General features: G+C 38.6%; 5 protein-coding genes across 5 annotated transcripts; 2 read left to right on the top strand and 3 right to left on the bottom strand.

The window, feature by feature from the left end:
• Positions 1-198: 198 nt before the first annotated feature.
• LOC127445430 (actin, cytoplasmic 1) lies at positions 199-3,999 on the bottom strand. Its single transcript, XM_051705500.1, has 6 exons — positions 3,842-3,999; positions 2,691-2,815; positions 1,938-2,177; positions 1,178-1,616; positions 915-1,096; positions 199-837 (listed from the first exon to the last, which is right to left on the bottom strand). The coding sequence occupies exons 2-6, from the start codon at positions 2,811-2,813 to the stop codon at positions 694-696; spliced, it is 1,128 nt and encodes a 375-aa protein (XP_051561460.1). The 5' UTR covers positions 2,814-2,815; positions 3,842-3,999; the 3' UTR covers positions 199-693.
• A 21,744-nt stretch (positions 4,000-25,743) lies between these two features.
• LOC127445427 (fascin-like) lies at positions 25,744-37,104 on the top strand. The gene is made up of 5 exons (XM_051705495.1): positions 25,744-26,638; positions 28,175-28,331; positions 29,912-30,033; positions 30,552-30,722; positions 34,879-37,104. The coding sequence occupies exons 1-5, from the start codon at positions 25,810-25,812 to the stop codon at positions 35,082-35,084; spliced, it is 1,485 nt and encodes a 494-aa protein (XP_051561455.1). The 5' UTR covers positions 25,744-25,809; the 3' UTR covers positions 35,085-37,104.
• Positions 37,105-40,165: 3,061 nt separating this feature from the next.
• On the bottom strand, positions 40,166-43,946 carry LOC127445566 (serine/threonine-protein kinase pim-1-like). Its single transcript, XM_051705716.1, has 7 exons — positions 43,869-43,946; positions 42,761-42,935; positions 42,429-42,520; positions 41,560-41,938; positions 40,860-41,036; positions 40,527-40,615; positions 40,166-40,236 (listed from the first exon to the last, which is right to left on the bottom strand). Exons 1-7 carry the CDS (start codon positions 43,944-43,946, stop codon positions 40,225-40,227), a joined length of 1,002 nt encoding a protein of 333 aa, XP_051561676.1. The 3' UTR covers positions 40,166-40,224.
• Positions 43,947-46,137: 2,191 nt separating this feature from the next.
• On the bottom strand, positions 46,138-59,780 carry LOC127445426 (broad substrate specificity ATP-binding cassette transporter ABCG2-like). The gene is made up of 15 exons (XM_051705494.1): positions 59,608-59,780; positions 57,945-58,004; positions 57,733-57,850; positions 57,334-57,489; positions 56,238-56,395; positions 55,917-56,068; positions 54,936-55,019; positions 54,649-54,791; positions 54,215-54,366; positions 53,691-53,780; positions 48,442-48,566; positions 48,136-48,290; positions 47,858-47,947; positions 47,620-47,672; positions 46,138-46,312 (listed from the first exon to the last, which is right to left on the bottom strand). Exons 1-15 carry the CDS (start codon positions 59,778-59,780, stop codon positions 46,165-46,167), a joined length of 1,857 nt encoding a protein of 618 aa, XP_051561454.1. The 3' UTR covers positions 46,138-46,164.
• Positions 59,781-64,380: 4,600 nt separating this feature from the next.
• On the top strand, positions 64,381-71,814 carry LOC127445432 (HUWE1-associated protein modifying stress responses-like). Its single transcript, XM_051705503.1, has 4 exons — positions 64,381-64,775; positions 65,925-66,005; positions 69,670-69,945; positions 70,670-71,814. Exons 1-4 carry the CDS (start codon positions 64,580-64,582, stop codon positions 70,909-70,911), a joined length of 795 nt encoding a protein of 264 aa, XP_051561463.1. The 5' UTR covers positions 64,381-64,579; the 3' UTR covers positions 70,912-71,814.
• The last annotated feature ends 275 nt before the right edge of the window (positions 71,815-72,089 follow it).

The raw sequence follows: 72,089 nt of genomic DNA, 5'->3' as shown, positions 1-72,089 counted from the left end.
TATGCCAGGATCTTTTAAATATATTGATAATTGTAGTCCTGCTAGTAATCCCAATTTGTACCAACTAATCTGAATACATAGTGTTTGTAACAGTTACACATTTTTGCACAGCGATGGCACAGCCACTGACCAGAAAAACAAAAAGGTTGCTGACCCCTGCCATAATCAATGCTTCATTCAGAAACACAGTAGTCAGTGTGTGGTTTTACATGTGCACGTTTTATTTGGGTTTACTTGTCAGTGTAAAGAGACACCCTGGCTTACATTTGCACGGGATTGTCTCATCCACATACCCTGGGGGAAATCCTGCAAGATCTTCACTTTTTAAAAAAGGTAAAGCTCCCCCACTATCATTGCAACAACAAACTGGGCCAAGTTTAAGGCTGAAGTACAAAAAGAAACAAATGTATGGAGAACATAATTTACATAAACACTATAACAAGGTAATGTATGACCACTGTGACAAGGGCAAAGTGGTAGATGCTTCTGGAATGACTAAAAGAAAATGTACATTTAAGTCCTCCCAGGGAAAGCTCCTCCCCCATAAGACAGCTACCTCCCTTTCCAGTTTCCACATCCTGAGTCAATGCGCCATACAGAGCAGAAGCCATGCTGATGTCATCTTCGAGAGGTTTAGGTTGGTCGTTCATTTGAAGCCTACTGCATGGCCAGTTATGGTGGCAACAGTCCTGTTTAGAAGCACTTCCTGTGGACGATGGAGGGGCCAGACTCATCGTACTCCTGCTTGCTGATCCACATCTGCTGGAAGGTGGACAGGGAGGCCAGGATGGAGCCACCGATCCAGACGGAGTATTTGCGCTCAGGGGGAGCAATGATCTACAAAAGAGAATAAAGTTAGCTCGACAATCATTGTAAACCAAACTCAAATTCAGTCAAAAGTTGAGGGCCTTCACCTTGATCTTCATGGTGGAAGGAGCAAGGGAGGTGATCTCCTTCTGCATACGGTCAGCAATGCCAGGGTACATGGTGGTTCCACCAGACAGCACGGTGTTGGCATACAGGTCCTTACGGATGTCCACATCACACTTCATGATAGAGTTGAAGGTAGTTTCATGGATACCACATGACTCCATACCTGCACAAGAAATAAAATAAGTCAATCATCCTAGTACACCCAATTATTTTAGGTCAACATGCTTTTAAAGAGGAAACACACCAAGGAAGGAAGGCTGGAAGAGAGCCTCAGGGCAACGGAAACGCTCATTGCCAATGGTGATGACCTGTCCGTCAGGCAGTTCATAGCTCTTCTCCAGGGAGGAAGATGAAGCAGCGGTGCCCATCTCCTGCTCGAAGTCCAGGGCCACGTAACACAGCTTCTCCTTGATGTCACGGACAATTTCTCTCTCGGCCGTAGTGGTGAAGCTGTAGCCACGCTCGGTCAGGATCTTCATCAGGTAGTCTGTCAGGTCACGACCAGCCAGATCCAAACGCAAGATGGCATGGGGAAGAGCATAACCCTCGTAGATGGGTACAGTGTGGGTGACACCATCACCAGAGTCCATCACGATTCCGGTGGTACGACCGGAGGCATACAGAGAGAGCACAGCCTGGATGGCCACATACATGGCAGGGGTGTTGAAGGTCTCAAACATGATCTGAAAGAGAGTTTCCCCAGAGTTAAAAGCAAATCTTTGCTGATGTGGCAAAGGCATCCATATCTAAACCAAAAGGCACAGCATGGTTAAGTGAACAAAACTGGGCCATGCTAAAACTTGTCACAAAATAAGTGTTAAAGAGGCTGCCATGCAGGAAATTGCAGAGAATGAACCTTTTGACCCTCCTAACAGGAGATCATGGCAGAGAACAGAGCCTGAGAGGAAATGCAAAAGGAATGAAGTGAATGGAAGGAAAAGGAGGCAAAAGAAAAGTCTGATCATGACTTTAGGAAAGTAGTGACCATATAAATAAAAACACACCTGTGTCATCTTCTCCCTGTTGGCTTTGGGGTTCAGGGGGGCCTCTGTAAGCAGGACAGGGTGCTCCTCTGGGGCAACACGCAGCTCATTGTAGAAAGTGTGGTGCCAGATCTTCTCCATATCATCCCAGTTGGTCACAATACCATGCTCAATAGGATACTTGAGGGTCAGGATACCTCTCTTGCTCTGAGCCTCATCTCCCACATAGGAGTCTTTCTGTCCCATACCAACCATCACTCCCTAAAGAGGAAAAAAAAAAAAAAACCCAGTTAAGTGAACTAGTAGTAAATTTGCCACATAGGTTTCACTAACTCTTGGTCAACCTAAACAGCAAAAAGGACACTAATCTTTAAAAACGTTACACTGATTCATGGTTGCATGAAGTTTTGGTTTATCAACTCAAACTGAAGACAAAGTGGTCTTGAACAATTTATGATAACACTTCACAACAGGATTCCATTTGTTGACAACATTAGTTAAGAACAATACTTTAACATTTAACAAAGCTTAAAGGCTGTAAATTTCAACACAAGTTAAAATAAACCTTAGTAAGTGCACTATGAACTGCATTTTTATTAACACAGATTTAAGTGATGTCAAAATTGTTCATAGCCAATTTATTCATCACACCCACTGGAACTTTAAGTTTTACCTAAATAAAGTACAGTAGTACAAGACCACTGAAAACTTTGTGGGAAGAGGTGAACTTAATTCGTGCATTGTACTATTAAGTCAAATTGCAACGGTTCATACCTGATGCCTGGGTCTGCCAACAATGGAGGGGAACACAGCACGAGGAGCATCATCTCCAGCAAAACCGGCTTTGCACATACCGGAGCCGTTGTCAACGACCAGGGCAGCGATTTCCTCATCCATGGCTGTGAAGGAAGCAAAATCGTAAAAAGCGTGATCGTTGATAGTGTATCTCCTATGGGCGATGAGTAAGCACTTATAAAGAGCCGACAGCCCAGTAGGCGGCGCAAAGGCGCAGGGTTGAAATCGAGCGATTTGAGACAAAGGAAGTGGTCAGGCAGTCTCACTATTGCCTTATATGGCAATAAGTTTGAGCAGCTCAATGCCGCCGATTCAGCGTGTGGAATCAGACCAAGAGACACGACCACTCCCAATTTCAAAGGCGGCCGAGAAAAGCGCCTGACCAAAATGACCACCATTTAGAGGCCCGATGCTCGCAAAAGTAAAAGCGCCAGATTTGTCTAAATAGAAGAGGAACTGACATACTGCGGGAAACCCCACATGCACACACGTATGCAAAGAACTGCCATCTTATTTGGTTAGAATGAATGGTCATTTGAATAACTAGCCTTTCAAATTCCTCGTTCGAAACGAAGCGCTTAACATTACATTTTTTAGTTTGAAGACATCTAGGTAAGGCTACTTGAACATTTAAAAACACCAGTTTAACTGGCCCAAAAGCTATGACGACAGAAAAATGCCGGTTAATGCGTTACAGTAGTAGCCACACCCACCATTCATACTGCGAGCACGGCCATGGAGGACACTTATTTTATTAAATCTGCATTATTAAAATAGCACTACAAGCGCAATTCAAAAACGTTTAAATCCCCATTTGCTTAAACCAACAAAACCGCATTCGAAATAACCAAGCTCAATAGAAGTGCTACCGGTTGATGCCATCAATATCAGGTTATAAATCTTCATTTAAAAACAAAAGCACATTAATAACAAACCAATTAATAACCTTAAGGGTACAGCTCTCTAAGCTTACAATAACTAATACCGTTTAATCAAAATAAACGACATTATCAGAACCTAAATGCATTCACATCAATGTTCATTTTTCAGCGTAGGTTCAAATAAATTACATTTCAAACTACCGCTTTATGGAATATTAAATTAATGAAAACTGTCAACGCCTTTCTCACCTGTGTGTTAGTAGGTTATTGGGAACAAGGGATGTGACGATCTTCTCAGCGTGCACTGAAAACTCACAATACTGAGGGTGAGGTGGGTCACAACTTTATACCCAGCGCTGAGGCCGGCTCCGTCCATATAAGGTAAACTTTCGGCATCGAGCGATTTGATTGGCCAGCCGGCGTCCACTTGGTGAGTTTCAAGCTCGTTGCTTGAAATTCAAGTTCTGAGTTGAAATAATGTATTGCAGGGCTAATGACACAAGATAAGCAGGCTAAAGTCATTTTAATACCAAATAATCATAAATATATATGATATAAAATGATATATATATATATATATATTGCAACAGTAAGTATGTTTTATAATAATTTAGAATGGGACACAGTCATCATCTATAGGTTTTAAGTGCAGAATGCTGGGCTGCTTAGTTTGTCAAGTTTCAGTACATTTTAAACAGCGACTGACTAGCTAACCGGCACAACTGTAAGTGACTTATTTAAAATGCATTAAAAAAGGTGCTTATTCTGTTTAAAGTAACGACAGGACGCGGACAACTGTGGTGTGACAATGACAACATTTGTTTGTCTTATTGTAATGTACTAAGTGCACACATCTGAACGTTTTATTAAGTATTATTTAATGCAAAGTATTATTTAATGCACTTAAATGACCGTTTGATCTGCATGTTTGTGTAAAACGCAGTCCACCATTATTGGTAAAACAAAACCAATCTACTCACTGAGACTTTTCAATGATCATTTCACATAATCATGGCAAATGTGCTTAATTCATGATGAAAATATGAAAGACATTTTATATTTCGCGTATGTACACACACACACACACACACTACGCATTCTGATCACTGTCCATTTGGATCATTAGATGAACGCCGTGGGCGTTGTTCATTTTTACAGTACTGAAAAATTATCATGATTGATACTACATGGTCATTTGTGAGCTCAAATTTAAATTCCCATTCACATAAATTTGTCAGTGTTGCACGGTTTCGCATGTAATGTTCGTACACGATGCATTGGGGTCGTTTGCATCTTGGTAAAAACGCCTGCTGCAGCAGTACCCTTGTCTCAGTATCTTGTGCAGGAATTAATTAAACGTGCACGATTTTTTTGGTCAGGGCCTGTGCCACCCGTATACATTTGCTGTGCCAGATCGAGCATTTTGGCATTATATAGCTTATCATAGGGATACAAAATAAGAGCATGCTGCTGGCATCAACTAGTCTTTAGAGCACTTCCTGCATGCTCGGCTTTTGCGTAAATACGTCATGCGTAAAGACAATCTGCTGCATTAATGCACCCCCGCATTCTCACATATATTACATGTCTAATATGGTTGCTTTACAGAATTTTGTAATATTTTTACACAATATATTAAATATTATTATGTATATTAAATTTCAAATGTGACTACCCTGAGAACATTAATGCCCCTAACACTTACCATGGTAAACATAATTGCTGCCTCAATACCACAGTAGCTACTGTAAAGCTGTGGTTTCTTGGTATTAACCACCATTCCATTACAACAAAATGATACAAAGAAGCTTCTTATACTACTTGAAAGAGATTCCATGTTCATTTCTGATGATTTTACAAAGGGAACTACATGTCCTCCCATACCCTCATGCCATCCCAGATGTGTGATTTTCTTTCTTCTGCAGAACACAAATGAAGATTTTTAGAAGAATATCTCAGCTCTGTAGGTCCATACAATGCAAGTGAATGGCTGCCAGAACTTTGAAGCTCCAAAAGGCATATAAAGGCAGCATAAAATTAATCCATACAACTCCAGTGGTTAAATCCCTGTCTTCAGAAGCAATATGAAAAGTGTGTGTGAGAAGCAGATAATTATGTAAGTCATGAGGGTGAGTAAATGATAAGAGAATTTTCATTTTTGGGTGAACTATCCATTTAAATATCTGTTTCTCACCCACACCTATCATTTTCTTTTGAAGACATGGATTTACCTCTGGAGTCATATGAATTAATTTTATGCTGCCCTTACATGCTCTATGTAGCTTCAAAGTTCTGGCCACCATTGACTTGCATTCTATTGACCTACAGAGCTGAGATATTCTTCTGAAAATCTTTGCATGTGTTCAGCAGAAGAAAGTCATACACATCTGGGATGGCATGAGGGTGAGTAAAATAATGAGAGAATTTTCATTTTTAGGTGAACTATTCCTTTAAACTAAAAAGATGACCAAACTTTGAATTTTACATTTGTTATTCAGAAACTGGTCATATTGATACAGCTGTCCCCTTTTCAACGGTTGATTCTTAAACTATTGCATTTGGTCCCCCAATTCTGAATATGTGGTTACATCCATCCAGCAACAGTATGCCACCACAGCGCAGTGATTTGTCAAAGCACACTGCTCTGTGATTTATCTAGTGGTGAAAGCAGCTGTCATCAACGAGTTTGGAATGATCCATGTAACTGCAATGACATCCAATACAACGCCCACCCCTAACCAAAACACATCCATACTGACAAACGTGTGCAGCAATAGTAATATTGACTTTTGACTATCTATATACGTCTCCCACAGTGAGATGACTCAACTGTGTATTTCAGCGAATGAGCAGCTTAATTTCATACCTGTAACTCAATGAGTCATTAAGAATAGATAAGCAGTCACTGAGTTGAATAAATCATAGTTACAGCCCATTCCCACATAATTTATCAAATATTCTCCACTATTCATTCCTAAAGAAGGAAATGGTTATGACATTAATTCTCAGTCCTGCAGGGCGTATATCAGCCGTATCTTGTGGGAGGAGATAGATAGGGTGTGGGGGTTCATTACTTCCATTGGTAAGGGTAATAAGAATTACATATGTGTGTGTTTATGGTGGTGTTTTATCAGTTTTGGATTCCATTTAGTTTCTTTCATTAGCAGATTGCTCAAGCCCTTATAAGGATGTTTCAAACAGAAAGAGGAAGAGGAAAAGAGACAAGAGGAGAAGTCTAACAGGCACAGCACAATGTGACAAATCAGAGAGGAAGTCGAGGTTAGTCTACTCTGTAGCAGAATGAAAATATAGGAAGCGGAGATTAATTCGGGTTACTCTTGAAATAAGCATAACATATAAACTCATTGAGAGGTAAATTTGGTTAAAGTTTTAAGTGTGATTTTTAATTCATGCCTCACATTGAGTTGTTTTGACAGAGACATGCATATTCAGATGGAGCTCACCAACATCCACAATGAGTGAACTGTTTATTATGCTGTATTGCCATATATAGTGTCCAAATGTGTCACACTACCCAGCAGAAAGGAAATGAGATAAACTTTGCATTTTGTTTTGTTTACAGAGACACTTTGTTCTGTGACTGTGCCCCTTTAAGAGATATTTATCCAATCTCCTTATAAGGAATTCTCTGGGTGAGTCACATAGTGTTGTACTTTGGAACACCAAGACTGTCATGTGACCCCTTAAAGCGGAAATTAGAAAGAGTGATTGGGAGTCTATTATTTTTTTTTTCTTTCTTTCATTTTGTAAAACAAATTTGCCCCTTACTGTGTATACAACATAACAGTGCAAGAGTAAACCATAAAATTACAACTGTCTTGTTGGCTTACTTATATACTGTCTCCACCCATCAGACCTGAAGTATCCTATATGGAAATATTTACAGGTAATACACACACTCACATGCAAAGACCTGATAGGATGGACTGTTGGATGTTGCTCACCCTAAGCAATAAGAACAGGTAAACTCCTAATATGAAAATAAAACCAAAACAGCTGGGGGTGACGGAGGGGAATTCAGAATGACTGATTTGTGAGCAAGGTACATGGAAGCCATAATGTAACCTCAAACGTTTCCCAGGTATTGTTTTTGCATGTCAGTTGGTCAGTCCCACTCAAGCCTGATTAGAGCTTTTCAGAGTTCAATGATTGCTCTCTAGGGCAGCATTTGTTTGAGCTACAGGGTAGAAGCAACCCTTATGTTATCTAATTAGGCGACTACTGGACAGTGTAACAAAAACACAGGGAATGCACATTAAGCAAGCAGATTCAGCCACAAAATGCAACACAATAAACACATTATTTACCAGGTGAGTACTCTGATATACTAGATAAGTTAAAGAGGGTGGTCCTGACAAGATGTCATTTCAAGAATGCGCATGTGCCAGAACACGCACAAACTCACGCACAGTTTGAAAAACAGAGCAGTTTAAATTTTGCATTTCACACTCCTGCACACATGCATGTCATCTGTAAATGAGATCCTCTGTTTTAGCACTTACCCATGCTGAAAATTATACAAGATATAGTGTGAAGAACAATAGGATCAGGACACGGAACACGTTAATTTACTAATCATGTTTTGTGTGCTGTCATTTGTACAAAACAAAAACAGCAGAGGTTAGAGAGGATTTCGTTTATTAAAGATACGAGAATAAATAAAAAAATCTGTAATTTTATATGATATACAATGATTTTTATATTGACATCGAGAGGGAGAAATTGCAATAGAGGAGTTTGAACTTTAGTATCATCAGCAGAGAGAGCTGTTGAGTCTGTGAATGACAAAATCATATATCATTCAAGATTTAATGCATGAATATGTAATAATTTCATGACACACAGATGGGTTCAGTTTTAATCATTCTAAAGATGCCTCAATTTCTTAGCATATCTGTCTTATCATGAACACAAGTCCCCTAACAGACTAGACAGGATGGAGCAGTTCAGATGTTGCTTTATTTCTCATTTTCATCTAATTTCTATGAGGTATTTGGACAAAGAGAGAGATGCAACATTTAGTATCTGTTGCATCATGTGTCATGTATAGCTGATGTTTACAAAACATGCTCACAAGTAGCAAAAGATTGAGCATCTTATATGGAAATTTGCTTCACCGACTCTTAATAGTCTTCAAACTCTTTATTGTGTTATTTCTTTATTTATTTTTATTTTTATTTTTTATTTTTACAATTAATAAAAAAATAAAAAAAATAAAAAAATTGCTCTTGCAACATAAGCGTTTGGTCATTATGAGATGACACTATGTCACTAAGGAAGATCACTCTTTCCACAAGAAAAATGCACAATGAATGCATTTTAAGTTGAGTTTGAGTTCACTGTCATGTTGATTATTATGGATTTGCAAGATACTCCTGCTCAAATATTTGTTTACACTACCAATTATAAATTTGCTATAAGTTTGTTATCTTTTAAATATTTTAGAATAGACTTGATCATTATGATTAACATGTCTGGAGGAATTTTCAGGAAAAAATGAATTTTTGGTACCTGAAAATGTGGTCTAGAAGTGTAGAGCCAGTCTACATAAAGTCGCTTGAACAATAAGACCAAAGAAATAAGAGAAACAAATTTATGTTGGAAAAAAATATAGATGTATAAATTGTATACTGATATATATATACAGTATATATATATATATATATATACAGGTGCATCTCAATAAATTAGAATGTCATGGAAAAGTTCATTTATTTCAGTAATTCAACACAAATTGTGAAACTCGTGTATTAAATAAATTCAATGCACACAGACTGAAGTAGTTTAAGTCTTTGGTTCTTTTAATTGTGATGATTTTTGCTCACATTTAACAAAAACCCACCAATTCACTATCTCAAAAAATTAGAATACATCATAAGACCAATAAAAAAAACATTTTTAGTGAATTGTTGGCCTTCTGGAAAGTATGTTCATTTACTGTATATGTACTCAACACTTGGTAGGGGCTCCTTTTGCTTTAATTACTGCCTCAATTCGGCGTGGCATGGAGGTGATCAGTTTATGGCACTGCTGAGGTGGTATGGAAGCCCAGGTTTCTTTGACAGTGGCCTTCAGCTCATCAGCATTTTTTGGTCTCTTGTTTCTCATTTTCCTCTTGACAATACCCCATAGATTCTCTATGGGGTTCAGGTCTGGTGAGTTTGCTGGCCAGTCAAGCACACCAACACCATGGTCATTTAACCAACTTTTGGTGCTTTTGGCAGTGTGGGCAGGTGCCAAAACCTGCTGGAAAATAAAAGCAGCATCTTTAAAAAGCTGGTCAGCAGAAGGAAGCATGAAGTGCTCCAAAATTTCTTGGTAAACGGGTGCAGTGACTGTGGTTTTCAAAAAACACAATGGACCAACACCAGCAGATGACATTGCACCCCAAATCATCACAGACTGTGGAAACTTAACACTGCAACTTGGGCTATGAGCTTCTCCACCCTTCCTCCAGACTCTAGGACCTTGGTTTCCAAATGAAAACTTGCTCTCATCTGAAAAGAGGACTTTGGACCACTGGGCAACAGTCCAGTTCTTCTTCTCCTTATCCCAGGCAAGATGCCTCTGACGTTGTCTGTGGTTCAGGAGTGGCTTAACAAGAGGAATACGACAACTGTAGCCAAATTCCTTGACACGTCTGTGTGTGGTGGCTCTTGATGCCTTGACCCCAGCCTCAGTCCATTCCTTGTGAAGTTCACCCAAATTCTTGAATCGATTTTGCTTGACAATCATAAGGCTGCGGTTCTCTCGGTTGGTTGTGCATCTTTTTCTTCCACACTTTTTCCTTCCACTCAACTTTCTGTTAACATGCTTGGATACAGCACTCTGTGAACAGCCAGCTTCTTTGGCAATGAATGTTTGTGGCTTATCCTCCTTGTGAAGGGTGTCAATGATTGTCTTCTGGACAACTGTCAGATCAGCAGTCTTCCCCATGATTGTGTAGCCTAGTGAACCAAACTGAGAGACCATTTTGAAGGCTCAGGAAACCTTTGCAGGTGTTTTGAGTTGATTAGCTGATTGGCATGTCACCATATTCTAATTTTTTGAGATAGTGAATTGGTGGGTTTTTGTTAAATGTGAGCCAAAATCATCACAATTAAAAGAACCAAAGACTTAAACTACTTCAGTCTGTGTGCACTGAATTGATTTAATACACAAGTTTCACAATTTGAGTTGAATTACTGAAATAAATGAACTTTTCCACAACATTCTAATTTATTGATACGCACCTGTATATATATATATATATATATATATATATATATATATAAGGAATAATTGATGACGGACCGTTGAATTATTGTAAAAAATAATGCACACCCGAGGTTGTAATGCAGGCCAGACATACTCAACACAAGAACGTGAACGCAGACGCGCCTTGCTACGCAAGCTCGATTTCACGCGTCGTTGTGAAAAGTGTCAGCGCTCAATTCATAACACAACGCAAGTACGCGCTGCATTCTCAGCATTGCCGCAAGGGGAGCTAAAGCGGATTTTCTTCTTTCAATCAACAACTGTCATGGCACTCGGGCAGCAATTTGAGTCGAAACTTTTCGAAAAATATATACAACTTTTTGTCCCCAGTCCATTCAAACGATCTTGTTTTTTCTCCGTGTCTCTCCCCACTCCTCAACTATCGACTCATCTACCACATCCGGGCTGCATCCGAAAATGTAGGTAGCTGACTTGCTGCCTAATCAGTTAATGGCTTAACTGACAGCTGTTTTGAATGAAAGGAACTCGTAAGGAACTGGTCACCGAACCTCCATATACAGCCTCCGAAGTCAGCATTTTCTTGTTTCGTGGTCACGTCTAAAAAAATCTATTGTCCTCTTGTGGTCTGAGGTTTGTAACTGCCAGAACAATGCAAGAGCACACTTAATCTATGCACAACAGGACCAGGCGCTGGCCAAGCGCTCGCGTCTGCGTTTGCATACTTGAGTGAAGTATGCTTCGGCCTTTAAGGGGGTCGCACACCGGACGCGTCTGGCGGACGACATGACATGTTGTAAAATTCGAAACAATTGTTCAATCAGTAAATGTAATGCAATCAATAAGTGTACCTCTTGAATGCCCCTTGAAGCATGAGTGTGTCTGTATGTGGAGAAGAGAGAAGGAGAGAATGAGTGAAGAGATTTAATTTCTATCTAACAGTCAACAGAGCACAAAGGACTCAATCAATATCCTGTCCTTACGTGGAGGAGAGGAAAGCTGCTACTTGCCCCAAAAATAACCTATGCAAGTTCCTGCTTCCTTCATCATTTCCTTAGACTTCCATATTTTCAACTCAGCAGAGGAAATGTATGGACATTTGTAACCATTAATTTTCTAAGCTTTTTATTCCCAATGTTATAAATCCTTCTGTCAATGTTTAATATGTTTATATATTAATATAGTACTGTTACATATTTTTATTGCAATATGATGATTTTTTTTGGTTCTACAATTTATTGCACTTGACTTTATCTAATTGTTTATAGGAGAGTGAGATTGTGCATGTGGAGCACCCTGCACTTTAAATAAAAATGTTGTGTAAACTAAAATAATAAATAAAAAAATAAAATAATAATAATAATAATATATATATATATATATATATATATATATATATATATATATATATATATATATATATATATTATTATTATTATTATTAGGTTTACTGAATCTTCCCTTGTTCAAATGACTCAAAACATGCATATAACCAAGTGAATTTAATTTAAATGAGCTGTTTTATTGAGAGAGAAAAAAACATCCAATCCTTATTTTCTGTTTGATTAACTGGTAACACTTTACAATAAGGTTTAATTTGTTAACATTAGTTAATGTATTAGGTACTGTGAACTAACAATTAACAATACATTTCTTACAGCATTTATTAATCTTTGTTAATAAAAATTCAATTGTTCATTGTTAGTTCATGGTGCATCAACTAATGTTAACAAATACAACGTTCGATTTTAAAAATGTATTAGTATATGTTGAAATTAACATTAACTAAGATTTATAAATGCTTAATAAGTATATTTCATTGTTAGTTCATGTTAACTAATATTGTTAACTAATGTTAATGAATGGAACCTTATTGTAAAGTGTTACTGATTAACTGATACTGGCAGGGGATTTCTAGTTCCAAGCATGCTTTGAATGGGACTTGACAGGGAGAGTAAATGTTAAGTGTTATTTAATGTATCTTTGTGTAAGATGAATATAAAGAGCAATACTTGTTAGTGTTGTATGTTTTGGTATGTCGAGATTTAGAAGAGTTTTTGTTTTGTTGGGGGTTACCATCATGGTGAAGACTGGAGCTTGATCTTAGATGAGGACAGGAATGAAGTGTGCATGATATTAACTGTTCTCTTTAAGGCTACCATTTAAGAAACAAGATTTGAGCTACTTTAAAAATTTTAATTTTGTTGGGTTTACGCAATTCAGTTAGGTCCTCTTTTCACAAAGTATTTGAGTTGAGATTACGTAGTAATTTTAAATTAAAAAAACTCATTTCAAACATGTGGAACCACTGTCTATGACTGAATCAAGTTTAACCAAAGAGATAATTTTTTGGAGTGTGGAGACCAAGACAAATTTAAATTCCATTATTCCAAATAACTAAAATCAAAGTATAAATAACAATGTAAGTGTCAGTGACTAAAAACAAAATGTTTTTCATTTTGCTTCATTCTGAGAAGAAACAGTATTTTTCCCGTTCCGGCATTCCGCAGCCTCGTTTTTAAATGGTAATCAGTTAGAATGAAATAAAAGAACAGTTAATTGCGTTCTTTTTAAAATGGTAGTAAAATGGCAGTTATGGGTGGGTTATACACCAGTTGTAGTGTTTCCAGATCCCTCAAGAAAAACAAGGCACCAAAATAAGATCAAAATAAGGGACTTGCCTCACCTAGAATAAGCAAAAATATGCGATAAAACAATTTTTTGCCACGTGGGTGAATTTTCAGGATAGAAAATATAACAGTATACAGTAGCCTATATAAAGTTATGTCTTTTCAAAAAAAAAATCTTAATATTAAATACTGTTTAAGTCAGAGGTTTACATACACTTAGACTGAAGTCATTAAAATTCATTTTTTAGCCACTCCACAGATTTCATATTAGCAAACTATAGTTTTGGCAAGTCATTTAGGACATCTACTTTGTGCATGACACGAATCATTTTTCCAACAATTGTTTACAGACAGATTGTTTCACTTTTAATAGACTATATCACAATTCCAGTGGGGTCAGAAGTTTACATAAACTAAGTTAACTGTGCCTTTAAGCAGCTTGGAAAATTCCAGAAAATGATGTCAAGCCTTTAGGTAATTAGCCTATTAGCTTCTGATACGCTAATTGGTGTCAATTGGAGGTATACATGTGGGTGCATTTTAAGGCCTACGTTCAAATTCAGTGCATCATGGGAAAATCAAAAGAAATCAGCCCAGACCTCAGAAAAAAAAATTGTGGACCTCCACAAGTCTGGTTCATCCTTGGGAGCAATTTCCAAATGCCTGAAGGTACCACGTTCATCTGTACCAACAATAGTACGCAAGTATAAACACCATGGGACCAAGCAGCCATCATACCGCTCAGGAAGGAGACATATTCTGTCTCCTAGAGATGAATGTAATTTGGTGCGAAAAGTGCAAATCAATCCCTGAACAACAGCAAAGGACCTTGTGACGATACTAGAGGAAACAGATAGACAAGTATCTATATCCACAGTAAAACGAGTCCTTTATCGACACAACCTGAAAGGCTGCTCAGCAAGGAAGAAGCCACTGCTCCAAAACCAAAAAAAGCCAGACTACAGTTTGCAAGTGCACATGGGGACAAAGATCTTACATTTTGGAGAAATGTCCTCTGGTCTGATGAAACAAAACTGTTTGGCCATAATGACCATCGTTATGTTTGGAGGAAAAGGGTGAGGCTTGCATGCAGAAGAACACCATCCCAACCATGAAGCATGGGGGTGGCTGCATCATGTTGTGGGGGTGCGTTGCTGCAGGACGGACTGGTGCACTTCACAAAATAGATGGCATCATTATTTACAACATTTACAAACATATTGTCACGGTTCATGTCACTTTGTCAGTCTGGGTTTTGGTCTGACGGGACCGTGGCATTATCCGCCCATGTCTGTCTTTGTGTGAGCGCACGGTCTCTGTTTTATTCCCTGCTGCGTGCTCTTCTGCCTGTTGTGTTTCATGTCTGGAGTGTGGTGTCTAGGTCCTGACTTCCTGTCTAGTTTGGTTCCGGTCTGTGTTGGGGCCCGGACAACCATGCTCCTTGTCTGTCTGTTATTGATGTGGGTGCATTGCGCTTGTGTCATCTGGCTGCATGCACTCACGTCAATAACTTGTCTGTCTTTATGACTGTCTCTCGTGGCCGTGGGCACGCGCTTTGTGCTGCGCGCCCAGGTCGTGAGAGGTTTTCATGTTGTGCTGAGGTTCGGTCACTTCAGTCTTCGGTATCATGTGCGTGTGTGGCCGAACTCTCACACAAGTGTCCTGTCTCGATTTGTCGCCTGTTGTGTGCATCGTGTGGTGTTTGTTTTTGTTTCTGTATCGTCGTGTGTTTCTCTGTCTGACGTCATACCCCGCCTCCTTGTTTGCTCATTGTTTCATTAGAAGCACCTGCCCTTTATTAACCCGCTTGATTACTCTCCCTATTTTAGTCTCCTCATGTGTGCTGTCCAGTGCCAGTTTGTCTTGTTCTCTAGTCTGACCTGTATGTCTTTTATAGTGTTCCTGTCGATCCTGATCCCCAACCTTGTTCCTGGTCCGGTCGGTCCTGTTTTCCTCTGCCCCAGTCTGGATTCCCATTTCCCCTGCGGGGTAGTTTTGTTGGTTTCCCCCTCGTGGGAGTTTTTATGTTGGCCTTGCCTTTGTTTTTTATATTAATAAACTACTTTGTTTTTGACTCTGCGTTTGGGTCCTACCTCTGCCCCCACCCTGTGACATTACGAACTGGTCATACTGGACCCAGCAGAGTTTTTTTTTTTCTTTTTTCCTTCAACCGGTCACGCAGCGCACTGCACTATTAAGCAACATTACGGGCTACAGCACGAGGGCACCCCTCTCACAAAGATGGAATTATGCCACTCCTCAACCTCCATTTCACCTCTTTGTGCAGACTGGGCTCAGGGTCCAACAGCCCCAGATTTTTTTAATGGGGATCCAGACACCTGCAAAGTGTTTTTGGCCCGGTTCGACCAGCTTTTTAAGGAGCCATCTTTTCTGTTCATGGCCAAATATCAAAGGGTCACTTTCATCTCCCTTTTTCTGACCGGGCGGGCAAGATGTTGGGTCAAATCACTGAACCTCGACTCTCCTTGCCTTAGGAGTGTGGCACTGTTAACAGAAGGCATCAGGGCTGTCTTTGGTCATCCTTTTGTAGGCAGAATGGTCTCAGGGGGTCTCTTTCTGTCTGCTCCTGTTCCCTTAGAGGCATCCGCCTCGCCTGAGCCTGCTGCTATGGACCGCCAGGAGGTGGAGGTTGTATTTGCAACAGTACCTCTCTTTGCCCAGAAAAGGAGGAAAAGGGCACCTGCCCCTCAGACGCCCACGCCTGCCACGGTTAACGAGCCTGTTCCTGAGGCCTCGTCCGTCCCAGAGCCAGCGCCTGAAGCCTCGTCCGTCCCAGAGCCAGCGCCTGAAGCCTCATCTGTCCCAGAGCCAGTGTCTGAAGCCTCGTCCGGCCCAATGCCAGCGTCCCTGGTCTTGACGGCTGCTCCCACAGCAGTGCTCCCGGCCATCCAGAAGAGTAGAAGAAGGGCTCCCGCTCCCCAGTCGCTGCTAGCGCTCCCGGCCACGGAGGCGCTCCCCAGTCGCTGCCAGTGCTCCCGGCCACGGAGGCTGCTCCCCAGTCGCTGCCAGTGCTCCCGGCCATGGAGGCCGCTCCCTCATCACTGCCAGTGTCCACGACCATGGAGGTCATTCCCTTGTCCCTTCCTGTACTCACAACCATGAAGGCTGTTCCCCCTTACTGACAGTGTCCATGACCACGGAGGTCGTTCCCCTGTTCCTTCCTGTACTCACAGCCACCAAGGCTGTTCCACAATCACTGCCTATTCACAGCCATAAAGGCTGTTCCACAGTTACTGCCTATGCTCACAGCCACTAAAACTGTTCCCCTGTCACACCCAGTGCCTGAGCCTGTCCCGGCTCTGCCCCTGAGCTCTCTCCTAACTCCTGTCCAGTGGCCGCCGCTGCCCTGAGCTCTGGTTCCTTTCCAGCGGCTGACGCCCCATGCTCTGTCCCATCTGCCCTTCTGCCGCCTCCCAGGCTGCCTGAACCCACCTCTGCCCTGAGGCTGCCTCCCAGGCCCCCAGACTGTCCAGTGCATGTTCGTCTTGTTCTCTAATCTGTCCTGTATGTCTTTTATAATGTTCCTGTCGATCCTGATCCCTACCTGGTTCCTGGTCCGGTCGGTCCTGTTTTCCTCTGCCCCAGTCTGGATTCCCCTGTTTCTCCTACGGGGTAGTTTTTGTTTGTCTTCCCCTCCTGGGAGTTTTTATGTTGGCCTTTGTTTTTTATATTAATAAACTGCATTGTTTTTGACTCTGCGTTTGGGTCCTACCTCTGCCCCTACCCCATGACACATATAAGTGTTTACATGTGCATGAAGAAATTATTATTTTTATTTTTTTACAAACAGCAATTAGGCCCATATACAAATGCATGAAAGACAATTTTTCAACTCACACTGTTGTAATTGGGTGATATGGCTTCAGAATTTATATCTCGATATTTTTCAGCAAATTGACAATATTCGATATATCTCGATAATTATGTGTGTTTTTGTTTTTAAGTGTGTTTTTGTTTTTAATCAGAGGAACCATCATTTGCCATGTAGAATTAATATTTCAAAGGCATTAAATAAAAATCTATTTAAAAATTATGAAGACATACCACAGTTTTTTTTTTTTTACTAAATTAAAGGGAGAGTAAAATGTAATAATTTTCATTGATTTTCACGTTTATACTTATATTTAACATACAATCATACATGGAAGCTTAATAAAAATCTTATTTACTATCACATATTTTTACTAAAACATTTTTCTTTGTGATTGAACAAGGTGTGCAAAAACTACTTATTTTTTGGAAACAAGATGAATATTGCATAGTACTAAATTATTACTGTGGAACCCAGTCAAGTTTACTATTATAATATAATACTGAATTATTATTATTTTCAGGATAAGATTTTTTGAAGATAAATTAATATATTTCTGTCCTATTTACTTCACTCTAAACTGGGGTTTTTATTTTGACACTGCAAGTGCAGTTGTGTTTATTTCATCTTCACCAGGAGCTTTTATTACGAAACGGGAAGTGCAATGTTTGTTTGACAGTTATGAGTTTCGCATCTTGTGAACCGCTGTCAAAATCTCTTTTACTGTTCCGCATTTGTAGAGTGGTATAATAACTTTATAGCGGTAACTAATGTTTGGAATTACGCGAATGCTTAAACTGAGTACTTCACAGTGCAGGTGAACTGCGCTAAAAACTCTAGCCCATGAGCCCCGCCACCCCCGTGCATGCACACAGATCAGCGCGTCGCCGGTTCGTTCTGAAGCGCACACAGACCATGTTTATCTGTCTTTAATCGCAGACTTTGCCAGTTAAATAATAACTCCAATTCACCAGTCTCTCACCTTCTTCCCTTATACCTGTACGTCTCTGAGCAATTTGAAACTTTGTATTGCAGCTCATGTTATTGCCTTAGGACAAATTGGTGTTGCTGTATTCCTCATTTGTAAGTCGCTTTGGATAAAAACGTCTGCTAAATGAATAAATATAAATTTAAAACATGTAAGTAAACTAGCGTTACAATAACTGCTGTCACATATACTACACAAACAGGTAAATGTATAGTGCATTAACTTACAGAGTACAAAAATCCTTCGGGCCAGTTCATCTTTAGCCAAGGTGCTGCAAAAACCTCCCCATGATCAGCTACACAGCCTCCTCTGTTAAGATTCCCTCGTTATTCCATATTATACTTCCTGAAACAAAAACATGGTATAAAACATGGTATTAACATGGTAAAGTCATGCTTATATTTACTGCCTCTAAGTTACATTTACATACACGTTCACAACTTAATAGTTCAATCAAAGTAGACTGAGGATGAAGTTTAGTCTTTTTCTTCAGGGTTTGGAGAAAAGCAGTGTTTGGTTTTCACAGGTGTCTGAAGATTAACGTCTGCCATTTCTTCAGGGTATTCAGCAATGATTTCTTGATTGTTGAATATAAAAACAAGCACAGAACATCAGCCATGAGCCTATTTATCAGTTTGTAGCATGTTAAGAGAAATAGTAGCAGTTATTTATGTGTCTACATGTAGAGTGAATAGCAACAGAATAAATTGACATGATACTGTTTGTGTTGTAGGCGAGTCAGTTACACTTCTTGTAAGCAGGTCAGAGCTATTGTAGAGGATCACTCCTATACTGATACATACTAATTTGATTGACATTATTTTTAATAATAAAAATATACTGGAACTACAGAAACTAAAGCTTTTTAATTAGTTAATTTGAAGTTATATTGAAAAAAGAGACTCTTTTCTAATTCGTAGAGGTACAAAAACAAATCCTCTTCAGTCTTACTGGCCTTTTATTGCCTGGAAAAAAAAAAAACACATGGTATAAAAAAATACATGGTTTAAAACATAGTATTTACATGATTAAGACATGCTGACATTATACTGCCTTTAACTTTCATTTACATACAGTGCATCCAGAAAGTATTCACAGCGCTTCACTTTTTCCACATTTTGTTATGTTACCGCCTTATTCCAAAATGGATTAAATTCATTATTTTCCTCAAAATTCTACAAACAATACCCCATAATGACAACGTGAAAGTGGGTTTTTTTGTTTGAAATCTTTGCAAATTTATTAAAAATAAAAAACGAGAAAAAAAAATCACATGTACATAAGTATTCACAGCCTTTGCTCAATACTTTGTTGAAGCACCTTTGGCACCAATTACAGCCTCAAGTCTTTTTGAGTATGATGCTACAAGCTTGGCACACCTATTTTTGGGCAGTTTCTCCCGTTCTTCTTTGCAGGACCTCTCAAGCTCCATCAGGTTGGATGGGGAGCGTCGGTGCACAGCCATTTTCAGATCTCTCCAGAGATGTTCAATCGGGTTCAAGTCTGGGCTTTGGCTGGGCCACTCAAGGACATTCACAGAGTTGTCCCGGAGCCACTCCCTTGTTATCTTGGCTGTGTGCTTAGGGTCGTTGTCCTGTTGGAAGATGAACCTTCACACCAGTCTGAGGTCCAGAGTGCTCTGGAGCAGGTTTTCATCAAGGATGTCTCTGTACATTGCTGCATTCATCTTTCCCTCGATCCTGACTAGTCTCCCAGTTCCTGCCGCTGAAAAACATCCCCACAGCATGATGCTGCCACCACCATGCTTCACTGTAGGGATGGTATTGGCCAGGTGATGAGCGGTGCCTGGTTTCCTCCAGACATGATGCTTGCCTTCAGGCCAAAGAGTTCAATCTTTGTTTCTCATGGTCTGAGAGTCCTTCAGGTGCCTTTTGGCAAACTCCAGGCGGGCTGTCATGTGCCTTTTACTGAGGAGTGGCTTCTGTCTGGCCACTCTACCATACAGGCCTGATTGGTGGAGTGCTGCGGAGATGGTTGTTCTTCTGGAAGGTTCTCCTCTCTCCACAGAGAAATGCTGAAGCTCTGTCAGAGTGACCATCGGGTTCTTGTTCACCTCCCTGACAAAGGCCCTTCTCCCCCGATTGCTCAGTTTGGCCAGGCGGCCAGCTCTAGGAAGAGTCCTGGTGGTTCCAAACTTCTTCCATTTACGGATGATGGAGGCCACTGTGCTCATTGGGACCTTCAATGCTGCAGAAATTTTTCTGTACCCTTCCCCAGATCTGTGCCTCGATACAATCCTGTCTCGGAGGTCTACAGACAATTCCTTGGACTTCATGGCTTGGAGGGTGCTTAGCACCCTCAAGCACCCCCGTAGAACCGGGCATGGTGGCAACACGCACAGCTCACCACGCGCCCCACCGAGAGCGAGAACCACATTATAGCGACCACGAGGAGGTTACCCTGTGACTCTAACCTCCCTAGCAACCGGGCCAACTTGGTTGCTTAATATAAGCAAAATATATATATATATATATATATATATATATATATATATATATATATATATATATATATATATATATATATATATACAGTATCAAGAATCTTTGTGAAAATTCTTGGATATTTGTCAAGCTCACCAATAAAGCAGACGTGACATTTGTCTGTAATTACAATGGAGCGGTTTCTGAGACCACCAAATTTGAATCCTTCAGTTTCAGGGGTTAAACTCAAAAGACAACGATACGATGAGATACCCTGCACTCTGACACCAGCTTAGCTGGGATATGTGGAAAAAAAAAAAGAATTTCACTGTATATGTGCAAATGTATAATGTGTGATAAATAAATACAGTTATGAGTAGTATTTAAGTTTAGGATTTACATGGACATGATCAATTGATGCACCACAGCCTTTATGTGTCGTTTGTCAGGAGATTTTAGCTAATGACAGCATGCGACCTGCTAAACTCCGCAGACACCTTGACACCAAGCATGCTGAGGTAGTGAGAAAACCTCCTGAGTTTTTCCAAAGAAAACTTCAAGCCTTTCAAGGTCATGTCAAATTAAATGTAAAGGCCACTGAAGCTTCATATTACGTTGCGCTGCTGATTGCCAAGGTGGACAAAGCACATAACATCGAAGAGACATTGATTCTGCCGGCAGCCAAAGATATGTGTTCCTTGATGGTAGGAGAGGCAGTGGCTTCTAAGCTTGATCCTATCCATGAAAACCCCCGATCTAGACTAAAGTAAGCTTCTCCTGTCCCACTAATGTAAGTGTTTGGATTAGGGTAGGAGAAACTTATCAGCAGTTACAGAAAAACTTCAACTTTATCACGGAGTGGCAATCAGATTGTAATGCTGGGTTGGTGGAGTGGAAGAGGAAGAGAGGAGATGCAAGATTAAATACTTTAAATACTTTAATCACAATCGCTGGAGTAGAACAAACGCTGGAGTGGAAACAAACAATAAAGCTCAACATGCAAACAAAACAAAAGGATATTTATACAAAAGGAACTAATGAGGAAATGGAATACAGGTGAGGATAATAAGAAACAGATGGAAGCGATGAGGGCAATGAAACATGGGAGATGTAGTCCGGAGGAAAACTTCAAAATAAGAGTCCTTGAAGAACGTGAGGGAGACAGACTGTGACATTACCCACCCCCTTTAAAGGGCGACTCCTGGCGCCCAAAGACGGATGAGGGAGTAGGGTGATGCAGAAGGTGAAGAAGGATCCAAGGAGGAGGCCTGGGGGGCGGCTTAAGGGCTGTGAATGGATCCGGAGGCCTGGGAGGTGGCCACAGGGCAGGGACTGGGTCAGGAGGCCTGGGAGGTGGCCACCGGGAAGGGACTGGGTCAGGAGGCCTGGGAGGTGGCCACAGGGCAGGGACTGGGTCAGCAGGCCTGGGAGGTGGCCACAGGGCAAGGACTGCATCAGGAAGCCTGGGAGGCGGCCACAGGGCAAGGACTGCGTCAGGAGGCCTGGGAGGCAGCCACAGGGCAAGGACTGCATCAGGAGGTGGAACTGCTGGAGGAGGAGACTCTGGGGAAGCGGGCGGAGCCGTGGAAGACTCTGAGGGCAGAGCTGTGGAAGAGTCTGAGGGCGGAGCCGTGGAAGAGTCTGAGGGCTGAGCTAGGAGAGGCTCGACGAAGGCAGGTGGAGCCATGGAAAGCTCTGAGGGCGGAGCCGTGGGAGGCTCAAGGGGCGGAACCATGGAAGGTGGAACCGTGAGAGGCTCGAGGGGCGGAACTGGGGATCTTAGTGCCCGGAGCGTAGCCGATGGCTCGAAGGACCATGGTGGAGCTGGGGGCTCGAGGGACCGAGGCAGCGCTGAAGGCTCGGAGGTCCGAGGTGGAGTTGGGGGATTGGAGGACTGAGGTGGAGCCGTTGGGACTGAGGACCAAGGCGGAGCTGGACGGGAGGAGGTCCCTGGTGGAGCCGAAGGCGGAGCCAGGTGACTGACGGATCAAGGCGGAGCTCGAGGGATGAGGGACCCTGGTGACGGCGATAGGCTGACGGCCCATGGTGGAGAGGGGATGTAGAGCCGAGGTGTTAATGAGGGATCGGAGGGCCAAGGCAGAGTCCAGGGCTCAGAGGGCCAAGGCGGAGTCGAAGGGTCGACAGATCCCCTTGCCTGTGAAAACTCAAGGGTCTATGGTCAAGCCGGTGACTTGGGGGGAACCGGCTGACCAGGAGGAGGAGGAAGGGCCAGGGTACTGGACTGAACCAGAGTGTCCATTAAGCTGACTGGAACCAGCGGAGGATGAAGGGTTGTCAGGGTGGGAACCAGGGCAGTGAGCAAGTCCAGGTCTATTAGCTTGGCTAGAGCTGGCTCAGGGGCAGTCAAGGCAACAGGCATTGGCACTGGGATGGTCGAGGCTACAGGCACTGGCTCTGGGACAGTCGAGACTACAGGCACTGGCTCTGGAATGGTCGAGGCTACAGGCACTGGCTCTGGAACGGTCGAGGCTATAGGCACTGGCTCTGGGATGGTCGAGGCTACAGGCACTGGCTCTGGCTCGTTGACCATGGCAGGTGTGGGCGCTGGCTCATTGACCGTGGCAGGCTTGGAAGGAGTCGTGGAAGTCGTCTTCCTTGTGGGTCGTTAGAGGTGAGAGGAGATGTAGGGACAGCGTGGCTTGGATATATTCTAAAAAGGCAAGGTTCTCCACTTGCGGAAGGGCTGTGGGATGATGGAAGTTTAAGCCCATTCCATAAATGGCACAGAGGTAGGAGTCCGAGACAGTGGAGGAAGTGACGAGTTGGCAGAATTTGACGGTGTAATCCAGGAGAGGAAGGTCTTGTTTGAATAATTCCATTAAAGGACCGGTCAGCTCCATGACTTAGGTGATTTGGACGTGTAGGAGAGGGTAGAGTCACATGGGGTAACCTCCTTGTGGTCGCGATTAGTGGTTTTCGCTCTCAATGGGGCGCGTGGTAAGTTGTGGGTGGATTGCGGAGAATAGCATGAGCCTCCACATGCTGTGATTCTCTGCAGTGTCATGCACAGCGAGCCACGTGATAAGATGCGCGGATTGACTATCTTTTCCACTCATGCCTGACAAGCAAATTTGGGGGTGAAAATATATCACTTGGGAAGGCACTGCCCACTAATGGCCATCCCTGGTGATGGCCCTGAATTTTGAAACTATCCTGACTGAAAGTCAGTCGAAGAGTCGATTCTATTGACTCCAACAGCTGGAGTCGGGAATCGGAGTCAACTCCAAAAAAATAGAAATCGAACACCCTTACCTGAATGCACAAAATGAAGCACATTTTACAAAATGCGCCTTTTACAAAGCAAACAGCTGAAATTTGTAGAATTTATTTATATTTGAGATATAACAGGCAGATTTAATGTTTTCACGATGACATTAACCGTGTTGTTTACAAATTTTCCGACATTACAGGTTTATGATATTAATTTTATGTTATACATGTAATGCAGCCTCTCTCCCAACTCCAATCCAAGCCGAATCATTTCCAGAAGTGGCCTGATCTGGCCCAGATGTGTTGAGGCAAAATTGTCCCAGTGCTTTAACGCCGCAACTCAAAAACATGTGAGGCGGCCGCCGGCTGCTATCATACCTGCCGATTCTGAGTCTGAACCACAGGCACCGCAATGCTAGCTGAGTTCAAAGATTACTAGTGTAACGATCCATCGATCTGGATCGATGCATCAATCCAATGTTATCGATACAATGCATAAATATCGATATAGACATTTTTTTAAGATGTACCTTTATTTTAATACTCTCATGTCAGCCACGTCCGTACACATTTCCGTCAGGCGATGACCTTAATTTGACTTTATGAGCGCTAAATATGCTTTTCATGTGGGACACGGATTTGTGCGGGGTCTTTGAAGCCAAATTGTGCTCTGCTTTAGCGTCGTGCTCACGCGTCAACCGGCCTTCCCGCGAAATGCGAGCTCCATTGACAGCGCATCAACCGGGCACTCCTTAAAATGTGAGCTCTCATGACAAACGCAGAGCGGCTCACATGCGCGACCCATTTTAATTTTACATGAGAATTTGCTATTTTAATGTATCATGGAGAAGTTCAACCATGTGAAACATCTTGACAATGGCGACATTCTGAACAGCACTAACGAGGGAAAAAGAAACACTTGCTCAGCTCCAGCATCAGTTATAAGACTACACATCTACACATCAACACACTTACTAACATTTATCCCAGTTAACTGTAACAGAATTTTTAATTACAGCTGTGGAAGTTGTAGCCAAGAAAACCATGGATAGCACGGAGAGTTGGAAACAAGTCATGGGTATGTAAGTATTCTGAATTGGACTAAACTGAAAAATTAGCTGTCATCAAACGAGTGATGATCACTTACTGTGACTTTATTTCTTATATTATTTATCTGTATAATTTTTTTTTCAACATCTGAAGTACCTTATTTTGTTGTGGATGTCCCAATGTGTATACAGAGAGCTGAATAAAATAATAAAATTATATTTTGGTTGCATTAGAGGGCCAAGAAAAGGAAAGAAAAGAAAAGAAAAAAGTAATTGATTGTGTAAAATAGGCAAATAATATCGGAATATCGATCGCTATCGAATCCTATCGCAGCAGACACTGAAGTATCGGCAAATATCGGATCGCAGCCCAAGAGAATCGATTCAAGATCGTATCGTGATGAAACGTCCGATTTATACCCCCTATCTGCTAAGTGGGATGCTCCCTGGGTTCCTATAGCAACAGCAGCGTGGCTGACGTGAGAAGATAACGGGATCCGTCTCTTCATTTTACTAGGTTAAATCATGTGGTGCACACAGCGGTATCCAAACGCATTGTGTCTCCAAGTGTAATAAAAGAACAAGATGCTAAAAAAGTTTACACAAACATTTCAGCATCAAAAGCAAGACCCTGCACCACCACCTCTCTCTCTCTCTCTCTCTCTCTCTCTCTCTCTCTCTCTCTCTCTCTCTCTCTCTCTCTCTCTCTCTCTGGCGCGCCATAGTGTATCACTTGTCACACCCACTCAGAACCGCTGGTCACCCGATTAAATTCTCACCGAACCGTAACACCCAAACAGATCTACAATGTCTTCTGAAGGATTTGGCGAGACTTTGGTGATTCGGTTCGGCCTTATAAACGCAAATAACAAATATCTCACAGCGGAGACATTCGGCTTTAAAATCAACGCCTCTGCGACCTCCATGAAGAAAAAGCAAGTGTGGACCCTGGAGCAGTCTGGAGATCACGGAGACTCCAATGCCGTGTTCATCAAAAGCCACATGGGCAGATACCTCGCCACCGACAAGGATGGCAACGTGACCGCCGACAGCGAGCAACCCGGCCCGGATTGTCGGTTCCTAGTGATCGCTCACGATGACGGCCGGTGGTCCCTGCAGTCCGAGCCAAACGCACGCTACCTGGGCGGCACCGAGGACCGGATTGTATGCTTTGCGCAAAGCATCTCTCCTGCGGAGAAATGGAATGTGCATCTGGCGGTCCATCCTCAGGTGAACGTATACAGCATCGCTCGAAAGCGGTACGCTCACCTGCGCACCGAGAGAAACGAGCTCGCCGTGGACCGGGACGTACCTTGGGGTGTGGACTCGCTGCTCACTCTCGTGTACCTAGATCACCGGTATCATCTGCAGACAGCTGACAACCGCTTCCTCACGTGCAGCGGCACCCTGGTAACCAAACCCGACACCGACACCGGCTTCACTCTGGAGTTTCGGGCGGGTAAGGTCGCTTTTCGGGATGCGACTGGCAAGTACATCGCTCCCACGGGTCCCACAGGGACCATGAAGTCCGGAAAGAGCGCGCGCGTCGGCAAAGATGAGCTTTTTGTCCTCGTGCAAAGCCACGGGCAAGTGGTGCTCACTGCCAGCAACGAAAGAAACGTTTCCACGCGCCAGGGTATGGTCTAATTTTAACCATAATTTTTTATGGTTAACATGATGAATACTTTTAGTTAAAATATATAAATAATTACATAAAATGTATTTATATATAATAATGTAATTAATAATAATAGAATACTTGTTATTTGTCTAAGATTTCAGATATGGACCATATTTAGGCGAATATACAGTAATGATAGTAAAGCAACAAAAATTGCGTGTTTATTTTATGTGAATAGGTGTGCATGCATGCTCAAAGCATCACAAGAATTTGAATCTTAAAGGAATAGTTCACCCAGAAATCACAATTCTCTCATCATTTACTCACAATCATGCAATCCTGAACACAAATGAAGATTTTTAGAAGAATATTTCAGCTCTGTAGGTCCTCACAATGCAAGTTAATGAGTACCAAAATTTTGAAGCTCCAAAAGCACATAAAGGCAGCATAAAAGTCATCCATACGACTCCAGTGGTAAAATTCATGTCTTCAGAAGCAATATGACAGGTGTGTGTGAGAAACAGATGAATATTTAAGAAAACATTTTTCACTTTCACATTCTTCTTTTGTTCGTGCATATTGCTACCTGGGCAGGGAGGAGAATTTTTAAGTAAAAAAATGACTTAAATATTGACATGTTTCGATCCCAACACTATCATATTGCTTCTGAAGATACAGATTTAACCACTGAAGTCTTACAGATTACTTTTATGCTGCCTTTATGTGCTTTTTGGGGCTTCAACATTTTGGAACCCATTGACTTGCATTGTATGGACCTACAGAGCTGAGATATTCTTCTAAAAAAAATTGTTTGTGTTCAGCAGAAAAGAAAAAGTCATACACATCTGGAATGGCATGAGGGTGACAAAACGATGAGAGAATTTTCATTTTTGAGTGAACTATACTTTTAATGCATAATTTATGGTGACACTTTACAATAAGGTTGCATTTGTTAACATTAGTTAACTACATTAGTTAACATGATTTAGCGATGAACAATGCTTGTACAGCACTTACTAATCTTGGTTAATGCTAATTTCAAAATATACTAATACATTTAAAAGATTTTACTCAATTTTAAAAATTATTAAAAGTTAACATGAATTAATGCATTATGAACTAACAATTATTTTTTTTTCTCATAACATTAGCCAAGATCAACCAATACTGTAAAAAATATTGTTCATTGTTAGTTCATGACACCTAATGCATTTACTATTGCTAACTAATAGAACCTTGTTTTACTACATGTATAATTATTTTAAAACTATCTCTTCTCCATCAGAATGCTTCTATTCCTCTTCACTTTGCTCTTCTTTCATTTTCATGTCTCCGTCTACTCTCTTTCCTTTTTTCTCTTCAAATCTTGTGCTTCCTATATCCTGCTCCTTTTCGTTTGCCTTTTCCTTTGTTTTTACACCTCTAGATTTATGAAAAACAGAACCATATGTAAGTGTGGAGGAGAGTATTTGTTATAACTGCTACATTGATTAACTTCACTGTCACAGTCGGTCAGCACAAACACATTATGATTGAATGTTGTTTTTTTAGGGGTGGATTTATCAGCCAATCAGGATGAGGAATCAGATCAGGAGGTGTTTCAGATGGAGATGGATAGAGAGACAAAGCGCTGTGCTTTCCGATCATGCAATGGGAAGTACTGGAGCCTTACCCCCAGTGGAGCGGTCCAGTGCACTGCCTCCACCATGTAAGAACAATTAACTAAGTGTAACAAAGGTTACACAGATAGGACATGATTAAGCACAGGGCAGGGAAGTGGATCAGCCTGTATGTATCTGAAAGACATGTTGACAAAGCGATTAGTGGGGAGACTGATGGGGAGTTAAACTTATTAAAAGGTCAAAAGATGCATTATTTTTTACACTGTTAAAATTGCTAATCTGCAATTGTTATCTTAAGGAGCTATTTCTACTTAATCTAATCTTTAGAATTAGTTTTGTTGGTGACTCTTAATGTAGTCAGGTTGATTCAGCCATATCAAATAATATTTTTGACTTGATTCAGACAACATAGTCAAGAGACATTATTGTTTTCGGAAAATACTAATCCTGAAAAAAGGATATTTGCTGCTTGTTCAATTTACGTAATTAAAATTAACCAAAGCAACACAATTTTACAACATTTTGTCACAACTTGATTGAATTACATTCTATCCATTTAAATTTGTAAAATGGAAGTATGCTTAATCCATTTGAGTTGGGACAACATGAATACTATTTGTGACGTTAATGTAACATTGATGAAACTGGGCAGGGGATTTCCATTTCCCAGCATGCTTTGCATAGGTCTAGACAGTGATTATAGTGATCGAAGTATTGAAATTAAATTTTATTTTATGCATTTTTGAGCAAAATAAGAATAGGAGGAGATTTGTGATTTAATGTTTTGTTATACTGGTTTTAAAAAGTGTCTATGAAGGGGCGGTCACACTAAGCTTTGAGCACCAATTTCTTTTTTGGACAACACTACGAACCAGGATATGATGTCACGTGGGAGGGCTTCTGGTGTAAGTAAATAATAAATCACAAATAACAGAAAATATTATGTTAAATTATATTGTCTACTCACTTTCCTGCAACAATAAATCTCACAGATTTGAAATTTGTATCCTTTGAACTGAGCCAAGAGGTCAGCACGCAACGTTTCGATCTCCTATTGGTCACACGTCCTCTCGTCATACAAATAAATTACAATTATTTCATAAATCTTAGTAAATTGAGTTGGACGAACCCAGTGAGTTGAGTTAAAGCTACTATAATGCATCAATTTGATCTAATCCAACTAAATTATGTTGCTCCAAAAGCTGACTTAATCTGAATGAAAGACATTAAATTGCTTGTTAACACATTTTACAATCAATTAAGTAAGAGTAATTACTTCATTTTTGATTAACAGTTGTTTGATTTATTTTTGGATAAACATTAAACACTGAATATGTCAGATCTGTGATACCAAAACATAAGGTAAAGAAAAAAACATTCATGTGTTAACATCTAAATTAACTGGTTTTAATCAGATAAAAAAATAATAATATTCTGACTAAATCAACCTGACAAATTAGGCTACACCAACAAAAATCAATCTGGATCATTGATTAGATCATCTAGAAATAGATACTTAAGATTACAATGGTAGGTTATAAATGGTAGGTGTATAAAACATGTCACGTTGAAACTGATCATGCTAACTGCTTACTCATTTACTAAGTGGTTAGTAAATGAGTAAAAAATTGCTGTTTTAAGACTTGGTTTTTACTGTTTATTCCAGGTCACCCAGTTGTTTCTTCAATCTTGAGTGGAAAGGGTCAAAAGTTGCATTGAAGGCCAGTAATGGTAAATACCTGGCAGCCAAGAAGAACGGCCAACTGGCGGCTGCTGTGGACTCTGCAGGTTTGTCTTTGTGTTTGTTCTGAACTCCACTACTGTATATACATTTATACAGTCTTCATCATACTAATCTAAAGTGAATAACGAGAGACACTGCCTTTAGATTTCCATTTTAGGGTTGCTTCCTCAAGGTATAGAGCTGCACTTAAGCTGCCATAGGTCAAACCTACAACTAGTCCTACCCCGAACTCAAAAACAACCTTTAAATAGTTTACTTATAGTTGTCTTTACATATTAATAGGATAGGAGAAAGTGTTTCAGCATAAAAAATTACACACAACAACTTTAAAGAAAAAAAATTCCCCCAGATTTCATAATTTAGTCACCCTCATATCATTTCAATGCTGTATGACTTCTGTTCTTCAATCAAAAGAAGTCCTGCAGAATTTGCTGACTGCCATTTTGCGAACAGTAAAAGTGAATTTTCATGGGGTGAAAGGATGGGGGATTTCATTGCATGGAAACAAGCAGCCAGGTTAACAGCTTTTGTATGCTCTGTGTGGTGTTGTTGTGTTTTACAGGCGAGAAGGAGGAGTTTGTGTTGAAGCTCATCAACAGGCCACTGATAGTGTTGCGTGGGGAACACGGCTTTATAGGTTGCCGCAAACAAGGAACTGGGACCCTTGATTCCAACCGCTCATCCTATGATGTCTTCCAGTTAGAGTACAACAACAATGCTTACAGCCTCAAAGGTGTGTTATACTACAATTACGTCTGTAGCTGTCTGTTATGCAGTATACTCATAGGTGGTGGGATGCTGAAACAAACAATCCAGCAGGATAGAGCACAACAGTGCCAGCCCACTTTTTCAACCGTCTTGGTTCTGGAAGTATTTTTCCCATTCATTTTTTCCATAGGAATTTTCATAAAACCATTCATAACAGAGTTCTAAGCCATGAACCAAAGCAACCAGCTCTGAGATGAATCACAAGATTGCAAATTGTGATTTGAAGCAAATATGTGAAAATTGGACAAAAATACTGTGAACTTATTATTGAAGCTGACTACCACTCCTGGAGTCGCAAGTTCGAATCCAGTGTGTTCTGAGTGACTCCAGCCAGGTCTCCTAAGCAACCAAATTGGTCCAGTTGCTAGGGAGGCTAGAGTCACATGGGGTAACCTCCTCGTGGTCACGATGAGTGGTTCTCGCTCTCAGTGGTGCACGTGGTAAGTTGTGTGTGGATTGCGGAGAATAACATTAGCCTCCCATGCTGTGAGTCTCCGCGGTGTCATGCACAACAAGCCACGTTGTAAGATGCGCAGATTTACTGTCTCAGAAGCGGAGGGAACTACGACTTGTCCTCCACCACCCGGATTGAGGTGAGTAACCGTGCCACCATGAGGACCTACTTAGCAGTGGGAATTGGGCATTCCAAATTGGGAGAAAAAGGGGATAAAAACAAAACTTAATGTCTTCAATGAGGGAATGAACTACAATCCCATGAAGCCCTTTAAATGACGTAATTGACGTAATTGCATTAAAAGCAATGGAAAAATATTTGATTTTAAGTATAGAAACAACATATTACAATTTTGTTGCAAAATTCTTACATACAGGTGCATCTCAATAAATTAGAATGTCGTGGAAAAGTTCATTTATTTCAGTAATTCAACTCAAATTGTGAAACTCGTGTATTAAATAAATTCAATGCACACAGACTGAAGTAGTTTAAGTCTTTGGTTCTTTTAATTGTGATGATTTTGGCTCACATTTAACAAAAACCCACCAATTCACTATCTCAAAAAATTAGAATAATAAAATAGAATAAAAATGCCAATCAGCTAATCAACCCAAAACACCTGCAAAGGTTTCCTGAGCCTTCAAAATGGTCTCTCAGTTTGGTTCACTAGGCTACGCAATCATGGGGAAGACTGCTGATCTGACAGTTGTCCAGAAGACAATCATTGACACCCTTCACAAGGAGGGTAAGCCACAAACATTCATTGCCAAAGAAGCTGGCTGTTCACAGAGTGCTGTATCCAAGCATGTTAACAGAAAGTTGAGTGGAAGGAAAAAGTGTGGAAGAAAAAGATGCACAACCAACCGAGAGAACCGCAGCCTTACGATTGTCAAGCAAAATCGATTCAAGAATTTGGGTGAACTTCACAAGGAATGGACTGAGGCTGGGGTCAAGGCATCAAGAGCCACCACACACAGACATGTCAAGGAATTTGGCTACAGTTGTCGTATTCCTCTTGTTAAGCCACTCCTGAAACACAGACAACGTCAGAGGCGTCTTACCTGGGCTAAGGAGAAGAAGAACTGGACTGTTGCCCAGTGTTCCAAAGTCCTCTTTTCAGATGAGAGCAAGTTTTGTATTTCATTTGGAAACCAAGGTCCTAGAGTCTGGAGGAAGGGTGGAGAAGCTCATGGCCCAAGTTGCTTGAAGTCCAGTGTTAAGTTTCCACAGTCTGTGATGATTTGGGGTGCAATGTCATCTGCTGGTGTTGGTCCATTGTGTTTTTTGAAAACCAAAGTCACAGCACCCGTTTACCAAGACATTTTGGAGCACTTCATGCTTCCTTCTGCTGACCAGCTTTTTAAAGATGCTGATTTCATTTTCCAGCAGGATTTGGCACCTGCCCACACTGCCAAAAGCACCAAAAGTTGGTTAAATGACCATGGTGTTGGTGTGCTTGACTGGCCAGCAAACTCACCAGACCTGAACCCCGTAGAGAATCTATGGGGTATTGTCAAGAGGAAAATGAGAAACAAGAGACCAAAAAATGCAGATGAGCTGAAGGCCACTGTCAAAGAAACCTGGGCTTCCATACCACCTCAGCAGTGCCACAAACTGATCACCTCCATGCCACGCCGAATTGAGGCAGTAATTAAAGCAAAAGGAGCCCCTACCAAGTATTGAGTACATATACAGTAAATGAACATACTTTCCAGAAGGCCAACAATTCACTAAAAATGTTTTTTTTATTGGTCTTATGATGTATTCTAATTTTTTGAGATAGTGAATTGGTGGGTTTTTGTTAAATGTGAGCCAAAATCATCACAATTAAAAGAACCAAAGACTTAAACTACTTCAGTCTGTGTGCATTGAATTTATTTAATACACGAGTTTCACAATTTGAGTTGAATTACTGAAATAAATGAACTTTTCCACGACATTCTAATTTATTGAGATGCACCTGTATATTAGTAGTTTGAGAGTGTAGGGAAACCAACTTAATTGCATCATTGACAGTGCATCATGGAAGTGGAAGGTTGCTGTAGAGCTCTTTTGGCATGCTTTGATGGCTAAATTCTCTGATTGGTAGATTGCTTCCCTTCAGGTAGTGTAGTTTTTCACCAGACATTCATTCCACTGTTAAAGGGATAGTTCACCCAAAGATGAAAATTCTCTCATCATTTACTCGCCCTCATGCCATCCCAGATGTGTATGACTTTCTTTCTTTTGCTGAACACAAACAAAGATTTTTAGAAGAATATCTCAGCTCTGTAGGTCCATACAATGCAAGTGAATGGTGACCAAAACTTTGAAGCTCCAAAAATCACATAAAGACAACATAAAAGTAATCCATATGACTCCTTATGGTCTTCTGAAGCAGCTGGTCTTCTGAAGCTATCTAATCGATTTTGGGTGAGAACAGAAAAAAAAAAAAACTTTTCACAGTACTTTCGATTGCAGTCTGTAGGCACTATCATGATTTCAAGCTCGATTACACTTCCTAGTGATTGATGTATGCACAGAGCACTAGATGGTGCTAGGAAGTGTAATCGAGCTTGAAATCATGATCGCCAGGGAGAGATTTATAGTGAAAAAGGATTTAAATTTTGGCCTGTTCTCATCCAAAATCAATTGGATCGTTTAAGAAGACATGGATTAAACCACTGGTGTCTTAAGCCCAAAGAATACTTCGATTTTGATGCAAATGCTCAGCGTCTGTGTACAGTCGTACTCGAGCCTGTCAAAGTATACTTGACGGTGCGCTTATACACAGGCGCATGCTCACTTCGACTGTATGAGACACAGGACTATTTCTCTTCAGGAGTTTAGACCTATGAAGATACCTTTATAGTCCTTCAAACTCGAGTTATACAATTAAAGGTATCCCCAAACCTCCTCACACATGCGTTCTTGCGTTAAACATCCACTGTTGACGTTTTTAACTTCGTCTCCTGTTGTTTACTGGCAATTACATCTTCTTCAAGTGCATCTTCATGACAACAATGGTTCAGATGTGAGTGTTGCCACCTTTTGGATCCACAAATTAGTGCACATTATTCCAGGCGCATGCACATTCTGCACGTTCAAAGACACGCTGTTGAAAAATTGGGCTGCGTGCATTCAGTGCTCGAGCACTCTGCTGATGATGAGAATTGTGTCACGCATCCTGTACTCGAATGCTTGCCGTTCGCGTTTGACCGAAGTATACTTTGGGCTTTACAGATTACTTTTATGCTACCTTTATGTGCTTTTTTGAGCTTAAAAAGTTTGGTCACCATTCACTTGCATTGTATGGACCTAAAGAACTGAGATGTTTTTCTAAAAAATCTTTGTGTTCTGCAGCAGAAAGAAAGTCAAACACATCTGGAATGGCATGAGAGTTAGTCAGAAAATTTAAATATTTGGGTGAACTATTCCTTAAAACACGATTAAAAATTCAGATGAAATAATGCAGACTGATGGCTTCAGCCGAAACATATATTATTGATTAACAATCTCGAGTTTAACTATTTTAAAGAGCTATCGTTAAAAATCTATTCTCCTATGGAAAAAAAGCAATGGGCTTTTTACTTCCGGAACCAGACTGGTTGCGATCCATATGAGGTAGTTTGAAGACATAATCCATCTTCACCATTGTTTACTATTTCTCTTTTATTTCTCTTCTCAGATGCAGTGGGAAAGTACTGGACAGTGGAGGCAGATGGGTCTGTGGTTAGCAGTAGTGGTGCGCCTGTCTTTTTCCACTTTGAGTTTTGTGATTATAATAAAGTGGCCATTAAAACAAAGGAGGGCAAGTATCTTAAGGGAGACCATGCTGGTGTGCTCAAAGCCAGTGGCCAGGGCATAACTGAAGCAACATTATGGGAATACTGAGAAACAGTGGGACCCACCTTAATACATTTTCCCACATACACACACGAACAACGTGTGTTCTTTAAACCTATCCTTAAACATAAGCTCAAGGCATTCTCTAATGCATTAGCACAAGATAATAACATACACATCACACAACATAAAAAAATTATTCTAAATATGCTAATGGCAAAAACACAATAGAGTGGAAAGAATGGAGTACACTTTTTACATAATTAACTACAAACAAACCATTGCACTAAAACCTTAAAGGGGTAGTTCACCCCTTATTTACTCACCTTCATGTTGTTCAAAACTTATAGGACCTTCTTTCAGCCTGATCTCATGAACATTACGTGACTGTGGCAACATTTTTGCAAAGTGAAATTATGAGCCTCATTACACGTTTCGCTGCAGTTTCCTAGTGAAATGTCCAGTGGGGGGCGCCAAGAACGAGTGAAATGGTGTCATAATCATGCAAGATTTTTAAGGGGTTTTTATAATAAATGGAGGTCCTAATGAGTAAAATGCTTCTCCCTAGCCTAAAACTTTACCCTTAACAAGTAGTGCTCGAAAAGAAAATGAGAGGTGAATAAAAGAGACATCCTTATCCTAAACAAACCCCTAAACCTGACCGATAGTGTCCTAAAAGTGAATGCAACACAAAAAGCACATTTTCTGAATCAACCACATAATTTTGAGTTGCTTCTATAACACTTTTGTCTCACATGTCAGCTTGCGTGCTTGACTGGTCTCAAAATACGGTCTTCCACGTCTGAAGTCCAGCACTCTATCAGGCGAGCTACCGCCTGATAGAGTGCGTTCTAAAACTTAGATCGCGGAACGTAAAAGTCAGTTTACAAAAATGTACTGTAGTTATAGTAACATTCATTCTATGAGAGGTTGCTTTTTTTTCTGCCATGGAACACAAAAGGAGATGTTATTCAGAATATTAGTCTCAGTCTCCATTTACTTTCATTATATGGAGAGAAAAAAGATGCAATAAAAGTGAATGTGAACATTCTGACTAACATTTCTTTTTGTGTTCTACATAAGAAAGAAAAGTCATGGGTTTGGTTCATCAGGGTGAGGAAATGATGACAGAATTTTCATTTTTTTGGGTGTACTATGCCTTTAAATAAGTGAAGCACAAATTTATGTCAAGGGCAGACAGGAAGACTTTTTGAAAACTGGATTATAATCAGACAAACTTGAAATTTTACAATGCATATGATGTGCTTGGCTCGTTTGTCTCAATGATTAACATGAAAAAATAACAATTGTGCAAAAAGCTGTCACGAAATCATGCAAAGATGAATTCACATGAGTAGGCTTATGCAAAGTTTCTCTGATGCTTTTGTGACCTCATTTCTCTCATCGTAACAGCTGTTTCTAGTAAATTCAGTATCTAAGTGTAGTATTACATAATGGTCAATAATTTGCTTGTGCAAAATAGGCATACAGACATGTGTGTCATCTTTTAGCCTTTAGGCATAATGTTTATTTCTGCCCATGATCCAAAAAGCATTTTTAGAGCGAACCGACTTCTGTAAAGAGGCCAGGTTTTTAATAGCACCATCTAGCACCAGCTCAGAAAATATCTGAGAAACATCCATGCTCTCTTTGGAGAGACTCATTTCCAAAGGAACACAACTTGCACAGACGCACAGAGCAAGTGAAAAGCAAATCAAGCACATTATTTATTTGTTAAATTGTTATATGTGGTGTTTGTGGCCATGCTTGGTTTCATGATTGTATTCTGCCAAAATTATATTGTTCCCACTAGAGGAACAACATTTTTTTTTTTTATGTAAATCAAGCTTAATGTTGATATTACGTTGATTTGCAGTTTTTCAGCTAAATCTTTTCCATGTGAATGTGCTGAAGGAAAAAAATGAATATGTGTTTGTGCCTTCCTCATTGAGATGAGATCTCCTAAGTGTGAAAGTACAGTTTTTGAATTTTCTTTTTTTTGTTCTCATTATGTGCTGTTTACAACTAGACATCAAGAGAAAATGAATAAAATAAAAAGTTGTTGTAAAGTAAACATTTACTGTATATTGTGCTTTTTATTTTAGTTCTTTAAGTAAAATTACATCTACCTCAAATAAAGAAGATGGTTAACGTGTGGACCTTATAAATTAATAAACCTTATACAAATATAAACACATTTTAAGTCTGAGCAAAATATAGAATTTAAAAATGTTATAATGTATTTTTCATCTGATTTGCTAAGCATTTTAACTTTTCTTCTTTGAATAGATTTTTATACTTTTTAGTGTGGCTCTAAATGTAACTCAAGAAGACTTCACTACACATATAAACAATCTCTCACACACAACACATATCAATATCAGATAACAACACATGTGAATGAATTTTCCATGTGGCAAAAAAAAAAGCAGCTGTTTTCTGTTCATTTCAGACATTATGACAACAACTGGATGATGAACTACAAGACAACATTCACTGAAAATAAAAAGGATGATTCACCAAAAAATGAAAAGTCATTTAGTTTGTTTGTTTGTTTCTTGCTTTTGTGGAACACTACATGAGATGTTAACCTCAATCACCATTAATTTAAATAGCATCTTTTGTTTTATTCAATAACTGAGACTAGCATTCTGCATAACATCTCCTCTTGTGTTCCATACGAGTTTGGAATGACATGAGGGTGAATGTGTGTAACCTACATGTGTATACATATTGCATATTGAGTTTAATAGAAATTAGGATTATGAACCACAGTGATTTACCACTTACTTAACAGTTAAAAGCACTGATGTCAATGGATCATGTTCAAAACACAACGTAACTTAGTATCATGTTTTTGTTCTTTTTTTTTTTTTTTTTTTACATGTACCTTGGTATTCTTTGAAGTACTTTGGTACATACTATGGAATATGATTATGATAATCACTCAGTAGTATGGTATAGGCTGTATATCAAATTACCATGATATTGCCATCTAATACCATTACAGAACTGTGGTACCACCACAGTTTACTTTTTATTTAAAAGGAAAACATTATATAAACATATACAGTTTAGAGCAAAAATACATGACTTTGTATTGTTAATATCAGGGCAATGGAACATATGGAGGAATATACAGCAAAGGACATTGAGGAATATCAGAGCAGTGCTGCTGCCTAGTGGTTATAAACACACACTTAATTTTCCTATGGAAGAAACAAAGCCTTTACATGCATTCACATACTCAACGCTGATTGAATTTTATTACTGTGATCAAATTATATAGTCAAAATATACATGAAATAATTTGAAATATAATTTACATAACACAGGACAGAGTTTTGTTAAACAGAACAAAATTTATGACCATATTTTAATTGCAGCCAAAATACATTCCATGCTCATGATGACAACTTATAATGTAATATAGTGGAGATGGGGCCAGTTGTCACAGGAGAAGGTTTTATTAGGGCTACATTTCAGTAACTGAAAGGTTTTAGTCAAATTTCACAAATGCTTGTTTTTTTCTAGCAGTGGTTTTGTATTTTGGTTTCCAAACACATAGTTAAAACCAAACATAAAATAGAATACTTTTTTGAAATTATATCATTCTAAGAAAAATTCATAATCATCATCATCACCATATTTTTGTAACAGTTAAACAAGTGTAAACAAGTGAACATATTAAAATCACACTGGAATACACAGTGTAGGGTAAATCTGGTACTGATTACAAATTACATAATTTGTGTGGTTTGAGCAAAGTGAGGCATTTACAGTGAGGCGTTCTGGGCCGTCCATGATAAAAACCTATATGAGGTTTTTACAGAAACCACTGGGCAGCTTTTACAGGAACCTCAAGGGCAGCCATGACATGGAGCTTTGTGCAGCCATAGTAGGAACCTCTGGGAAAGCCTTTATATGAACCTCTGAGGCAGCCATGATGGGAATGTTTGGGCAACCGTGAAAGTATCCTCTGGGGCAGCCATGACAGGGTCTTACAGATCAGCCATTACAGGTACCTTAGGGAAAGCCGTGACAGCAGCCTCTTGGCAACCAGAGCAAAAACCTTTAGGTGACCTTAACATTAATCTTTGGGTGGCCATGACAGGAAAATTTTGAGCAGCAGTGGCAGGAAACTATGAGGTTTTTATAGAAACCGCTGGGCAGCTTTTAACAGAACCTCCACGCAGCCATAACATGAGCCTCTGGGCAGCTGTGACAGAAGCATCTAGGTGGTTGTGACAGAAACTGTTGGACAGCTTTTAAACAAACCTCAAAGGCAGCCATGTCATAAAGCTTTGCATGACCATAGCAGGAACATCTGGGAACCCATGGGTCAGCCTTACAGGAAACTTTGGAGCAGCTATGAGAGGAAACTTTGTGGTGGCCATGACAGGAATCTCTGGGTGGCTGTGACAGTATCTTCTGGGGCAGCCATGACAGGAAACTTTAGTGCAGATGAGGCAGACACCTTTTGGGCAGCCATGATTATAGCCTATGGATCAGCCATTATAGGAAACTTTGGAGCTTTCATTACAGGAGCATATGGGCCATTGTAGCAAGACCATCTGGGCAGCCGTAGCAGGAGCCTCTGAGTGGCTGTAACTGAAACATCTGGGCTGCTATGACAGAAGCATCTAAGCAGTTGTGACAGAACCCGCTGGACAGCTTTTACCGAAACCTCAATGGCATCCATGAGAGGGAGCTCTGGGCGGCCATAGCAGGAACCTCTGTGCGCATTTGAAAGAAACATCTGGGTGCCTGTGGCAGGAGACTTTTGGGGAGCACTGATGGGGAGCTCTGAGTGACCGTGGCAGAAATCTCTTTGGTTGGCATACCTGGAACTTCTGGAGCAGCGTGGTGTGGAGTTACTACATCATACTCAGGGGAATGTCTATGAGTGGCCTCAGGGTGGAGAGACAAGGGGATGGTGCAGTCCCATATAGTGGCAAGAAAACTATATACACTACGTACACATCCCTAGGCATACAATATCGCCAGGCACAAATATTTTTGCCTCAAGACAAGCTGCCAGATGCAAACAGGGCTTGCCAGCCTCGCCAGACGCAAAGGCTGGAGGGATGGAGAGGCCACTCACGTCAGCCCGCTAGATGCAAAGCTGACATAAAGAGAAAAGAGGGGGCAGCCTTGACAAGGAACTCTTTCTCAGTTTCGCCATGACTTATGCTGTGACCTGAAACAAAAACAGAAACAAGGGTTATTGTTTAAATACATTACACTTAATACCACATTTAAACACTGTTTAAATATATTTCATCTTGTACCATGTATAGAAAATGTTTAAACAACATAAACAAAACAAATGCACATCATGGAAGGCAACCAGTCTGTGGATTAACAATATGACGTAGAAACATAAAAAAGCTGTATGTACATAGTCTTCAAACTTAACAACAAAAAGACCTGATTCAAAATCTTTAAAATGTAAATGTTATCATTTTAAGTTAATCTTAGACTAAATACCTTAAACCAGTCATGGAGAAGTATCTTCTCCAGACCCATCCGATGCTTTGGCTCTCTTTGCAGAAGAGCCTGAATCAAATGGCTGTATTCTGTGCAGAGAGAGAGACTGATTATTACCATAAACACCTGCCATCTTTAATCATGTTATTCTATGCTGTAAAATATCAATTCAGGTTATAATATCATGAAAAATTCCTGAATTTTCTTTTATGAACCCACTTCATTCAGATGTTACTTTGCTTTCTTTGTTATTTTTTTTAATTGTATTTATTTATTTTTTGTTGCATGATTTAAAATTACAATTGCCTTTCATAATTGTGATGAAGATCTCACCTCTTGACAAGCCAGCCTTTGACCAACACTTGGCCTCCATCATGTGCAGGTCAGTGCCATGAGGATAATACCCACAGACCATTAGGAAGAGGAGCATTCCCAATAACCAGACGGTCGCTGGCTTGCCATTGTACTTGCCCATTGCTGTATATTCAGGAGGGCAGTATTGTTGTGTGCCTATAGGAAAAAGGTTTTGTCAGATGTGTAAATATGTATTTAATGTATCAATTAGCATGCAAGAAATGTTTTGATGCATTTTCCCCCTCTTCAGTACAGTGGTTCCTATTCTATAGAATTTAAAAAGTTAGCTTTGCTCTATCTCTTTTTGTAACATTGTGTCCTAACCAGGTCTTCACTCAAAGCGAAAATGCACAACTGTTGTGGTGTAATAAACAACTATAAGGAGTGGGATTTTTAACCAGTGAGAATTCACTGTGGATGGCAAATGACTGACAAGTGACCATCCTATTGCTCATGGCTTGTTGTCGCTATGGTTGATTTCAACACAAAATCATAAAGAAGTGGAGTTTGCTTGTTTTTTTTACTGTGGTTAGGACATTGTGTAAACCTCACTAGAGTTCAAATCACTTTACTGACACTCATATATACATATCATATACACAAGCGTAATGGTGACATACAAAGACACTTGACATGATTCAAAATGTTCCAAACAACAACTTTGAGAGATAATACTTACCAATGAATGTCATGTAGGCACTCTTCCTAAGAAGGTCCCTGCACCCAAAGTCGATCAGCTTCACGTCCAGGGTGTCGCTGTTGATAAGGAGGTTTTCAAGCTTGATGTCCCGGTGCAGCACTCCACAGTAACAACATATATCAGTAGCTAGCACGGCCTGCCTCATGACAGACCGTGCTAGCCCTTCATGCAGTCTGCCGCCATGGCGCTGCACAAAGTCGAACAAATCCTCACAGGGTGAGGGACGCTCCAGCACCATGATGTAAAATTCAGCCTGCTCCTCCCAATCAAGCAGCTGAATTATATTGGTGCAGCTGGGGCCCTTGTTGGCCATGATGGTCAGAGCCACTTCTATGGGAAGGGGTTCGGGATGATCAGGCTAGAAAAAAGACAATTATTATGATGGTTAGATGGAGGTGGTTTCCCAAAAAAGGATTATGTTTTGGACAAATTTTTGTCAATGGTAGTTTGTATAGTCAAAATCCGTCGAAGTATGTGATTAACGTTCATATAAGATGTTTGAAATTGAAAACAGCAACTGATAGAAGCCTGCATAGGATGCTGATGTACTCCTCATACAAGTTCCTGAAAGTTTCACAGCCACCTGATCAACAATACAAGAAATAGGAATTGGGTGAGAATTAGTTACATTTAAAGTAATTAGAGTGTAGAGGTTATTTCATTTCAGTTATTAATCTTAGGCTGGTAAAGTTTTGTAAATTGAAATTCCAAGCATGCCTTTGTAGAGCTTGTTTGGTCAGTCTAAACAGGTCAAGTGGACATGAGATACACTAAGAGGGCTTGTAAAGAATAGATTGAGATAAAAGGATGAGGATAAGACAGATATTATAATTAAATAAAAATAATACCTTCAAGCCATCCTTACAGTGAACCCCTTCATAGACAGCTCCGAATCCTCCTTGTCCCATCTTCTTGCCAATATGATATCGGATCAAAATGTCTGTTAAAAGATAAATAATTCAGATGACATGACATTTTAAACAGTGACAGCAGTGTCTTGCAGAATGACAGTGACATGCCATATGTCATCTACAACAATATTAAACAACATTTTTTAAACAACAGATTATGTATTGTACTTGTTCCTCAGTCCATTTTTTCATCAGGACAGGAAAGACAATGTCCAGAAGACAACTTAAAAACGGTAGTGATTTATTTGGAGTTGCAGCAGTAAACTCACCCTTAGGACTCTTGTCCACAGCTGTACTGTCCAGCTGTCCTGTCAGAGGACACACAGAATCCCCTGCTGCCCGACAGACTGGACCGTTGTGGACATCCTGGTGGTCTAGAGTGGGAGGGAACTCAGGGTGAGGAGCAGGGTCCTGAAGATCAAAGCCCTCCTCTACTGTGATTTGCTGTAAAGAATTTGGATCTAAAGAGGGGAATAGAAACCAAAAGCTTGTTTTAAACAAATATAATAAATTATTGCATAGTCATAATAAAGGATACTCAAATTTACACTGAAAAAAATCCTGTTAAATGTGTGGTAAAATGGCAAATGTGGCCAGATATTCACTGTTATTTTACAGATAAAAAATATATATTTTATTCGTTTACATAAAGTTGATATACCACTCAATCTGAACTACTTAAAATCTGCCTTGTAGCTTAAAGAATACCATCTGCATTAGATAAAGTTAATCAAAACTGACCTTCACATGAACAATGGCTAATCTATTGACTTATATAGAACAGTGGACAATGATGCACACTCCAATGCAAAACACCATCAACACACGTTGACACTAAAATAACACAATAAACATGACCTAAACAACATAACTGTAACACAAAACACCCCAATATGCAAAGAGGAAATTGAAAAACAGAAAAATTCTGGGTCTTTTGGGAACATCCTTTCATTGTTTTTTCACCATAAGTCAAAGTGCGACTCATATTTTTGAAAAACGTTATTTTAACAATATTTTATTGTAGAGTACGTTTTTTTATTTTTTTATTATTTATTTATTTATTTTTTAAGTATTGTCTAACTAAATATAATATTGTTTTTAACTGTCAATTGTATGGCTTGTCATGCTTTTTACTTTAAAAAAAAAAAACAATTAGTATATTTTTACACATGTATTGTACAATAAAATTGCATATAGGCTATTATCTGTTAATCTAATGTAATTTGTCGTTTTATTAGGCAATATGATAACTTACAGTTTCTTACAGCCAAGTTGCTGGTCTATTTAATTTAAAATAAAATTTTCCCCGTGTATCTGTGAATGTAAGGAGACTCTTTGATGTTTTGATGCTTTTCTCATAATGCCACTGCATATTACCTTCAGGTCTGACCTCAGGTGTGCTCTCAGGGCCCTGGTCCGCCGTCTCACCCGGTATAGAGCTGCTCTCCACCACATAAACTACACCGACAACTAAACACCCTCAAAGAAGCAAAAAAAATAAAAAAATAAAAAAATAAAAAAAATTAAAAAAAAACAATTATAATAATCCAACGACTATATACAACAGTCACATCGAAAAGTTCGAATTCTGATTCTGACGTAATAAACACTTACATCTGCGAATCAGGGAACATCAAAATATCTGCAGTTCAGTCAAGTTAAATAAATAAACACAGATCAGTACTTGAAAAGGGATTTTATTTTTATTTATTTATTTATTTATTTATTTTTTTGCACTGTTCCCACACAAAACACAGTAAAACACATTTAAAAAACATTTGAGAAAATATGCCTAAACTGTGAATATAGCCTAAAGAATGTTAACCTAAAATGTGCTTCATGTGGTAACATCTAAATTAACTGAATTCATTCAAGTACAAAATATTATTTAACATGTCTGAATCAACCTGAATACTTTAGGTTACACCAACAAAACTGATTTGATGGGTTAGATCAGGTAGATCTATATATAAATAGCTCCTTAACAATTGCAAGTTACCACTTTTTACAGGGTATATTGTAAAATATATTTACAGTATATAAATCTATTAGTTATTTTTCCTGACTCCAAACCTAATTTAAGCAAATTTAAGTCCTTTTTCCATCCATCCATCCATCTTCTATTGCCGCTTGTCCTGTGTAGGGTCCTGTGTAGTCCTTTTTGTACATTTTAATAACATAATTATAAAAGTATTGCCAAAAATACATAAAATTTCAGTTTGTAGTCTACAAACATCTATGTGTAAAATGTTTAATCGAATGGATTTTAAAAGAAATTTGACCCTTGAGTACATTTTGCAATATATTCTGAAATGTGAAAGTTTACAAAATATTTTCTATATTGAAAATACATTTTGGCCAGAAAAAAAAGGTATTAATGCATAATTAATTGTAGCTGTAACCATTTTTTCCATCTATTTTATTTTCCTTGTATAGTTCAAAATGAAAATTCAATAAATCTATTTTATTATATAAAAGGCAAAGAAATAAGTCATCTATCTATCTATCTATCTATCTATCTATCTATCTATATCTATCTATCTATCTATCTGTCTATCTGTCTATCTGTCTGTGTGTCTGTGTGTCTGTCTGTCTTTCAATCCCTCCGTCCGTCCGTCCGTCCATCCATCCGTCCATCCATTCATCCATCCATTCACCCACCCACATATCTATCTACCTATAGTATTTGGATGTATAAAAATGAATTAATGTCATTGCATTAGAAAGAAAAAATATTGAAGAAAGTGGTATTTATTTTAAAGAAATACTGCACAAGCATACTTTACAAGGAAAACATTTCACAAAAACAACAACAATAGATATAGTGTTGAAAATGAAAACATGTATTGACATTTTGTGGTTGCCAAGTGTTATGGTTAGGCTTCTTCTAGACTAGACTTACTGTATACTGTAATTTATCTACCAACGTTGATGAAATGTGCCTCTAATCTAATCTGTATCCTCAAATATCTAAAACCCCTCTTTCAAGGAGCATGCTTACTTTTAAACGATAAATTCAGACAAGGGATAAATAATGACATTGGATTTTAAACTAAATGGTTTATCTGAGATTTTCCATTTCCATTTTGCTGTTTGATGTTTTGCATATCATAATTGTAATTGAGATATGTTATGGCATATAGATTTTTAATTAATTCTTTTCAAAAAAAGTTATTCCTCTCAAATCAGTGATTAAAAACAGGCTGAGTTTATGTGCCTTATGTTAACTTTCAAAAATAACCCCACCCTAAGAAATGTGGCAACTTGCCCTGCCCTCCCCTATAAACTAATCATAAAAAAAAAAAATAAAAAAAAAAATAAAAAAATAAATCAGTACACTGGATTTATATCCAGCACATTTAAAATAAAAACAGCATTGTTTTCATACTGACAGACTTATAGTAATAGTAGTAGATGAGCTATTAAAAGTTTCTGATTCAAACTCCAATGGCAATCATTTAATCCACCCTAATGAGAGAATTTACCAAAATATCCATGTCACAGCAGTTAGAATAATTAATAAATTAAAGTATTATTTAAATTAACAACAGTTTAGCTACTATTTATGCAACAGAATTTTGATGTAGAAATATAAATGGTTTATTACATTGTGTGTATGAGTGAATCTGTTCTGAAAAACATGCAGACTAAAAGTTTCAGTGGGTTTCATCCATCATTTCCAGCGGTTGATCCTCCGTAACTGTATGTAAGCAAATGTCATACACACCAGTATAATGCCCAGCAGAGCCACCTGGTTTTGCCAGAAGCCCCACAAACTGTAGTCGATGCCCTGAGATTCCAGATACATCTCTCCTGTCAGACTGAGGGAACAGGACTTAAGTTTTCTTACTGCTTAATTGTAATTAATGTAAATTAAACATGATTTAACTCAGCTTTCTGTAATAATTATTTAACAATAGCATCAGGGATTAAACACAGTTCAAAGAATGAAAATGAACGAAAACTGAAAACAACCTAAATTTTTTGTAGAATGTAACCAAAAACATGAACAAAGTGTTTTTTAATTGTTCTGGAGTGAAAAGTTTATTTTTAAATGCTGATAACCAGTTATAACTGGTTAATTTCGTTTTGATGATTTTATTTGTGAAACCAAAGGCCAAAGGGTTTATCACAGTAAATGTTTGGAACTACACCGCTTCATGTTGCCTGAAAAATTAAACATGTGCTTTAATCTTGAAGGAATCCACTGCATCACATATTTCTTTGCCTAATTGCTCGAATGTCGCATTCTGGGAATGAAGACCTTTTTAACAACTATGTACTGTATAATTATTATATGCTGTATAGGCCTACATGCACGGCTAATCCAGATACAAGGAAAACGTTATTAGAGGTAAAAAGTACATTTCTCAGTTGTTTCCAAGTCTTCACTTATACAGTATGTTATATAGGATGCATTAATTCAGATTTGATGCTGTTGGATTTTGACTGGAAGCAGATCTGTAATTAAAATTACTTAACTGTTAATTAACTGTATGCTTGTTACGATTTCTATGCTGATAAATTCACCACACAGGTAAAAATTAATTTAAAACAAATGAATAAAAAAATCGCTTTTGGTGAGGCAAGTGTTGTATTTTGGGCTAGTTTTTCAACACTGCAATTGGTATTTCACCCACCCCTTTGTGTAGAGTACTGTCATTTAAAAAAGAACATTATTAACCCATCTATTTCTTTTTTTGTTGTTCTAACCTTTTACCATTTGGAAAGGAGGCTGTGTAACTTTTGAACCGGAAGGAAAAAATAACATTTTTGCTCAGAACGAACCGAAATAAAAAAAAACAAAACATTTTGTTTTTAGTCCCTGAATAGCAAAAAGAATATCAGCCATGTGTGGCTATGTGTCATGGTAGAAATTGTACTTGTATCAACCCTCCCCTGTGTTTTTCAAATGAACTTTCACTGAGGTGTCATTAAAATATTTTTAATCTCACCTGTATCCTAATTTCTGTTTATATTTTTAAAAAAGCTTTAATAAAGTTATGTTCTCACCAAATGCATCTTACCTCTGCCTCGCATCTGAATCATTACAACAGCCTTTACCCTGATTTATTGTCATCTCATTTTCCATTACTACAAGTGTTTAATGATTGTTTCATCAACTTACGTAGCATTTCCATTGCGGAAAATTTGCCCTTTCATTTCATTTATTGTCACAGCCTACAACAGAAGAACACAATAATAATCAGCACTGCTTATTTAAACTGATATTGTTTTAATATAGATTGAAAATGTGTGTATACACTTTAAACAAAACAGGTGATATCTCTTTTAAAAAACACTTTACATTCTAATTAGTTTAAATATAAATTAAAGGACTTCTCTAAACATTTTATTCTTCTTACATCTAAACCATATTTGAAGATACTGGTCCACTTGAGCCAGGACAACCAGCTGAGCATGGAGTTCAGATTCACGAGGAACCCTCCAAATACCTGCGAGAGAGAGAGAGAGAGAGAGAGAGAGAGAGAGAGAGAGAGAGAGAGAGAGAGAGAGAGAGAGAGGGTGGGGGGCGGGGGGGTGGGGGGGAAATCAGAAAGTGGGAATTAGAGAAGATGAGAAAGAGAAGGAGAATCACCAAATAAGAGCATATGTGCAAGTCTTTGGATGTTTGGAATCTGACCATCATGAAGACAAATGGCAGAGCGATGAGGACGTTGGCCATGGCGAATGAGCTGACACTGGCACTGACCAGGAAGGCCAAGCTGACTCCTGCCAGACTGACCATTGACATGGTCAATGCAAAGCACAGGAAGGCTGTAAATGCTGGTTTCAACCCTGTTCACACGTTTATGCATACACTTACTGTACATATTTATATTCCATTTGTTAAACAATATGTGTTATTGCAAGTTTTGATGTGCCAGATGTATAACACATTAACAATATATTATGTACATTAGTATTTGTAAATAGGGTGTGTGCTCACCCATCATATAGTACGAAATGCAGGAGAAGATGAAAATCGGTATGATGCGATTTGGTAACAAATCCACAAACACCTTGGACAGGAAATACACAGATGTACGGTAATATCCTCCAGAGTTCTCATGCCTGAAAACACACACAAACAAACATAAAATAAACACATATTATTTGTATTTTTAGGAAGATCCTTTCAGTTATACAACCCCAATTTAGAAAAAGTTGGGACAGGAAGGTAAATTCTATTCACCCTATGATATGACGAAAGCACTACAACAGAAACAAAATGTTTCACCTTGTGAATTTTTTTTTTTTAAATATACACAAATTTCAAATCAGATGATTGCAACATGCTCCAAAAAGTTGAGTTGATTGTTTACCACTCTGTAAAATCACCATTTCTTCTGATAATACTTCTTAAGCGTTTGGGCACTGAAGACCAGACGTTCACAAGTCCATGCAGTAGAGTCCAAATCAAGTCTGAAGTCTTTCTAGGCCAAGTCAAAGTCAAGTCTCAAGTTTATGGTCACAAGTCCAAGTTAAGTCTTAGTTATTTTTCAGCAATAGTTCTTTATCTGCAGCTGGTGAGTTTAATAAACCCTATAAGGCTAATTCAATTTTGAAATATTAAAACTGATTACTTCTAGGGATTGCCTTGTTCATTTATTTAAACTTGATGATATGGTTATCTCACGATGCAGTTTGATATACAATATGAGGTTCACGATTCGATATGATCTTGATTTGATATAATAACTCTTACATGACAAAGTATGACAGAAAATGTTTGAGAAAAATGCACATTATAATTTCTCATCAAAATAAAGTTCTTTAATACACAATATAAATGTGCAAAGTTTATAAAATAAGAGTTTTTCATATACCTTTCTCTATAAGAAAAGATCACAAACAATTAGCCTTAAAAATAGTGGGCTACATTCAGGCTGATAAGGTGCAGAACAAGCAATATAAAAGAAAAGAACCTGTCCTTAAAAGGTATGTGAAGGTGTATCATTTATTTTTTAAGCTGATATGAGGTGTCACTGTTTGAAATAATGTAATAACATTTCTATCAGGAAGACTCACAGACTTGAGTGAAATTTAAGATGACATTTATTTGATGAATATAAAACAGAAATTTAATGTTTCTCTTTGGCGTAAGCCCTGTCTGGCGGTCCGAAGAAGTTGTACTCGGAACTGTCATATCCTGCCGGAGATAGGGGAGGCAGGGGAGAGGAGCCTAACCCCGTGCTGTACGGGACTCAAACTGTGGTGGTGGGGTGGTGGAGGTTGCTGTGTTAGCACACTGCAACAGCAATGTGATAGATTGTGAGCAGACTTATATAGCAATGGCTTACATGTGTTTGCTAGGAGTTACCTAGCTCATGGTGCGATGATGTACAGCTGCTAGTCTTCCCGCTGGAACTATGCTGCGCTTACATTGAGTTTACATTAATTTGTGTAACAAGCGCTAAAATGGTAAGCTACTGTCACTTTAAAAGTTTACACGCACCTTACAGACTTGCACAGGTGTTGCTTTATTCATTAACAAGAGGGAAGTCTCGTTTTGTTTAGCGCATCCGTGCTACTTGTGATCAAAATTCATATTAATTTTTACTTTTTATTCTGACTGTAAAGAACAGAAAAGATATTAGAAGACACATTATTCAATGAAAGTGGAGTGTGTGGATCTCATCTTTGATGTACACACATTACACGGCAGAAATGGTCCATTTTAATTTGAAGCACTTTTCAACAAAACAAGGAAATTTTCCAGGTATTCCAGTTCTTACATTTCTAAAAGCTAAATTCAAGCACTTTAAGCACTTCAAGGACCTTGTGGCAACCCTGTAAACAGTGTAGGAAAAAAAACGCAGTAGGGGTAAAATGAAGTGATTAAGAGATTTTGATGTTTGATGGGTCATTTTGTTCATAAACACATAGACAGAAGAACATTTTTCACAGCATGAAAGCCTGACTTACCTTTTCTGGGTGAGAAAATGTCTAATGAAGTTCTATATAATTGTTCTAGCATCTTTGTTCATCCCATGTGTTTTATATACAACCCCAATTCCGAAAAAGTTGAGACAGTGTTAAAAAAGCTAATAAAAACAAAAAGGAGTGATTTGTAAATTATATTCACCCTTTGCTATATTGAAAGCACTATAACTACACATTACATGATGTTTTTCCTTGTGAATTTCCTCATTTTTTTGAAAATATACAGTAATTTCAAATCAGATGATTGCAACACGCTCCAAAAAAGTTGGGACAGTCGAGTGTTTACCACTGTGAAACATCACCATTTCTTCTAATAACACTTATTAAGCATTTGGGCACTGAAGACACAAGTTTGTTAAGTTTAGAAAGTGGAATTTCCCCCAATCATCCATTATGTAGGTCTTTAGCTGCACAATTGTACGGGGTCTTCGTTACCATATGGTGTGCTTCATAATGCGCCACACATTCTCAATTGGAGACAGGTCAGCACTGCAGGCAGGCCAATCTAGTTGTCTGAAGTTGTCCTGCTGGAAAATGCAGGGACATCCCTGGAAACAACGGTTCTGGATGGCAGTATATGTTGCTCCAACATTTGTATGTTGTATGTCTGCATTCATGGTGTTCTCACAGATGTGCGAGTTACCCATGCCATGGGCACTGACATACCCCTGGCCCAAAGAGACACTGGCTTTTGGACCTGATGCAAATAATAGCTTGGATGGCCCTTTTCCTCTTTGGCCCGGATAACACGACAACTTTGTTTTTCAAAAACTTTTTGAAATGTGGACCCTTCGGACCAAAAAACACAGTTCCAATGTTTTACTTCCCATCTAAGATGAAATCGGCAGCACTTCTGAACAGTGTTCATGAAGGGATTCTGCTTTGCATAGTAAAGTCTTAATTGCATCTGCGGATGCAGCAGCGAGTGGTGTCGACTAACAAAGGTTTACTAAAGTTATTCCAAGCCCATGTTCATGATATCCATTACAGATGAACGCCGTTTTTTAAGACAGTGATGTCTGAGGGATCAGAGATCATGCGCATTCAGAAATGGTTTACATCTTGCCCTTTACACACCGAGATTTGACAAAATTCCTTGAATCTTTTAACTATATTGTGCACTGTAGAGTGTGAAATGCCCCAAATTCTTCCAATTTGTCTTTGGGGAACATTGTTCTCAAAGTGCTGGATTATTTGCTGAAGCATCTGTTGGCAAATTGACAACTCTCGAATGATCCTTGCTCTTGAAGGACTAGGCTCTCTTTTGGAGGCTCCCTATATACTATGACACGATTGCCTCACCTGTTTAACATCTCCTGTTTCACATCGTCTTGTTATTTCAACTTGTTGAATTGTTATTAGCCTTAAATTGCCCGTCTCAACTTTTTTGGAGTGTGTTGCAATCATCTGATTCGAAATTACTGTACATTTTCAAAAAACAATGAAATTCACAAGGAAAAACATATAATGTGTAGTTGTAGTGATTTCAATATGGCAAAGGGTGAATATAATTTACAAATCACTCCTTTTTGTTTTAAATTAGCATTTTTCATACTGTCCCAACTTTTTCGGAATTGGGGTTGTACAGCATTCCATTTATTGCTATTTTGTATTTGAATCCAAACGTTATGATAAAGGGTGTTTAGAAGCGAAGATTTCAATTAATTAATGAATCATTCCATTGTGTTGGTTCTTTTGAATCAACTATACCTACTACGAAAAAGAACCGATCTACTGGTTCCTTTCCCTGAACATTCACTTTCCACTCTCCTAAAAAAGGAGGCAAGTCTCCCTAAAACTGGTTGACTTTGACTTTCCAGACATTCCTGGTTTTGTTCAGCCATTTTGGTTGAAAGGAATTTTAGTTGCAGTTACATCTGCTGGCCACTGGGTGTAAGCCTATGGAGTGATGCAGTACCTACTATGAGAAAGAACAGATCTGCAGGAATGAGTCAGACAGCTCTTACAGGGAGAATGAGTGGTGGCTGCGGTGCCTCTTCACTATATCCCAGACATTTTTCCTGTTCAAGGGATATGTTAAAAATGCATTGAAACATGCTAATGACTTCTGTTTTTCATGAGTCTCTGATCTCAAGTCCAAGTCAAGTCTCAAGTCAATTGTTAAGAGTCCGAGTCGAGTCGTGAGTCATTTTTTTTGCGACTTAAGTCTGACTCGAGTCTGAATCGCATACTCGAGTTTCCATCTCTGCTGAAGACACAAGTTTGGTAAGTTTAGCAAGCTGAATTTTCCCCCATTCATCCATTGTGCAGGTCTTCATCTGTGCAATTGTATGAGACTGCCATATTGTGCGCTTCATAATACACCACACATTTTCAATTTGTGACAGGTCAGGACTGAAGGCAGGCCAATCAGATGCTGATAACAGCTTTGATGGTCTTTTTCCTCTTTGGCCCGGAGAACAAGAAAACTACTTAAAATGTGCACTACTTAAAAAGCACGATTCCATCTCAGATGAGACAGAGCCCAGAGAAGTCGGCGGCGCTTCTGGACAGTGTTGATGTAGGGCTTCTGCTTTGCATAGTGAAGCCTTAACTCTCATCTGTGGATGCAGCAGCGAATGGTGTTGACTCACAAAGTTTTACCGAAGTATTCCCGAGCCCATGTCATGATATCCTTTACAGATGAATGATGGTTTTTAAGATGGTGACGTCTGAGGGATCGGAGATCACGCACATTCAGAAGTGGTTTTCCAGCAGGACAACGGCAAACCACATACTGCTCAGATTACAAGTGTACGGCTGCATAAGCAGAGAGTGCGGGTGCTAGACTGGCCTGTCTGCTGTTGTGAGCTGTCTCCAATTGAGAATGTGTGGCACATTATGAAGCGCAAAATGCGGCATCGAAGGCCTCGTACAATTGCAGTGCTGAAGACCTGCATTATGGTTGAATGGGGGAAAATTCTGCTTGCTAACTTGTGTCTTCAGTGTCCAAATGCTTAATAAGTGTTATTAGAAGAAATGGTGATGTTACACAGTAGTAAACACTTGAATGTCCCAACTAATTTGGAGCATGTTGCAATCAACTGATTTGAAATGTGTGTATATTTAAAAAAAGGAAAACATCAAATAATGTGTTGTTGTAGTGCTTTCAACATAGCACAGGGTGAATAGAATTTACAAATCACTCCTATTTGTTTTTATTAGCATTTGCCACTTCAGTTGAAAAAGATGAATATATGAATATATCTGAATATATCAATTATAATCATAACTTGAGTATATCACACTCACACAAAGATCGCTCTTTCGTTGATGAAGAGCTCCACTGCTGACAGGTTCCCAAACACCATGTTGATGATGAGAAAAAAGAAAGCTCCAATCCTACACACACACACACACACACACACACACACACACACACACACACACACACACACACACACACACACACAATATTGAAACAGTAATGAAGAACTCCACACTGAACTCTTTACAACATTTAGAATGTAACTTAGAAACATACATTTTGAGTTAGCCTTCTTATTTTCATCAAAAACCATCTATCTCTTAATTGTCTGTTTTCCGGGAATGGAAAAAGCCTGGGCTGATAAAAATAAAACTATGCACCAGTAAAAAGTGAGCAACTTTTTTTTTTTTTTTTTTTACATGTTTTTCAAAACAGCCAGAGAAACATAAAAAAGGATGGATGGACACTTGGAAGGACAGAGGGATGGACATATGGATAAGATGATTAGATGAATGGACAAACAGACGGATGGACAGACAGACAGACAGACAGACAGACAGATGGATACCTGTTCTGTAAGGCTTCAGGAAGACTAGAAGGCATTTGAAAGTATATGAGGCCTATCAGCAGTGCACAAAAGATGTTCAGAGCCATCTGTGCATATGACGTCTGAGGATTCCTGACAACATTCAGCACTGTCCTCCAACACACCACCTTTAACTACACACAAATACGCAAATTTTTAAAGACAAGTCCACCGGTCGACAAATGTACAGTATGCAGACCCAAACACACACACATGCAAACAGAAGACATAAAACCACTTAAGAGACATGGTTTATGACTGGCTCTATATTTTATATTGTGTAATATCAGCAATTACCTGATAGCAACTGTGAGCCAAAGCTGAACACCAGGTCAAGGAAACCCAAAGCAGGTTAACTATTTACTCTCTCACACACATCCACACATGCTCAAAGACCTTCTTCTTATGACACTTACCTGGTAGAAAAAGGATGTGGCATAGGATGGTGTCTTGCTCTTGGCTCCAAATGAGGAATCTATTGAGCCTGTGATACTCTTCAGCTCTTCAGTGACAGCATCGTAGTACTGAGATTCCCTGTAAAGCTCTGCTAATGACTTCTCTAAAAAACAGAGAGACTCCTGGTCATTATCTAACAATATCTTAATATCAACTGTGTTATGTAACTTAAAGCCTCAGTTTCAAGTCAATAAGTTATGCATGGCCCAGCAGTATGAAGACAGATATATACTCTGTCTGTATTTACCTGTTGGCACTGAAGGAGAAGTCTCCCCATTTGTTATGTCCAGAAAGAAATCAGCAGGGTTGTTGAAGGCCTCGCACGTATAACCTAATCAATAGAGGAGAAATCCACATCATTACAACACTGTGCAAATGGTCAACAACATTGATAAATAAAAGTATTTCAGTAAGTGCAATAAAGTATGAACATCAGAAAATATCAACCATAAATATTATTGTGCTATTAGATAGTTATAAGGTATAATTAGGCATTAGGTAGCTATTATCCGCTTACTGAATAATTTTAAGCAACAAATAAGTATTTTGTGGCATTGTAAAAGCTATTTAATATTAGTATATAATAATATATAATGCAAATGCTTATATAATAATGTAAAAATAATTATATTACATATTTTTACATTATTTTTTTTACATATAATTATTATAATAATTATAATACTGTAATTATTATTATTATATCTATTTTTGTTTAGATTTTTTTATACTCCAGCACTGTTTATTTTATTATTTTTCCTATTTTACTGTTCACATTTCTCTTGGTTTTATTTTATAATAAATAATAAATGTTAAAAACAAAATATATATATATTGTTGAAACAATGTTATATACTTTTATAAATAATAATAAATTAATTAATAAATACATACCATACATACATCATATTTATTTATGGGTCTCTTAATAAAAAATAATTATAGGCTAATAAAAACATATCAATTAATTAATTCATATACAAAATAAATAATAATAGGCATAACTAAAAATGTCGTGGTTGTATTACGAGACAATGATTATTGAGTACTTTAATATATACCATAGTACTATATGATAACTATATTCATATATCATGCTATCAAGATGGTTCAGTGTCCGAAATAACATAATACTATGGTATTGTTTTGTATGAGATCTGGGAGTCATTGCTTTAATAGTTATAATTTGATCAATATGCAATCCATGACACATATGAATGGATATTACTTAGACTCTGGAAGTAGTCCATGGCTTTGTCTGCAGGGCCAACATAAACTGTCTCTCCTTTATGGAGCAGTGTCAGGTGATCAAACAGCTTGAAGATGGAGTAACGTGGCTGATGGATAGAGAAAACTATAGTTCTACCACCCTGTGATAACCTGAAACACAGAGTGAAAAAGAGAGGGGTTAGATGTGATAAGATAGGCATAAAGATCACATAAGTTCTGGTTACTGAACAACAGGTTATGTAGGCACAATATTTGAGCCTGTGTAAATGTTCACAATAAGTCGGGACAATGGAGTGTTATTAGGGGCACGAGCACATACTTGTGCAAGAGAGCAATGATGCTGTTTGCTGTGTTGGAGTCGAGGCCTGTGGTTGGCTCATCCAGGAACAGAAGAGTAGGAGATGTTATGAGCTCCATACCAATGCTACAACGTTTCCTTTCTCCTCCTGATACACCTCTTATAAACTCTGTCCCAATCTGGAAAAAGAAAAATGGGGAGCAAGGGGGAGTGACTGTCATTGTTGTTATTGACAAAAGCAGCAAAAAGATTATGAAAAAACCTTTGGTTTGCTGTTGGTTTCATACATTTTTAACTACTTTTATAACATTATATGACTCTAAATGTCAGGTTATGTCTCCATTAAGTAAAATGTAATAGCATTTTTTCTTTTTTTCTTACAGCCTGAACACATGCGCGTATTCACATCCTAATCATTCACAAATATCATTAGTGTCTGAATCATTAATATGATTATCTTGGTTATACAATCTGAAATATAAACAAAGCTTGCTATGTCATAAAAGGTCAAATTATCAGATTTTTAAGAGATTTACTGCCCTCACTGACTGGGTCTACAAGGGTCCTCTCTATGACATAATTTCCTATTCTTGTCACATGACAACAAAATCACTTCCTGCATGTTTCTGACACCACACTGACTTTGATTTGGCACAAAGTTTTTTTTATATTAATAATATTTTAAATCAGAACTGCTTCACTACTTGTACTTTTTAAGAATGATCAATAAAAGATTATGCCAAACAACTAATATTTCCCTCCCATAATTTCAGTTTTTATGAGAATTTTCATTGCAACAATCTCAGGACAGTTATTCCTTGTCATTTTTTACCTACCCCACAAAATAAATAAATAAATAAATAAATTATATATATATATATATATATATATATATATATATATATATATATATATATATATATATATATATAAGATTTTAATTAAGAAATTGAAAAAGAAAAAGTGTTATTTTTTAAATAAATGAATTTTTATTGAATTTAAAAATATGTTTTTTTAAATAAATAAAAAAAAAAAAAAAAAAAATATGACATTGTCATTGACCCAATAGCATTTGATCCAATGTCATGTCATTGACCCAATAACATTTGTGTCCAACCTTAGTGTCTGCACAGTCCTCCAATCCAAGCTCTTGAATGATGCTCTCAATTTTTTTCTTCTTATCAGTGGTGGAATACTTTTTCCTTGGCAACCGCAGATTTCCAGAGAATAAGAGATTCTCTCGCACAGTCAGAGTGCCCATCAGGATATCATCCTAAAAAAGTGAGGGAGAAGGAGAGACAGACAGACAGACAGGGAGGCAAGGAGCAAGGAAAATGTTGAAAATCAAACCAAATAAATAAATAAATACGAATTCATTTGGAACTCAGCAAAAAAATGTCCAGAACAGGCAAAGGTCAAGACCCTTTTTCAGATTACAAATCATAGGCCTTCCCTCATGATGCATAATTGCACACATTATAATGACTTACTAAACAGAAAGATTTATCATTCTCACCTGTACAACATAGGCGGACATGAGCCGTAGCTCAGAGGTCACAGCCTTGTTGTCAACTAGAACTTGACCAGAACGCAAACCACGAGGATCCTTCCTACCAGCAATCACATCTAATAACCTACACATACGAATAAAGGTTAAACATTGTGCATGGTTGCCAGTATGCTTTCAATTGTAGATGTTCTTTTATTTTGTTTTGGTGAGTGTCTTACGATGTTTTGCCGCTTCCTGTTGCACCCATGATTGCGTTCATTCCTGTCTTCATGATTCCACTGAAACAGGAAAAACAATACAGTCTTCAAGTTTAAGTGCACTGGGAAATGGTTTGTCAAATTCCCTCAAATATGCTTTATATGGTGAGATATAAATTACCTGGTTTTATTTAAGTCAAATATATTATTCAATATGACTGAATAAATCTGACTTTGTTACACCAATGAGAATAATTGTTAAGGGTTAGATCAGGTAACTTGCTCCTTAAGGAAACAACAGCGTCCTGTGTTTTTTATTTTATATTTTTATTGTAAATTTTTTTACGATAAGGAGCCATTTCTACCTGTTCTGACCATTAGAAATACTGCATTTAGTGTTACCCAGTCATGTTAATTCAGTCATAAAGGGATAGTTCACCCAATAATGAAAATTCTCCAAAAAGCACATAAAGGCAGCATAAAAGTAATCAATATGACTCCAGTGTTTAAATGTGTTCTGAAGCGATCCCATCGGTTTTGGGTGAGAAACAAACCACAATATAACTCCTTTTTCACTACAAATCTTGACATCAGAAGTCACTTTTGTGATCATGATTTCAAGCTCGATTACACTTCCTAGTGGCATCTAGCGCTCTGAATATGCATCAAGCACCAGGAGGTGTAATTGAGCTTGAAATCATGATGGTGCCTAGAGACTGCAATGGCAAGAGGTACAGTAAAAGTGGAGTTATATTTTGGTCTGTTATCACACTTCAGAAGACTTTGATTTACCCACTGGTGTCTTATGGATTACTTTTATGCTGCCTTTATAAGCTTTTTGTAGCTTCAAACTTTTGGTCACCATTTACTTGCATTGTATGGACCTACAGAGCTGAGATATTCTTCTAAAAATCTTCCTTTGTGTTCTGCAGAAGAACGAAATTCATACACATCTCTAATGGTATGACGGTGAGTACATGATGATTGATTTTTAAATTTTTTGGGTAAACTATCCCCTTTGACTTGATATGTCCAGTTAATTTAGATGTTACCATATGAAGTACACTTTTTACATGACAACATAGTTTGCAGTGTATGGAACAAGCTAGCTATTTATGTAAAAAATATATTTAATTATAAAATTATAAAATATTGTTTGGGAATGTAAATAAATGGAAACTATGGAAATAAAGTATTATTGGTATTACATTTGGTCACATTCTTCTGTTCTGACATGTAAAAAGAACCATCACGGCTCAGACATTGTAAGCAGGTGCTTGCTGTATTCAACAAAAAACAATGATACACAGTCTTGGATATGTATACTCTTTGCACCTGTTTTCATTCTTATCCTTAAATGTTTGAACTCTAAACATACTTTTGGTGATATTTTCAAAAATATTTGTTCAAGAAAACATTCTTGCGCAGATTGAAATGCAATGAAGTACTCTCATAAAGACACAGATATGCATATCAAAAATCTCTGGCACGCTCAGCATCTAGACAATTGATGTGAGTATCAGACTGATCTGCAATCTACATTTGACTGTCTCCGTTGCAGTGTGATGTAAATTATAGAACAAGGTGTATGTGATATTAAAATTCTTATGAAATATGATGTGACAACTGCTGCAGAATTTCAACACCAGCAACATTTGCTTAAAACGCACACGCAATCACTTACCTGACATTTTTAAGGATGTCTCTCTCAGGTCCTCTTTTGCGGCATGGTCCACGACTTTCTCGAACAAAGTAGTGAATGTTCTGGTATGTCAGAGTTGGGCCTGGTACCTTTACACACACCTTTGTGTCATCACCTTCCCCAGGGGGAAACACTTTCATCTGACATGCATTCATGGAGCAAGAAAGACTAAAACCAAATAAAGGAGAGAAGAAATGCAAAAGTTCAAGGTGGAACGAATATTCAAGAGTATATTGAAGCTCCACCCTTTTAGGGCCTTACTTATGACATAAATTACAAGTAAAGCCACAGGTCACAGTGAGAACAACAGTCAAAGTCCTTCTGAGGGATTGTTTGCATGTGCAGGCATACGTAACACTGCATAACACCTTCACTTAGGGCCCAATCTTTGCTCTCAATCTTAATGTATGTGTACAGACACATGAAAATAAATGATTGCTGTGTCATCAAATGTAATAAATGTGGACTACCATGCGTTACTCAACTGCTCCAATATAAATGTTCATTATGCACAACAATGCTTCTTTACAGCATCATCTTCAATAAACACCTGTCTATTAAAATGTGTTAAATCAATGCATTCCTCCCGTGTATGTTATCTTGTTTTGTTTTAATTTCATTTTGGGGTCATGGTGAATGCTTGCTTTAATTGAGCAATATGTCTGGCTAATATTTGGATAACTTTTGTAAAAACCATACAGTATGTACTGTACTCTCACCGGCCACTTTATTAGGTACACCTGTACATCTACTTAATCATGCAATTATCTAATTAGCCAATCGTGTGGCAGCAGTGCAGTGTATAAAATCATGCACATATGGGACATGAGCTTCAGTTAATGTTCACATCAACCATCAGAATGGGAAAACGTTTTTGATCTCAGTGATTTAGACCGTGGCATGATTGTTGGTGCCAGATGGGCTGGTTTGAGTATTTCTATAACTAATGATCTCCTGGGATTTTCATATGCAACAGTCTCTAGAGTATATAGAGAATGGTGCGAAAAACAAAAAACATCCAGTAAGCGGCAGTTCTGTGGACGAAAAGGCCTTGTTGATGAGAGAGGTCAACGGAGAATGACCAGACTGGTTCGAGCTGACAGGAAGGCTACGGTATCTCAGATAAACCCTGACCCATATCTGCATGATTTTATACACGATTGGTTGATTAGATAATCATGTGAATACAGTAAGTAGATGTACAGGCATACCTAATAAAGTGGCCGGTGAGTGTATACATGTTGTATTGACAGTAACAGTAATTTGGAATAATTTAAATAATTTTATTATTTTGAATACTATTTAGTTTGTAAATGCCTATATATATATATATATATATATATATATATATATATATATATATATATATATATATATATATATACACACACACACAGTTGAAGTCAGAAGTTTACATACACCTTAGCCATATACATTTAAATTCAGTTTTTCCACAAGTCCTGACATTTAATCGTAGAAAACATTGCCTGTCTTAGGATCACTACTTTATTTTAAGAATGTGAAATGTCAGGATAATAGTAGAGAGAATGATTTATTTCAGCTTTTATTTCTTTCATCACATTCACAGTGGGTAAGAAGTTTACATACACTTGGTTAGTATTTGATAGCATTGCTTTTAAATTGTTTAACTTGGGTCAAACATTTTGAGTAGCCTTCTACAAGCTTCTCACAATAAGTTGCTTGAATTTTGGCCCATTCCTCCAGACAGAACTGGTGTAACTGAGTCAGGTTTGTAAGCCTCCTTGCTCGCACATGCCTTTTCAGTTCTGCCCACAAATTTTCTATTGGATTGAGGTCAGGGCTTTGTGATGGCCACTCCAATACCTTGATTTGTCCTTAAGCCATTTTGCTACAGATTTGGAGGTATGCTAGGTATTACATGATGCTGCCACCCCCATGCTACATGGTTGGGATGGTGTTCTTCAGCTTGCAAGCCTCACCCTTTTTCCTCCAAACATAATGATGGTCATTATGGCTAAAATGTTCCATTTTTGTTTCATCAGACCAGAGAAAATTCTCCAAAGAGGAATTTTTTTTTTTATGGCGGTTTAGGAGCACTGGATTCATCCTTGCTGAGCAGCCTTTCAGGTTATGTCGATATAGGACTTGTTTTACTGTGGATATAGATACTTGTCTACCTGTTTCCTCCAGCATCTTCACAAGGTTCTTTGCTGTTGTTCTGGGATTGATTTGCACTTTTCGCACCAAACTACATTCATCTCTAGGAGACAGAATGCATCTCCTTCCTGAGTGATATGAAGGCTGCGTGGTCCCATGGTGTTAATACTTGTGTACTATTGTTTGTACAGATGAACATGGTACCTTCGGGTGTTTGGAAATTGCTCCCAAGGATGAACCAGATTTGTGGAGGTCCACAATTTTTGTTTCTGAGGTCTTGGCTGATTTCTTTTAAATTTCCCATGATGTCAAGCAAAGAGGCACTGAGTTTGAAGGTAGGCCTTAAAATACATCCACAGATACACCTCCACTTGACTCCAATTAGCCAATTAGCCTGTCAGAAGCTAATTGGATAATTGCCTAATGGCTTGACATAATTTTCTGGAATTTTCCAAGCTGCTTAAAGGCACAGTTAACTTAGTGTATGTAAACTTCTGACCCACTGGAATTGTGATATAGTCAATTAAAAGTGAAACGGTCTGGCAGTAAACTATTGTTGGAAAAATTATTTGTATCATGCACAAAGTAGGTGTCCTAAACGACTTGCCAAAACTATAGTTTGCTGTATGAAATCTGTGGAGTGGTTAAAAATGAGTTTTAAGGACTTCAACCTAAGTGTATGTAAACGTCTGACTTCAACTATATATATATATATATATATATATATATATATATACACACACACACACACACACACACACACACACACACACACACAGTATACAGTACTGTGCAAAGGTTTAAGGCACTTAAGATGTTTCACAAAAACATTTGTCTTAAGATGGTTATTTATAGCTTCAGCTTTAGTGTGTCAATAGGAAAAATACATTTTAGACTCCCAAACATTACTTTTGCAAATAGAAAAGATTAGAATAGAAGAACAGGGTGCTCTGCAAGAGATTGCATTGCCCCCACAGAGCCCCCCACTGAACACTGAATCAGTCTGAGATTACATAAAGCGACAGAAGCAATTGAGACAGCCTAAATAGATAGAAGAACTGTGGTGAATTCTCCAAGAAGCTTGGTACATCCTATCTGCCAACAACCAAGAAAAACTGTCCAGGTGTACCTATGAGAACTGGGGCTGTTTTAAAAGCAAAGGTGGCCACACCAAATATTGATTTTATCTTTTTTTTTATGTTTATTGGACTTTGTATGATGTTAATTGATAAATGAAAACTATTTATGGCATTATTTTTGAAGACATCAAAAATACTATGCAACATTTTTCACAAGTGCCTAAAACTTTTGCACAGTACTGTATATTTATTCCTTATTTAAAATCTCTTTAAAGATAAATAATCAATTAATGTAATATCAAATACAATTTATTTAGCTCCTGCAGTGACTTGAATCTAGTTTCAAGCATTGATTAAAGGTGCATTTATAGGTTATGATAAACTAATGAACCACAATAAATGTCTTTATAACATAGTGTAAATTAACACATTACTTTTATAGCCTTACTTGGTCATTATTTGTCTCTAAAACAGTTCATTCTCATAGTGTTCAAATTCATAATTACTAGTAACTAACAAAAGCACTACAGTACTGTTTTGGACATGTAACACTTTAATGCCTTATTATTCTATGATGTACTGTGGAAAACCATGAAATTGCCATGGTACGAGAATATGATAAACATTCAGTTTACATGGTATACACATCAAAGGACCATCTGAAATCATACAGTACACTTTATAGTACGCTGATACAATTTTGCACAAGATTCTGTCGCCCTCTTTAGGCCAATGAAGGTAACCACAACAGACTGTCTAAACAGAATAATGTCTATATGTTTGAGAGAGACGCCTACTTTTATAAACAGAAGTAAAGGGAAAACACTTGTAAAGAACAATCAGTGCATGAAGAGCGGCTTGCGCAATCCTGCGTTTGTACTCCTCATTCTTCACTTGAGGCTCAAGTATTTGGCGTGGCACTCCACATAAACATGGCAGAGTCTATTTAGCCGAGACGGGCCACTTTTATTTAAATGAATGGGAGAAATTGGAACCCGCAACCAAGAAGCTCTAGTGCCCAACGGTCAACGGATGTAGAAAGGAAGTCCCGCCTTACAGTTAAAAGAGCCAATCACCTTTTAGATACAGACATCACCTGTCAATCATTAGCTATACAAGCCGGGAAAATTTCTTTTTCTTTTTTTTTTTTTAGCGTAATCTGAAGTAAAGAAGCAAAATTTATGAAACCAGCGTTGTCAGATTTTACTGCTGATTTGAAATATGTTCTTTGATCGTAATCTTGACCAACCGTTTTTGAGATTTCGGTGTTCCCCCATTCAAGTAGATAGGAGCTGCACTGGCATGACTAGAAATAGCCTCACGGGAGCGTTCCAAATATGGCCGCTAGTGGACTGACTTGCTAGAAAAACTTTGAACATGGGCGGTGTCTGCGTTCCCTGTCGCTCCGTACAGTTGACATACAGTTGACGCATCTAATAAACAGTGAGGCCGCTGTCGCCAAACCACACCCATGTGCCCCTGCAGCCAATGAGAGTCGAGCATAACACATGTAGGCGGGGTTTGGTGGTCGGCAACGTTCAGTTGTTTTCATCGACTGTGTGGCGTCGCAGGTCGTGGAGAAGTGCACTCGCCGTTCGCTAGGCAGATGTAAACTAACAGCTGTCGATGAGGCCGCCGCGGACAAACGACTTCGGTCCGGTTTAATCGTCACGGAGCACTTTATAAAGCAAACATCAGAGCATTGTAGCAGCGGTTTAAGTGTTTATTTTGTGGCCATGGAGGAGAAGAAGGAGGAGGGGGAAGCGGAGATCCAGGAACACGGACCCGAGCACTGGTTCTCCAAATGGGAGCGGCAGTGCCTGGCCGAGGCCGAGCAGGAGGAACCGAGCGAGGAGGAGACCGAGCAGAGCCAACAAAAACTCTGGCATCTATTCCAGAACTCCGCCACAGCCGTAGCGCAATTGTATAAAGGTGTGAAATTATATCGGAGAGTCACCATCGAGGTCTAGCTAGCTAACTGTGACACTGGCGAACAAAGGACACTAAGTGATAAGCTCAGCGGATAGCAACCCAAACTAAGTCTAATATGATCAAACTAAGACTATGGGAGTTTTTAATAATTATAGTATATATTTAGTGTTTATTATGAGAGGGTTTCCTCTCTTCTTCGGCTGTTTTGAAGGTCGGTGGCGTTTACAGGATTAGCATGGATGCTAAGTGGTAGACGAGCGACATAAACTGGCACAAATCAGTTAATGTGTGGATAAAACCCACACATAAGACCTATTCACGAACTATAGTCATTAACCACACTAGTTATAGTGTGAAAACGGTTTTGTTGATATTTAAAGCTTCCCCAGCTGATTGTCTATCAGCAAAACAAAATGGCGAAGTGCAGGGAGGAGTTCGTCTCACGAAAATAACTCAATTTGTGACCAAAAGCTCATTTGTTATTAACTCGAATGTTATACGCGTTCATAAAAGACATATACATATACAAAAGACGTGGAACGTACTGAAACATGTTGGTTTTCTTTAGCAACCATAATAGAATGCGAAACAAAATGGCGAAGGCAGGATTAGTAGGGTAAGTTCAAAGATTGTGTTATTGTGTCAGTGCTGTAGCCGGCCTTTGTGTTCTAGTCGATGTTTGTTATGAAGTAGACCAAACCGTAAAACTGAGAGTATCTCCATGGTTTAGACATGAAATTTCAATAGGTGGAAAACGGTAAGATCAGAAACTCAATCTAAACAACAAAATGGCGTAGTGTCCTGTAGCAACATTACAAATTTAGATGTCGTTAATTAAAGGCTGTATCTCAAATTCTAGTGAGCTACTCATATAGACAGCGTTGTTGGGCACCATAACGTACCAACAACACTTATGAATGACGCCCAAAAGTGTTGTCTTGCAAGGTAGCTCACTCTATTTAAAAACACGATGTGTGGGCTTGTAAATAAGAGGTACTAATATATGTGAAGCTGATTGTAGTTTAGGTGTCTTGAGTGTTTTCTTAGCTTTGTTTAAAACAGCAGGAAAGTGTGTGTTTCTCAGATGGGAAGTGAAGTATCTCCCCTTGCAAGGTAAACATTTCCTGTCTTTTCTGTTAACTCCCTCAGATAGAGTATGCCAACAACAGGGGCTTTCCTTGTGGGTTCCCTTTCAAAATGCTGCAACTGCCGTCACTAACCTGTACAAAGGTGAGTTGAGAAACGCAATATGAACCTTGTTGTAACAAGTGATTTTCTTTGTATAGGAGCTGGTATAGCTTGGAAGGTTTGAGCCTTTTGAGTTTATTTCACTGCATTAATATTGTGGTACCCTTGTACATAATATACTGTTCTGAGATGTGTTAGTGGATTTGCTTAGGCAAGCATCACTATTGCTTTTAGTCATACTTTGGGTTAGGGATTTGAACAGTATCAACAAGAAATGTGTGCTTTTACTTTCAAGCAATCAGACTTATGATTTTAACCTGTCAAAAAAGAAAAAGTCCAATAAACTTGCATCGAAGGAGGGACCAGAATGATATATAGGGGCTTAAATATAATAAGGACTTGGAGATGGGCTTTTTTGAACTGGGCCGGTAAGCAATCACCCGAAAGACCATAGCAACACAGTAAAAACCACTCCGAACACCCATCAACCACCCAGAATGCCCTAAATGATGGTGACTGTGTAACAGTCAAGCGGTACTAAAATCTTCTTCAGAAAATGTTTTTATCTGTTCTTTACACCACAGATTGGAAGCCATTAAAGGAGCAGTTCACCCAAAAATGAAAATTCTCTCATCTTATACTTAGCCTCATGCCATCCCAGATGTGTATGACTTTCTTTCCTCTGCAGAACACAAATGAAGATTTTTAGGAAAATATTTCAGCTCTGTTGGTACTTTTAATGCAAGTTAATGGTGATCAAAACCTTAAAGCTCCAAAAAAGCACAAATTCATTATAAAAATAATCCAGAAGGCTCCAGTGGTTTAATCCATGTCTTCTGAAGCGATCCAATCGATTATGGATGAGAACAGACAAAAATATAACTCCTTTTTCACACTGCATATGCATCAAGCACTAGGAAGTGTAATTGAGCTTGAAATGTAATTGAGTTATCACCAAAAATCGAGTAGATCACTTTAGAAGACATGGAGTAAACCACTGGAGTTGTATGGATTACTTTTAGGATGCCTTTATGTGCTTTTTGAAATGTTAAAGTTTTGGTCACCATTCACATGCATTGTATGGAGCTACAGAGCTGAGATTTTCTTCTATAAATCTTTGTGTTCAGCAGAAAACAGAAAGTGACGCATCTAGGATGGCATGAGGGTGAGTAAATGAGAGAATTTTTATTTTGGGGTGAACTATTCTTTTAAAGAACCCATTGGATTGATTTCCACAAGTTGAAGACAAGGAACATGGCTGACAGTGATCCTTCAAATTTACAAAGCTATTTCAAAATACAGTTGATTTGTTGTTCTCCCCTTTTTTTATAATGGATTTTATTGTATTTATAAATTGTACTTTAAATATGTTTAGGCCTAATTCAGAGCCTAGAATAGTTTAATTGCAGTTATGAAACATTAAACCAGCATTGAATTGCAGGACTTGAATCATTGTTCAGAAATTCATCTGTTCTGTTGGGATAATGACTGATGAGGATAATGAAGGATGCTGGGCAGGATGTTACATGTGTCATATGGATTATTTGAATCACATTATTAGGAGCTGTCAGGAATGGGGAGGCGCTACATATTGACTTTTAGCTTTTGATTTAGCTTTAACAGGCAAGTATGATGTTTTGGAAGATGTGGTGTTAGATATCCCTGATAGTGGACAGTGTGTTGGGTACATGGAGCTGTAGTATGTTTCATGAGCTGCAGTGTATCTAGATGATTTGTTACTTAATCATAGTGACAGCAAGCATTGACTTGCCCTTTGGAACTTTTATACAACATTTGTAGGCTATGTTCATTTGTTGTTAGTTAGATTGGCTGCTTAGTAGAGGTGGTGGAAAAATCGATATGTTAAAGTATTGCAATATTTTTCCTCACAATATTGTATCGATATATTCATGTGCAAAAAATCAATATTGACGGTTTTCAACTTCAACCACAGTCCCTTAGATGGCGCAGTTATTATGCTTTACTTCTGAAACAGAATGGAACTTCTTTAATGTCACCCAAAACATGGAAAAGTTGTTGACTCTTTTGATCATTAGCACATTAGAGCATTTTCCAGTGCTCTCCTATTGTGTGATATTGTGGGTTGTGTTGTTTCAGTCAAGCTGCAATATGACATTAAAGAAGCATAAAACCACTATTAAACTAGTCCGTATGACTCGTGCATTGTATTCAAAGTATCTTGAAGCCATACAATAGTTTTGTGAATCGCAAAAGGATTTGTGTAAAAGGTAAGTATACAAGTCTGCATGTGCAACACGCTATAGTGAATGAGTGCTGCTCTGTTGTTGACACACAATAGCATGCACTCGGCATGTGATTCGCTGTTTGAGTGCTCCACTGAACTCCATCTCAGATGTAGATGCTTGATAGTTTGGTTCGTGCAGTTCACCTATTGAGAAGCATATTAAAACTACAATGAACTCGCCTACAGACAGAAACTCGAAGTTCTAAAAGCCAATGTGTTTTAAAGTGAAATATAATAATATCATTAATATTATTATATTTAACAATTATAATATATTACAAATTACAATATTATTTAAATTGACTGTTACATCCTATCACAACTAAAGTGAACAAAAAAGAGATCCACTTAAGAATCTATTCCACATTTCAGGTCAACATACAATGTGAAAAAAAAAAACTTATTTGAGGGTCATTATTGTTTCTGTTCACAAATAAATGGTTCACATTTGAATCATTTCAGACACTTATATTAATTTAACAATGCATTTAGTGATTTGGCAACAGTTCTCTGAAGTCCTATGAAGAATGAAAAATAGTGAGTAAAATATCACAATTTATCGCAGTTTTGAATCACAATATACCAAAAATAATCGCTATTGTGTCTATATAATCTATATAATATTGTATCGCCAGTTACCTTGTGATTTTCACCCCTGCTGTTTAGTAACAGGTTCCTTATTAATGGGTAGTGCATTACTTTAATTTAGAATAAAAAAATGTATTATTTTAATTTGGAATCAGAACCAATAATAAGTTTAATCAACGTATGCAGATGTTTTGGCCAAGGTAGGTGTACAAGTGTTCTTTCTGAAAACACTCATATATGGCTTTTTCTCAAAGTTGTATGTTTTGTTATGGTTAGCAATTACCTGGACACTTGGGATCTTGTATCTCAAATAATTTCTTACACTTGGCTGTTATAGATCCCCTTCATCTCCAAATCTTGCAAGCATACAGTTAATTTCAATCTAAGAACAGTCTGGAAATAGAAACCTTGTCAATAGAAACAAATCTTCATGCCTGCCAGTTTTGGTTGAGGCAGTTTATTTGATGACTGTTATATAGGATAAATTGAAAGCAATAATTTAAAATAAAGTAGAACAGCAACTACTGTGTCAGATGTGGTGCTGATCTGTTAGTTGTGGCGTTAAAGACATTACCCAATTGCTTTGGAAGTTGATGTAAAATTTGTATAATTGCATTTATTAAAAGCTTATTGTCATCAGCATTCTTTTCCCAAAAATTCCTGTTTCACATTAAGATACTGCTGTTTGCTTGATGCCATATAAAAATTGTTGTCTGAGGAAATGGAAGTTTTTGAATTCAGGAACACTAGTTCAAAAACCTTCAAATTGGCCTCAGTGCATTCTCAGATTCTCAGGTATGGGATTCAGTTTTGTCCATGTGCTCATGTCAGGTTTTTTCATCTCCCTTTTAGAGAGTGTTGATGCCCATCAGCGGAATTATGAATTGGGTATTCAGATTGGTCACCAGCGACGAAACAAAGATGTCCTGGCTTGGGTGAAGAAGAGGAGGCGGACTATTCGACGGGAGGATCTTATAAGCTTCCTCTGTGGTAAAGTCCCACCGCCACGCAGCTCCAGGGCTCCACCAAGACTAGCAATGGTGTCACCAAGCCGACCTGCATCCTCGGAGACAAGTTCATCTGTAGAAACAGACCTGCAGCCTTTCAGGGAGGCCATTGCCCTGCATGGTGAGTCTGTTTGATGACGTGTGGAGTGCCGGGAATTTCTTTGAACATCCAGAAGTAATGGAACTGCACGATCATGACAAAATAATTACTCTAGAATTACTTCATTGCTCTTTTATACATTAGTACATCAGATGCACTAATTTTAATGCCTCCGATTTGCCATTGGATTCTTGCACAAACTGGACATGTCTATGATTGCTTAGAATGCTCAACCACCACCAAACAACACGTTATATAAAATATTGTAACGCAATGGAAGTAGACCTACATGGAATGCTGTAATTGACACTTCACAAATAGATAATTAAGGCAGCTGTGATTGCAGTCTCAATTATTCTATTTATTTTAATTGTGTAGTTCTAGTAGCATATAGAGCGCAACTATGCCTGCCCAATTTTTTTCACCCTCTTGGTTCCGGTAGGATTTTCCATTCATTTTTTTCCATAGGGATTTCGTGAAAGTACTTAATTAAAGAGGTGTAAGCCATGAACCAAACCAACCAGCTCCAAGGTAAATCACAACATTACAAACTGTGATTTTTAGATGGTATCATTAAAAATCAACTTGCCTATGGAGAATATGATTGGGATTTTTACTTACAGAATCAGATGGATGTGCTTTATTGCCCTTCATTTTATGTACGTAGTAAATTAGGGGATGTGGCAGTTGTTCCAGCCATTTATATGTTGTCTTTGTTTCCATGTGTGTCCCTTACCTCTTTAAGGTCTAAGTGGTGCCATGGCGAGTATCAGTATGCGCTCTGGAGCTCCAGGTTCGCCTACACACCTGAGCGCTAGCTCCACCACCGGCCGCCGCAGAAACGGTCTCCACGATGTGGACCTCAACACTTTTATTGCCGAGGAGATGGCGCTCCACCTTGACAACGGAACTCGGAAACGAAACTCCGCCCAGTGCAATGATGTCATAACAGACTCGCCCACTCACAAACGTAATCGGATGATATGAGCTCTTAAAATAAAGAAACAAACAACAGCGTAACAAATAAGAAAAATGCCACTCCAGTCATCCTCCCATCAGGAAATAAAAGCAGCCAATAACAGTGCTCCCCACAGCCCAGCACATTTTCTGATTGGTCGAAAGAGCCCAGTGAGGTCATCGGTGGGAGGCAGTGCTCAGTGCAGAGGCCTAAGTGCCCTTCCATAGGATTCTGTCTGAAAACACACAACCTTCATTCACTGTATTGCTGTGTGAGTTGACTGTCTGTGTAAGATTGTGTTGAACTGACGTGTTTAAACGCAGGAATGAGAATTTTGTGTGTGCATGTTCATAATGAGCTACATTGGTTTGATTGTGTGTCTGTATGTAAGGGTGTACATGTCTAATTGTATGGGAGTGCTTGATATGTATGTGAGCGATAGACTGATGAATTTCATATTAAGAGTGTGTTTGTGTGGTACCTGCCTCTTCCTCCAGCACCTGTCACTGCCCCAGCTCTCAGTTACTATGCTGTGGCTTCATAAGCAACAACTATTTTATTTGTAATATTATTGACATGGTTATTCATGATTTTTTTTTGTTGTTGCCTTCTCTTAATTCTGCTCTAGTAGCAGGCACAAGTGCTGTGATAGCCATACGTCTGCTGTCATGCACGTCCCTCAATCACTCTTGATTTTTCTTCAGTAATAATTTCCTGAGCATTTCTCTCTTTTTCATTCTTCCTCTGTCTTTTCCACAGCACCTTTGTCTCCAGTGTAACATTATGTAATGTAAATACCTGTAGGTGCATACATAGACTTGTGGTACATATTGTAAAAAAAAAAAAAAAAGAGAAAAAATGCTGTGCAGATACCATTGAATTGTTAATGTACAATACTGATTCTTGCATTAAAGAAATCAAGCTTTTACCTACCTCGTTTTCTGCTACCTTTGTCATCTTGGTCATGTTGTAAAATTGGATTAAAATACCAGTATATTTAATTTACTTAACATTCTGTCAAAATGTTAATGTTGAATTGACAGGCTGTTAATAATGCTTTTGAAATGACTGCCAATACCCATGTGTTTAGCTGTTTCTTGAACCTTTTGTAACTGTGTTTGAACTCTTAATGAGTTGAATGTACATAAGGAGTGCAAGTCTGGAGAAATTATGCTTCATACAGCCCGTATATATTTTAACAATCCCA

This window comes from Myxocyprinus asiaticus, chromosome 8 (assembly GCF_019703515.2).
Source record: "Myxocyprinus asiaticus isolate MX2 ecotype Aquarium Trade chromosome 8, UBuf_Myxa_2, whole genome shotgun sequence".
In the NCBI taxonomy this organism is placed as follows: Eukaryota; Metazoa; Chordata; class Actinopteri; order Cypriniformes; family Catostomidae; genus Myxocyprinus; species Myxocyprinus asiaticus.
This window is presented reverse-complemented; position numbering and strand designations above follow the sequence as displayed.

Coding starts and splice junctions, on each gene's coding strand:
- LOC127445566 (XM_051705716.1), bottom strand. CDS start 43,946: ATGTGGTGGAGAGCAGCTCTATACCGGGTGAGACGGCGGACCAGGGCC. Junction 42,936..43,868: donor ACCTGAGGTCAGACCTGAAG/GTAATATGCAGT, acceptor AATTCTTTACAG/CAAATCACAGTAGAGGAGGG. Junction 42,521..42,760: donor TGTGGACAAGAGTCCTAAGG/GTGAGTTTACTG, acceptor ATCTTTTAACAG/ACATTTTGATCCGATATCAT.
- LOC127445426 (XM_051705494.1), bottom strand. CDS start 59,780: ATGAATGCATGTCAGATGAAAGTGTTTCCCCCTGGGGAAGGTGATGAC. Junction 58,005..59,607: donor GACATCCTTAAAAATGTCAG/GTAAGTGATTGC, acceptor TTCCTGTTTCAG/TGGAATCATGAAGACAGGAA. Junction 54,792..54,935: donor TTCTCCTTCAGTGCCAACAG/GTAAATACAGAC, acceptor TCTGTTTTTTAG/AGAAGTCATTAGCAGAGCTT.
- LOC127445430 (XM_051705500.1), bottom strand. CDS start 2,813: ATGGATGAGGAAATCGCTGCCCTGGTCGTTGACAACGGCTCCGGTATG. Junction 1,617..1,937: donor ACAGGGAGAAGATGACACAG/GTGTGTTTTTAT, acceptor ACTCTCTTTCAG/ATCATGTTTGAGACCTTCAA. Junction 838..914: donor CTTCCACCATGAAGATCAAG/GTGAAGGCCCTC, acceptor TCTCTTTTGTAG/ATCATTGCTCCCCCTGAGCG.
- LOC127445432 (XM_051705503.1), top strand. CDS start 64,580: ATGGAGGAGAAGAAGGAGGAGGGGGAAGCGGAGATCCAGGAACACGGA. Junction 64,776..65,924: donor CGTAGCGCAATTGTATAAAG/GTGTGAAATTAT, acceptor TAACTCCCTCAG/ATAGAGTATGCCAACAACAG. Junction 69,946..70,669: donor GGAGGCCATTGCCCTGCATG/GTGAGTCTGTTT, acceptor TACCTCTTTAAG/GTCTAAGTGGTGCCATGGCG.
- LOC127445427 (XM_051705495.1), top strand. CDS start 25,810: ATGTCTTCTGAAGGATTTGGCGAGACTTTGGTGATTCGGTTCGGCCTT. Junction 30,034..30,551: donor GGCTGCTGTGGACTCTGCAG/GTTTGTCTTTGT, acceptor TGTGTTTTACAG/GCGAGAAGGAGGAGTTTGTG. Junction 30,723..34,878: donor CAATGCTTACAGCCTCAAAG/GTGTGTTATACT, acceptor TTCTCTTCTCAG/ATGCAGTGGGAAAGTACTGG.